Below are 69426 nucleotides of genomic sequence, written 5' to 3'. Positions count from 1 at the left end.
TATTCAGATGTGAAGTAGAGTGTTTGTGAGTGTGAGTGAGTGTGTGTTTTACTGTATTCAGATGTGAAGTAGAGTGTGTGTGAGTGTGAGTGAGTGAGTGTGTGTTTTACTGTATTCAGATGTGAAGCAGAGTGTGTGTGTGAGTGTGAGTGAGTGTGTGTTTTACTGTATTCAGATGTGAAGTAGAGTGTGTGTGTGAGTGTGTGAGTGAGTGTGTGTTTTACTGTATTCAGATGTGAAGTAGAGTGTGTGTGTGAGTGTGAGTGAGTGTGTGTTTGACTTGTTTCAGATGTGAAGCAGAGTGTGTGTGTGTGTGAGTGAGTGAGTGTGTGTTTTACTGTATTCAGATCTGAAGCAGAGTGTGTGTGTGAGTGTGAGTGAGTGAGTGTGTGTTTTACTGTATTCAGACGTATAGCTGAGTGTGAGTGTGAGTGAGTGAGTGTGTGTTTTACTGTATTCAGATGTGAAGTAGAGTGTGAGTGTGAGTGTGAGTGAGTGTGTGTTTTACTGTATTCAGATGTGAAGTAGAGTGTGTGTGTGAGTGTGAGTGAGTGTGTGTTTTACTGTATTCAGATGTGAAGCAGGGTGCGTGTGAGTGTGAGTGAGTGTTTGTTTTACTGTATTCAGATGTGAAGCAGAGTGTGTGTGTGAGTGTGAGTGAGTGTGTGTTTTGCTGTATTCAGATGTGAAGCAGAGTGTGTGTGTGAGTGTGAGCGAGCGTGTGTTTTACTGTATTCAGATGTGAAGCAGAGTGTGTGTGAGTGTGAGTGAGTGAGTGTGTGTTTTACTGTATTCAGATGTGAAGCAGAGTGTGTGTGTGAGTGTGAGCGAGTGAGTGTGTGTATTACTGTATTCAGATGTGAAGCAGAGTGTGTGTGTGAGTGTGAGTGAGTGAGTGTGTGTTTTACTGTATTCAGATGTGAAGCAGAGTGTGTGTGTGAGTGAGTGAGTGTGTGTTTTACTGTATTCAGATGTGAAGCAGAGTGTGTGTGTGAGTGTGAGCGAGTGAGTGTGTGTATTACTGTATTCAGATGTGAAGCAGAGTGTGTGTGTGAGTGTGAGTGAGTGAGTGTGTGTTTTACTGTATTCAGATGTGAGGCAGAGTGTGTGTGTGAGAGTGTGAGTGAATGTGTGTTTTACTGTATTCAGATGTGAAGCAGAGTGTGTGTGTGAGTGTGAGTGAGTGAGTCTGTTTTTTACTGTATTCAGATGTGAAGCAGAGTGTGTGTGTGAATGTGAGTGAGTGTGTGTTTCGCTGTATTCAGATGTGAGGTAGAGTCTGACTGTGAGTGTGAGTGAGTGTGTGTTTTACTGTATTCGGATGTGAAGCAGAGTGTGTCTGTGAGTGAGTGTGTGTTTTACTGTATGCAGATATGAAGCAGAGAGTGTGCGTGAGTGTGAGTGAGTGAGTGAGTGTTTTACTGTATTCAGATGTGAAGCAGAGTGTGTGCGTGAGTGTGAGTGAGTGAGTGTGTGTTTTACTGTATTCAAATATAAAGCAGAGTGTGTGTGTGAGTGTGAGTGAGTGAGTTTGTGTTTTACTGTATTCAGATGTGAAGCAGAGTGTGTGTGTGAGTGTGAGTGTGTGTTTTACTGTATTCGGATGTGAAGCAGAGTGTGAGTGTGAGTGAGAGTGAGTGTGTGTTTTACTGTATTCAGATGTGAAGCAGAGTGTGTCTGTGAGTGTGAGTGAGTGAGTGTGTGTTTTACTGTATTCAGATGTGAAGCAGAGTGTGTGTGTGAGTGTGAGTGAGTGTGTGTTTCGCTGTATTCAGATGTGAGGTAGAGTCTGAGTGTGAGTGAGTGTGTGTTTTACCATATTCAGATGTGAAGTAGAGTGTGAGTGTGAGTGTGAGCGAGTGTGTGTTTTACTGTATTCAGATGTGAAGCAGAGTGTGAGTGTGAGTGAGTGAGTGTGTTTTACTGTATTCAGATGTGAAGCAGAGTGTGAGTGTGAGTGTGAGTGAGTGTGTGTTTTACTGTATTCAGATGTGAAGCAGAGTGTGTGTGTGAGTGTGAGTGAGTGAGTGTGTGCTTTACTGTATTCAGATGTGAAGCAGAGTGTGAGTGTGAGTGTGAGTGAGTGTGTGTTTTACTGTATTCAGATGTGAAGCAGAGTGTGAGTGTGAGTGTGAGTGAGTGAGTGTGTGTTTCACTGTATTCAGATGTGAAGCAGAGTGTGAGTGTGAGTGAGTGAGTGTGTGTTTTAATGTATTCAGATGTGAAGCAGAGTGTGTGTATGAGTGTGAGTGATTGTGTGTTTTACTGTATTCAGATGTGAAGCTGAGTGTGTATGTGAGTGTGTGTGAGTGTGTGTGTGTTTTACTGTATACAGATGTGAAGCAGAGTGTGAGTGTGAGTGAGTGAGTGTGTGTTTTACTGTATTCAGATGTGAAGTAGAGTGTGTGTGAGTGTGAGTGAGTGTGTGTTTTACTGTATTCAGATGTGAAGTAGAGTGTGTGTGTGAGTGTGAGTGAGTGAGTGTGTGTTTTAATGTATTCAGATGTGAAGCAGAGTGTGTGTGTGAGTGTGAGTGAGTGTGTGTTTTACTGTATTCAGATGTGAAGTAGAGTGTGTGTGTGAGTGTGTGAGTGAGTGTGTGTTTTACTGTATTCAGATGTGAAGTAGAGTGTTTGTGTGAGTGTGAGTGTGATTGAGTGTGTGTTTGACTTGTTTTCAGATGTGAAGCAGAGTGTGTGTGTGTGTGAGTGAGTGAGTGTGTGTTTTACTGTATTCAGATGTGAAGCAGAGAGTGTGTGTGAGTGTGAGTTTGTGAGTGTGTGTTTTACTGTATTCAGAGGTGAAACAGAGTGTGAGTGTGAGTGTGAGTGAGTGAGTGTGTGTTTTACTGTATTCAGATGTGAAGTAGAGTGTGAGTGTGAGTGTGAGTGAGTGTGTGTTTTACTGTATTCAGATGTCAAGTAGAGTGTGTGTGAGTGTGAGTGAGTGTGTGTTTTACTGTATTCAGATGTGAAGCAGGGTGTGTGTGTGAGTGTGAGTGAGTGTGTGTTTTACTGTATTCAGATGTGAAGCAGAGTGTGTATGTGAGTGTGTGTGTGAGTGTGTGTGTGTTTTACTGTATACAGATGTGAAGCAGAGTGTGAGTGTGAGTGAGTGAGTGTGTGTTTTACTGTATTCAGATGTGAAGTAGAGTGTTTGTGAGTGTGAGTGAGTGTGTGTTTTACTGTATTCTGATGTGAAGTAGAGTGTGTGTGTGAGTGTGAGTGAGTGAGTGTGTGTTTTACTGTATTCAGATGTGAAGCAGAGTGTGTGTGTGAGTGTGAGTGAGTGTGTGTTTTACTGTATTCAGATGTGAAGTAGAGTGTGTGTGTGAGTGTGTGAGTGAGTGTGTGTTTTACTGTATTCAGATGTGAAGTAGAGTGTGTGTGTGAGTGTGAGTGAGTGTGTGTTTGACTTGTTTCAGATGTGAAGCAGAGTGTGTGTGTGTGTGAGTGAGTGAGTGTGTGTTTTACTGTATTCAGATCTGAAGCAGAGTGTGTGTGTGAGTGTGAGTGAGTGAGTGTGTGTTTTACTGTATTCAGACGTGAAGCAGAGTGTGAGTGTGAGTGAGTGAGTGTGTGTTTTACTGTATTCAGATGTGAAGTAGAGTGTGAGTGTGAGTGTGAGTGAGTGTGTGTTTTACTGTATTCAGATGTGAAGTAGAGTGTGTGTGAGTGTGAGTGAGTGAGTGTGTGTTTTACTGTATTCAGATGTGAAGCAGGGTGTGTGTGAGTGTGAGTGAGTGTTTGTTTTACTGTATTCAGATGTGAAGCAGAGTGTGTGTGTGAGTGTGAGTGAGTGTGTGTTTTGCTGTATTCAGATGTGAAGCAGAGTGTGTGTGTGAGTGTGAGCGAGTGTGTGTTTTACTGTATTCAGATGTGAAGCAGAGTGTGTGTGTGAGTGTGAGCGAGTGAGTGTGTGTATTACTGTATTCAGATGTGAAGCAGAGTGTGTGTGTGAGTGTGAGTGAGTGAGTGTGTGTTTTACTGTATTCAGATGTGAAGCAGAGTGTGTGTGTGAGTGAGTGAGTGTGTGTTTTACTGTATTCAGATGTGAAGTAGAGTGTGTGTGTGAGTGTGAGCGAGTGAGTGTGTGTATTACTGTATTCAGATGTGAAGCAGAGTGTGTGTGTGAGTGTGAGTGAGTGAGTGTGTGTTTTACTGTATTCAGATGTGAGGCAGAGTGTGTGTGTGAGAGTGTGAGTGAATGTGTGTTTTACTGTATTCAGATGTGAAGCAGAGTGTGTGTGTGAGTGTGAGTGAGTGAGTCTGTTTTTTACTGTATTCAGATGTGAAGCAGAGTGTGTGTGTGAATGTGAGTGAGTGTGTGTTTCGCTGTATTCAGATGTGAGGTAGAGTCTGACTGTGAGTGTGAGTGAGTGTGTGTTTTACTGTATTCCGATGTGAAGCAGAGTGTGTCTGTGAGTGAGTGTGTGTTTTACTGTATGCAGATATGAAGCAGAGAGTGTGCGTGAGTGTGAGTGAGTGAGTGAGTGTTTTACTGTATTCAGATGTGAAGCAGAGTGTGTGCGTGAGTGTGAGTGAGTGAGTGTGTGTTTTACTGTATTCAAATATAAAGCAGAGTGTGTGTGTGAGTGTGAGTGAGTGAGTTTGTGTTTTACTGTATTCAGATGTGAAGCAGAGTGTGTGTGTGAGTGTGAGTGTGTGTTTTACTGTATTCGGATGTGAAGCAGAGTGTGAGTGTGAGTGAGAGTGAGTGTGTGTTTTACTGTATTCAAATGTGAAGCAGAGTGTGTCTGTGAGTGTGAGTGAGTGAGTGTGTGTTTTACTGTATTCAGATGTGAAGCAGAGTGTGTGTGTGAGTGTGAGTGAGTGTGTGTTTCGCTGTATTCAGATGTGAGGTAGAGTCTGAGTGTGAGTGAGTGTGTGTTTTACCATATTCAGATGTGAAGTAGAGTGTGAGTGTGAGTGTGAGCGAGTGTGTGTTTTACTGTATTCAGATGTGAAGCAGAGTGTGAGTGTGAGTGAGTGAGTGTGTTTTACTGTATTCAGATGTGAAGCAGAGTGTGAGTGTGAGTGTGAGTGAGTGTGTGTTTTACTGTATTCAGATGTGAAGCAGAGTGTGTGTGTGAGTGTGAGTGAGTGAGTGTGTGCTTTACTGTATTCAGATGTGAAGCAGAGTGTGAGTGTGAGTGTGAGTGAGTGTGTGTTTTACTGTATTCAGATGTGAAGCAGAGTGTGAGTGTGAGTGTGAGTGAGTGAGTGTGTGTTTCACTGTATTCAGATGTGAAGCAGAGTGTGAGTGTGAGTGAGTGAGTGTGTGTTTTAATGTATTCAGATGTGAAGCAGAGTGTGTGTGTGAGTGATTGTGTGTTTTACTGTATTCAGATGTGAAGCTGAGTGTGTATGTGAGTGTGTGTGTGAGTGTGTGTGTGTTTTACTGTATACAGATGTGAAGCAGAGTGTGAGTGTGAGTGAGTGAGTGTGTGTTTTACTGTATTCAGATGTGAAGTAGAGTGTGTGTGAGTGTGAGTGAGTGTGTGTTTTACTGTATTCAGATGTGAAGTAGAGTGTGTGTGTGAGTGTGAGTGAGTGAGTGTGTGTTTTAATGTATTCAGATGTGAAGCAGAGTGTGTGTGTGAGTGTGAGTGAGTGTGTGTTTTACTGTATTCAGATGTGAAGTAGAGTGTGTGTGTGAGTGTGTGAGTGTGTGTGTGTTTTACTGTATTCAGATGTGAAGTAGAGTGTTTGTGTGAGTGTGAGTGTGATTGAGTGTGTGTTTGACTTGTTTGCAGATGTGAAGCAGAGTGTGTGTGTGTGTGAGTGAGTGAGTGTGTGTTTTACTGTATTCAGATGTGAAGCAGAGAGTGTGTGTGAGTGTGAGTTTGTGAGTGTGTGTTTTACTGTATTCAGAGGTGAAACAGAGTGTGAGTGTGAGTGTGAGTGAGTGAGTGTGTGTTTTACTGTATTCAGATGTGAAGTAGAGTGTGAGTGTGAGTGTGAGTGAGTGTGTGTTTTACTGTATTCAGATGTCAAGTAGAGTGTGTGTGAGTGTGAGTGAGTGTGTGTTTTACTGTATTCAGATGTGAAGCAGGGTGTGTGTGTGAGTGTGAGTGAGTGTGTGTTTTACTGTATTCAGATGTGAAGCAGAGTGTGTATGTGAGTGTGTGTGTGAGTGTGTGTGTGTTTTACTGTATACAGATGTGAAGCAGAGTGTGAGTGTGAGTGAGTGAGTGTGTGTTTTACTGTATTCAGATGTGAAGTAGAGTGTTTGTGAGTGTGAGTGAGTGTGTGTTTTACTGTATTCAGATGTGAAGTAGAGTGTGTGTGTGAGTGTGAGTGAGTGAGTGTGTGTTTTACTGTATTCCGATGTGAAGCAGAGTGTGTGTGTGAGTGTGAGTGAGTGTGTGTTTTACTGTATTCAGATGTGAAGTAGAGTGTGTGTGTGAGTGTGTGAGTGAGTGTGTGTTTTACTGTATTCAGATGTGAAGTAGAGTGTGTGTGTGAGTGTGAGTGAGTGTGTGTTTGACTTGTTTCAGATGTGAAGCAGAGTGTGTGTGTGTGTGAGTGAGTGAGTGTGTGTTTTACTGTATTCAGATCTGAAGCAGAGTGTGTGTGTGAGTGTGTGTTTGTGAGTGTGTGTTTTACTGTATTCAGACGTGAAGCAGAGTGTGAGTGTGAGTGAGTGAGTGTGTGTTTTACTGTATTCAGATGTGAAGTAGAGTGTGAGTGTGAGTGTGAGTGAGTGTGTGTTTTACTGTATTCAGATGTGAAGCAGAGTGTGTGAGAGTGTGAGTGAGTGAGTGTGTGTTTTACTGTATTCAGATGTGAAGCAGAGTGTGTGTGAGTGTGAGTGAGTGTTTGTTTTACTGTATTCAGATGTGAAGCAGAGTGTGTGTGTGAGTGTGAGTGAGTGTGTGTTTTGCTGTATTCAGATGTGAAGCAGAGTGTGTGTGTGAGTGTGAGCGAGTGAGTGTTTTACTGTATTCAGATGTGAAGCCGAGTGTGTGTGAGTGTGAGTGAGTGAGTGTGAGTTTTACTGTATTCAGATGTGAAGCAGAGTGTGTGTGTGAGTGTGAGTGAGTGAGTGTGTGTATTACTGTATTCAGATGTGAAGCAGAGTGTGTGTGTGAGTGTGAGTGAGTGAGTGTGTGTTTTACTGTATTCAGATGTGAAGCAGAGTGTGTGTGTGAGTGAGTGAGTGTGTGTTTTACTGTATTCAGATGTGAAGTAGAGTGTGTGTGAGTGTGAGTGAGTGAGTGTGTGTATTACTGTATTCAGATGTGAAGTAGAGTGTGTGTGTGAGTGTGAGTGTGAGTGAGTGTTTTACTGTATTCAGATGTGAGGCAGAGTGTGTGTGTGAGAGTGTGAGTGAATGTGTGTTTTACTGTATTCAGATGTGAAGCAGAGTGTGTGTGTGAGTGTGAGTGAGTGAGTCTGTTTTTTACTGTATTCAGATGTGAAGCAGAGTGTGTGTGTGAATGTGAGTGAGTGTGTGTTTCGCTGTATTCAGATGTGAGGTAGAGTCTGACTGTGAGTGTGAGTGAGTGTGTGTTTTACTGTATTCAGATGTGAAGCAGAGTGTGTGTGTGAGTGAGTGTGTGTTTTACTGTATGCAGATATGAAGCAGAGAGTGTGCGTGAGTGTGAGTGAGTGAGTGAGTGTTTTACTGTATTCAGATGTGAAGCAGAGTGTGTGCGTGAGTGTGAGTGAGTGAGTGTGTGTTTTACTGTATTCAAATATAAAGCAGAGTGTGTGTGTGAGTGTGAGTGAGTGAGTTTGTGTTTTACTGTATTCAGATGTGAAGCAGAGTGTGTGTGTGAGTGTGAGTGTGTGTTTTACTGTATTCGGATGTGAAGCAGAGTGTGAGTGTGAGTGAGAGTGAGTGTGTGTTTTACTGTATTCAGATGTGAAGCAGAGTGTGTCTGTGAGTGTGAGTGAGTGAGTGTGTGTTTTACTGTATTCAGATGTGAAGCAGAGTGTGTGTGTGAGTGTGAGTGAGTGTGTGTTTCGCTGTATTCAGATGTGAGGTAGAGTCTGAGTGTGAGTGAGTGTGTGTTTTACCATATTCAGATGTGAAGTAGAGTGTGAGTGTGAGTGTGAGCGAGTGTGTGTTTTACTGTATTCAGATGTGAAGCAGAGTGTGAGTGTGAGTGAGTGAGTGTGTTTTACTGTATTCAGATGTGAAGCAGAGTGTGAGTGTGAGTGAGTGTGTGTTTTACTGTATTCAGATGTGAAGCAGAGTGTGTGTGTGAGTGTGAGTGAGTGAGTGTGTGCTTTACTGTATTCAGATGTGAAGCAGAGTGTGAGTGTGAGTGTGAGTGAATGTGTGTTTTACTGTATTCAGATGTGAAGCAGAGTGTGAGTGTGAGTGTGAGTGAGTGAGTGTGTGTTTCACTGTATTCAGATGTGAAGCAGAGTGTGAGTGTGAGTGAGTGAGTGTGTGTTTTAATGTATTCAGATGTGAAGCAGAGTGTGTGTATGAGTGTGAGTGATTGTGTGTTTTACTGTATTCAGATGTGAAGCTGAGTGTGTATGTGAGTGTGTGTGTGAGTGTGTGTGTGTTTTACTGTATACAGATGTGAAGCAGAGTGTGAGTGTGAGTGAGTGAGTGTGTGTTTTACTGTATTCAGATGTGAAGTAGAGTGTGTGTGAGTGTGAGTGAGTGTGTGTTTTACTGTAATCAGATGTGAAGTAGAGTGCGTGTGTGAGTGTGAGTGAGTGAGTGTGTGTTTTAATGTATTCAGATGTGAAGCAGAGTGTGTGTGTGAGTGTGAGTGAGTGTGTGTTTTACTGTATTCAGATGTGAAGTAGAGTGTGTGTGTGAGTGTGTGAGTGAGTGTGTGTTTTACTGTATTCAGATGTGAAGTAGAGTATTTGTGTGAGTGTGAGTGTGAGTGAGTGTGTGTTTGACTTGTTTTCAGATGTGAAGCAGAGTGTGTGTGTGTGTGAGTGAGTGAGTGTGTGTTTTACTGTATTCAGATGTGAAGCAGAGAGTGTGTGTGAGTGTGAGTTTGTGAGTGTGTGTTTTACTGTATTCAGAGGTGAAACAGAGTGTGAGTGTGAGTGTGAGTGAGTGAGTGTGTGTTTTACTGTATTCAGATGTGAAGTAGAGTGTGAGTGTGAGTGTGAGTGAGTGTGTGTTTTACTGTATTCAGATGTCAAGTAGAGTGTGTGTGAGTGTGAGTGAGTGTGTGTTTTACTGTATTCAGATGTGAAGCAGGGTGTGTGTGTGAGTGTGAGTGAGTGTGTGTTTTACTGTATTCAGATGTGAAGCAGAGTGTGTATGTGAGTGTGTGTGTGAGTGTGTGTGTGTTTTACTGTATACAGATGTGAAGCAGAGTGTGAGTGTGAGTGAGTGAGTGTGTGTTTTACTGTATTCAGATGTGAAGTAGAGTGTGTATGTGAGTGTGTGTGTGAGTGTGTGTGTGTTTTACTGTATTCAGATGTGAAGTAGAGTGTGTGTGTGAGTGTGAGTGAGTGAGTGTGTGTTTTACTGTATTCAGATGTGAAGCAGAGTGTGTGTGTGAGTGTGAGTGAGTGTGTGTTTTACTGTATTCAGATGTGAAGTAGAGTGTGTGTGTGAGTGTGTGAGTGAGTGTGTGTTTTACTGTATTCAGATGTGAAGTAGAGTGTGTGTGTGAGTGTGAGTGAGTGTGTGTTTGACTTGTTTCAGATGTGAAGCAGAGTGTGTGTGTGTGTGAGTGAGTGAGTGTGTGTTTTACTGTATTCAGATCTGAAGCAGAGTGTGTGTGTGAGTGTGAGTGAGTGAGTGTGTGTTTTACTGTATTCAGATGTGAAGCAGAGTGTGAGTGTGAGTGAGTGAGTGTGTGTTTTACTGTATTCAGACGTGAAGTAGAGTGTGAGTGTGAGTGTGAGTGAGTGTGTGTTTTACTGTATTCAGATGTGAAGTAGAGTGTGTGTGTGAGTGTGAGTGAGTGTGTGTTTTACTGTATTCAGATGTGAAGTAGAGTGTGTGTGTGAGTGAGTGTGTGTTTTACTGTATTCAGATGTGAAGCAGAGTGTGTGTGAGTGTGAGTGAGTGAGTGTGTGTTTTACTGTATTCAGATGTGAAGCAGAGTGTGAGTGTGAGTGAGTGTGTGTGTGTCTTGCTGTATTCAGATGTGAAGCAGAGTGTGTGTGAGTGTGAGTGAGTGTGTGTTTTACTGTATTCAGATGTGAAGCAGAGTGTGTGTGTGAGTGTGAGTGAGTGTGTGTGTGTTTTACTGTATTCAGATGTGAAGCAGAGTGTGTGTGAGTGTGAGTGAGTGAGTGTGTGTTTTACTGTATTCAGATGTGAAGCAGAGTGTGTGTGTGAGTGTGAGTGAGTGTGTGTTTTACTGTATTCAGATGTGAAGCAGGGTGTGTGTGAGTGTGAGTGAGTGTGTGTTTTACTGTATTCAGATGTGAAGCAGAGTGTGTGTGTGAGTGTGAGTGAGTGTGTGTTTTGCTGTATTCAGATGTGAAGCAGAGTGTGTGTGTGAGTGTGAGCGAGTGTGTGTTTTACTGTATTCAGATGTGAAGCAGAGTGTGAGTGTGTGAGTGAGTGTGTGTTTTACTGTATTCAGAGAAGAAGCAGAGTGTGTGCATGAGTGTGAGTAAGTGAGTGTGTGTTTTACCATATTCAGATGTGAAGTAGAGTGTGTGTGTGAGTGTGAGTGAGTGAGTGTGTGTTTTACCATATTCAGATGTGAAGTAGAGTGTGTGTGTGAGTGAGTGAGTGTGTGTTTTACCATATTCAGATGTGAAGCAGAGTGTGAGTGTGAGTGAGTGTGTGTTTTACTGTATTCAGATGTGAAGTAGAGTGTGTGTGAGTGTGAGTGAGTGTGTGTTTTACTGTATTCAGATGTGAAGTAGAGTGTGTGTGTGAGTGTGAGTGAGTGAGTTTGTGTTTTACTGTATTCAGATGTGAAGTAGAGTGTGTGTGTGAGTGTGTGAGTGAGTGTGTGTTTTACTGTATTCAGATGTGAAGTAGAGTGTTTGTGTGAGTGTGAGTGTGAGTGAGTGTGTGTTTGACTTGTTTTCAGATGTGAAGCAGAGTGTGTGTGTGTGTGAGTGAGTGAGTGTGTGTTTTACTGTATTCAGATCTGAAGCAGAGTGTGTGTGTGAGTGTGAGTTTGTGAGTGTGTGTTTTACTGTATTCAGACGTGAAGCAGAGTGTGAGTGTGAGTGAGTGAGTGTGTGTTTTACTGTATTCAGATGTCAAGTAGAGTGTGTGTTAGTGTGAGTGAGTGTGTGTTTTACTGTATTGAGATGTCAAGTAGAGTGTGTGTGAGTGTGAGTGAGTGTGTGTTTTACTGTATTCAGTTGTGAAGCAGGGTGTGTGTGTGAGTGTGTGTTTTACTGTATTCAGATGTGAAGCAGAGTGTGTATGTGAGTGTGTATGTGAGTGTGTGTGTGTTTTACTGTATTCAGATGTGAAGTAGAGTGTTTGTGAGTGTGAGTGAGTGTGTGTTTTACTGTATTCAGATGTGATGTAGAGTGTGTGTGTGAGTGTGAGTGAGTGAGTGTGTGTTTTACTGTATTCAGATGTGAAGCAGAGTGTGTGTGTGAGTGTGTGTTTTACTGTATTCAGATGTGAAGTAGAGTGTGTGTGTGAGTGTGTGAGTGAGTGTGTGTTTTACTGTATTCAGATGTGAAGCAGAGTGTGTGTGTGAGTGTGAGTGTGAGTGAGTGTGTGTTTGACTTGTTTCAGAAGTGAAGCAGATTGTGTGGGTGTGTGAGTGAGTGAGTGTGTGTTTTACTGTATTCAGATGTGAAGCAGAGTGTGTGTGTGAGTGTGAGTTTGTGAGTGTGTATTTTACTGTATTCAGACGTGAAGCAGAATGTGAGTGTGAGTGTGAGTGAGTGAGTGTGTGTTTTACTGTATTCAGATGTCAAGTAGAGTGTGAGTGTGAGTGAGTGTGTGTTTTACTGTATTCAGATGTGAAGTAGAGTGTGTGTGTGAGTGTGAGTGAGTGTGTGTTTTACTGTATTCAGATGTGAAGCAGGGTGTGTGTGAGTGTGAGTGAGTGAGTGTGTGTTTTAATGTATTCAGATGTGAAGCAGAGTGTGTGTGTGAGTGTGAGTGAGTGTGTGTTTTACTGTATTCAGATGTGAAGCAGAGTGTGAGTGTGAGTGAGTGAGTGTGTGTTTTACTGTATTCAGATGTGAAGTAGAGTGTTTGTGAGTGTGAGTGAGTGTGTGTTTTACTGTATTCAGATGTGAAGTAGAGTGTGTGTGTGAGTGTGAGTGAGTGAGTGTGTGTTTTACTGTATTCAGATGTGAAGCAGAGTGTGTGTGTGAGTGTGAGTGAGTGTGTGTTTTACTGTATTCAGATGTGAAGTAGAGAGTGTGTGTGAGTGTGTGAGTGAGTGTGTGTTTTACTGTATTCAGATGTGAAGTAGAGTGTGTGTGTGAGTGTGAGTGAGTGTGTGTTTGACTTGTTTCAGATGTGAAGCAGAGTGTGTGTGTGTGTGAGTGAGTGAGTGTGTGTTTTACTGTATTCAGATCTGAAGCAGAGTGTGTGTGTGAGTGTGAGTGAGTGAGTGTGTGTTTTACTGTATTCAGACGTGAAGCAGAGTGTGAGTGTGAGTGAGTGAGTGTGTGTTTTACTGTATTCAGATGTGAAGTAGAGTGTGAGTGTGAGTGTGAGTGAGTGTGTGTTTTATTGTATTCAGATGTGAAGTAGAGTGTGTGTGTGAGTGTGAGTGAGTGTGTGTTTTACTGTATTCAGATGTGAAGCAGGGTGTGTGTGAGTGTGAGTGAGTGTTTGTTTTACTGTATTCAGATGTGAAGCAGAGTGTGTGTGTGAGTGTGAGTGAGTGTGTGTTTTGCTGTATTCAGATGTGAAGCAGAGTGTGTGTGTGAGTGTGAGCGAGTGTGTGTTTTACTGTATTCAGATGTGAAGCAGAGTGTGTGTGAGTGTGAGTGAGTGAGTCTGTGTTTTACTGTATTCAGATGTGAAGCAGAGTGTGTGTGTGAGTGTGAGCGAGTGAGTGTGTGTATTACTGTATTCAGATGTGAAGCAGAGTGTGTGTGTGAGTGTGAGTGAGTGAGTGTGTGTTTTACTGTATTCAGATGTGAAGCAGAGTGTGTGTGTGAGTGAGTGAGTGTGTGTTTTACTGTATTCAGATGTGAAGTAGAGTGTGTGTGAGTGTGAGTGAGTGAGTGTGTGTATTACTGTATTCAGATGTGAAGTAGAGTGTGTGTGTGAGTGTGAGTGTGAGTGAGTGTTTTACTGTATTCAGATGTGAAGCAGAGTGTGTGTGTGAGTGTGAGTGAGTGAGTCTGTTTTTTACTGTATTCAGATGTGAAGCAGAGTGTGTGTGTGAATGTGAGTGAGTGTGTGTTTCGCTGTATTCAGATGTGAGGTAGAGTCTGACTGTGAGTGTGAGTGAGTGTGTGTTTTACTGTATTCAGATGTGAAGCAGAGTGTGTGTGTGAGTGAGTGTGTGTTTTACTGTATGCAGATATGAAGCAGAGAGTGTGCGTGAGTGTGAGTGAGTGAGTGAGTGTTTTACTGTATTCAGATGTGAAGCAGAGTGTGTGCGTGAGTGTGAGTGAGTGAGTGTGTGTTTTACTGTATTCAAATATAAAGCAGAGTGTGTGTGTGAGTGTGAGTGAGTGAGTTTGTGTTTTACTGTATTCAGATGTGAAGCAGAGTGTGTGTGTGAGTGTGAGTGTGTGTTTTACTGTATTCGGATGTGAAGCAGAGTGTGAGTGTGAGTGAGAGTGAGTGTGTGTTTTACTGTATTCAGATGTGAAGCAGAGTGTGTCTGTGAGTGTGAGTGAGTGAGTGTGTGTTTTACTGTATTCAGATGTGAAGCAGAGTGTGTGTGTGAGTGTGAGTGAGTGTGTGTTTCGCTGTATTCAGATGTGAGGTAGAGTCTGAGTGTGAGTGAGTGTGTGTTTTACCATATTCAGATGTGAAGTAGAGTGTGAGTGTGAGTGTGAGCGAGTGTGTGTTTTACTGTATTCAGATGTGAAGCAGAGTGTGAGTGTGAGTGAGTGAGTGTGTTTTACTGTATTCAGATGTGAAGCAGAGTGTGAGTGTGAGTGTGAGTGAGTGTGTGTTTTACTGTATTCAGATGTGAAGCAGAGTGTGTGTGTGAGTGTGAGTGAGTGAGTGCGTGCTTTACTGTATTCAGATGTGAAGCAGAGTGTGAGTGTGAGTGTGAGTGAGTGTGTGATTTACTGTATTCAGATGTGAAGCAGAGTGTGAGTGTGAGTGTGAGTGAGTGAGTGTGTGTTTCACTGTATTCAGATGTGAAGCAGAGTGTGAGTGTGAGTGAGTGAGTGTGTGTTTTAATGTATTCAGATGTGAAGCAGAGTGTGTGTATGAGTGTGAGTGATTGTGTGTTTTACTGTATTCAGATGTGAAGCTGAGTGTGTATGTGAGTGTGTGTGTGAGTGTGTGTGTGTTTTACTGTATACAGATGTGAAGCAGAGTGTGAGTGTGAGTGAGTGAGTGTGTGTTTTACTGTATTCAGATGTGAAGTAGAGTGTGTGTGAGTGTGAGTGAGTGTGTGTTTTACTGTATTCAGATGTGAAGTAGAGTGCGTGTGTGAGTGTGAGTGAGTGAGTGTGTGTTTTAATGTATTCAGATGTGAAGCAGAGTGTGTGTGTGAGTGTGAGTGAGTGTGTGTTTTACTGTATTCAGATGTGAAGTAGAGTGTGTGTGTGAGTGTGTGAGTGAGTGTGTGTTTTACTGTATTCAGATGTGAAGTAGAGTGTTTGTGTGAGTGTGAGTGTGAGTGAGTGTGTGTTTGACTTGTTTTCAGATGTGAAGCAGAGTGTGTGTGTGTGTGAGTGAGTGAGTGTGTGTTTTACTGTATTCAGATGTGAAGCAGAGAGTGTGTGTGAGTGTGAGTTTGTGAGTGTGTGTTTTACTGTATTCAGAGGTGAAACAGAGTGTGAGTGTGAGTGTGAGTGAGTGAGTGTGTGTTTTACTGTATTCAGATGTGAAGTAGAGTGTGAGTGTGAGTGTGAGTGAGTGTGTGTTTTACTGTATTCAGATGTCAAGTAGAGTGTGTGTGAGTGTGAGTGAGTGTGTGTTTTACTGTATTCAGATGTGAAGCAGGGTGTGTGTGTGAGTGTGAGTGAGTGTGTGTTTTACTGTATTCAGATGTGAAGCAGAGTGTGTATGTGAGTGTGTGTGTGAGTGTGTGTGTGTTTTACTGTATACAGATGTGAAGCAGAGTGTGAGTGTGAGTGAGTGAGTGTGTGTTTTACTGTATTCAGATGTGAAGTAGAGTGTTTGTGAGTGTGAGTGAGTGTGTGTTTTACTGTATTCAGATGTGAAGTAGAGTGTGTGTGTGAGTGTGAGTGAGTGAGTGTGTGTTTTACTGTATTCAGATGTGAAGCAGAGTGTGTGTGTGAGTGTGAGTGAGTGTGTGTTTTACTGTATTCAGATGTGAAGTAGAGTGTGTGTGTGAGTGTGTGAGTGAGTGTGTGTTTTACTGTATTCAGATGTGAAGTAGAGTGTGTGTGTGAGTGTGAGTGAGTGTGTGTTTGACTTGTTTCAGATGTGAAGCAGAGTGTGTGTGTGTGTGAGTGAGTGAGTGTGTGTTTTACTGTATTCAGATCTGAAGCAGAGTGTGTGTGTGAGTGTGAGTGAGTGAGTGTGTGTTTTACTGTATTCAGATGTGAAGCAGAGTGTGAGTGTGAGTGAGTGAGTGTGTGTTTTACTGTATTCAGATGTGAAGTAGAGTGTGAGTGTGAGTGTGAGTGAGTGTGTGTTTTACTGTATTCAGATGTGAAGTAGAGTGTGTGTGTGAGTGTGAGTGAGTGTGTGTTTTACTGTATTCAGATGTGAAGTAGAGTGTGTGTGTGAGTGAGTGTGTGTTTTACTGTATTCAGATGTCTTGCAGAGTGTGTGTGAGTGTGAGTGAGTGAGTGTGTGTTTTACTGTATTCAGATGTGAAGCAGAGTGTGAGTGTGAGTGAGTGTGTGTGTGTCTTGCTGTATTCAGATGTGAAGCAGAGTGTGTGTGAGTGTGAGTGAGTGTGTGTTTTACTGTATTCAGATGTGAAGCAGAGTGTGTGTGTGAGTGTGAGTGAGTGTGTGTGTGTTTTACTGTATTCAGATGTGAAGCAGAGTGTGTGTGAGTGTGAGTGAGTGAGTGTGTGTTTTACTGTATTCAGATGTGAAGCAGAGTGTGTGTGTGAGTGTGAGTGAGTGTGTGTTTTGCTGTATTCAGATGTGAAGCAGAGTGTGTGTGTGAGTGTGAGCGAGTGTGTGTTTTACTGTATTCAGATGTGAAGCAGAGTGTGAGTGTGTGAGTGAGTGTGTGTTTTACTGTATTCAGAGATGAAGCAGAGTGTGTGCATGAGTGTGAGTAAGTGAGTGTGTGTTTTACTGTATTCAGATGTGAAGTAGAGTGTGTGTGTGAGTGTGAGTGAGTGAGTGTGTGTTTTACCATATTCAGATGTGAAGCAGAGTGTGAGTGTGAGTGAGTGTGTGTTTTACTGTATTCAGATGTGAAGTAGAGTGTGTGTGAGTGTGAGTGAGTGTGTGTTTTACTGTATTCAGAAGTGAAGTAGAGTGTGTGTGTGAGTGTGAGTGAGTGAGTTTGTGTTTTACTGTATTCAGATGTGAAGTAGAGTGTGTGTGTGAGTGTGTGAGTGAGTGTGTGTTTTACTGTATTCAGATGTGAAGTAGAGTGTTTGTGTGAGTGTGAGTGTGAGTGAGTGTGTGTTTGACTTGTTTTCAGATGTGAAGCAGAGTGTGTGTGTGTGTGAGTGAGTGAGTGTGTGTTTTACTGTATTCAGATCTGAAGCAGAGTGTGTGTGTGAGTGTGAGTTTGTGAGTGTGTGTTTTACTGTATTCAGACGTGAAGCAGAGTGTGAGTGTGAGTCAGTGAGTGTGTGTTTTACTGTATTCAGATGTCAAGTAGAGTGTGTGTTAGTGTGAGTGAGTGTGTGTTTTACTGTATTGAGATGTCAAGTAGAGTGTGTGTGATTGTGAGTGAGTGTGTGTTTTACTGTATTCAGTTGTGAAGCAGGGTGTGTGTGTGAGTGTGTGTTTTACTGTATTCAGATGTGAAGCAGAGTGTGTATGTGAGTGTGTATGTGAGTGTGTGTGTGTTTTACTGTATTCAGATGTGAAGCAGAGTGTGAGTGTGAGTGAGTGAGTGTGTGTTTTACTGTATTCAGATGTGAAGTAGAGTGTTTGTGAGTGTGAGTGAGTGTGTGTTTTACTGTATTCAGATGTGAAGTAGAGTGTGTGTGTGAGTGTGAGTGAGTGAGTGTGTGTTTTACTGTATTCAGATGTGAAGCAGAGTGTGTGTGTGAGTGTGTGTTTTACTGTATTCAGATGTGAAGTAGAGTGTGTGTGTGAGTGTGTTAGTGAGTGTGTGTTTTACTGTATTCAGATGTGAAGCAGAGTGTGTGTGTGAGTGTGAGTGAGTGTGTGTTTGACTTGTTTCAGATGTGAAGCAGATTGTGTGGGTGTGTGAGTGAGTGAGTGTGTGTTTTACTGTATTCAGATGTGAAGCAGAGTGTGTGTGTGAGTGTGAGTTTGTGAGTGTGTATTTTACTGTATTCAGACGTGAAGCAGAATGTGAGTGTGAGTGTGAGTGAGTGAGTGTGTGTTTTACTGTATTCAGATGTCAAGTAGAGTGTGAGTGTGAGTGAGTGTGTGTTTTACTGTATTCAGATGTGAAGTAGAGTGTGTGTGTGAGTGTGAGTGAGAGTGTGTTTTACTGTATTCAGATGTGAAGCAGGGTGTGTGTGAGTGTGAGTGAGTGTTTGTTTTACTGTATTCAGATGTGAAGCAGAGTGTGTGTGTGAGTGTGAGTGAGTGTGTGTTTTGCTGTATTCAGATGTGAAGCAGAGTGTGTGTGTGAGTGTGAGTGAGTGTGTGTTTTACTGTATTCAGATGTGAAGCAGAGTGTGAGTGTGTGAGTGAGTGTGTGTTTTACTGTATTCAGAGATGAAGCAGAGTGTGTGCGTGAGTGTGAGTGAGTGAGTGTGTGTTTTACCATATTCAGATGTGAAGTAGAGTGTGTGTGTGAGTGTGAGTGAGTGAGTGTGTGTTTTACAGTATTCAGATGTGAAGTAGAGTGTGTGTGTGAGTGAGTGAGGGTGTGTTTTACCATATTCAGATGTGAAGCAGAGTGTGAGTGTGAGTGAGTGTGTGTTTTACTGTATTCAGATGTGAAGCAGAGTGTGTGTGAGTGTGAGTGAGTGTGTGTTTTACTGTATTCAGAAGTGAAGTAGAGTGTGTGTGAGTGTGAGTGAGTGTGTGTTTTACTGTATTCAGATGTGAATTAGAGAGTGTGTGTGAGTGTGAGTGAGTGAGTGTGTGTTTTACTGTATTCAGATGTGAAGCAGAGTGTGTGTGTGAGTGTGAGTGAGTGTGTGTTTTACTGTATTCAGATGTGAAGTAGACTGTGTGTGTGAGTGTGTGAGTGAGTGTGTGTTTTACTGTATTCAGATGTGAAGTAGAGTGTTTGTGTGAGTGTGAGTGTGAGTGAGTGTGTGTTTGACTTGTTTTCAGATGTGAAGCAGAGTGTGTGTGTGTGTGAGTGAGTGAGTGTGTGTTTTACTGTATTCAGATGTGAAGCAGAGTGTGAGTGTCTGAGTGAGTGTGTGTTTTACTGTATTCAGATATGAAGCAGAGTGTGTGCGTGAGTGTGAGTGAGTGAGTGTGTGTTTTACCATATTCAGATGTGAAGTAGAGTGTGTGTGTGAGTGTGAGTGTGTGTTTTACCATATTCAGATGTGAAGTAGAGTGTGTGTGTGAGTGAGTGAGTGTGTGTTTTACCATATTCACATGTGAAGCAGAGTGTGAGTGAGTGAGTGTGTGTTTTACGGTATTCAGATGTGAAGCAGAGTGTGTGTGTGAGTGTGAGTCAGTGAGTGTGTGTTTGACTGTATTCAGGTGTGAAGCAGAGTGTGAGTGTGAGTGTGAGTGAGTGTGTGCTTTTCTGTATTCAGATGTGAAGTAGAGTGTGTGTTTGAGTGTGAGTGAGTGTGTGTTTTACAGTATTCAGATGTGAAGCAGAGTGTGTGTGTGAGTGTGAGCGAGTGAGTGTGTGTATTACTGTATTCAGATGTGAAGCAGAGTGTGTGTGAGTGTGAGTGAGTGAGTGTTTTACTGTATTCAGATGTGAAGCCGAGTGTGTGTGTGAGTGTGAGTAAGTGTGTGTGTGTTTTACTGTATTCAGATGTGAAGCAGAGTGTGTGTGAGTGTGAGTGAGTGAGTGTTTGACTGTATTCAGATGTGAAGCAGAGTGTGTGTGAGTGTGAGTGAGTGAGTGTGTGTTTTACTGCATTCAGATGTGAAGCAGAGTGTGTGTGAGTGTGAGTGAGTGAGTGTTTTACTGTATTCAGATGTGAAGCCGAGTGTGTGTGTGAGTGTGAGTAAGTGTGTGTGTGTTTTACTGTATTCAGATGTGAAGCAGAGTGTGTGTGAGTGTGAGTGAGTGAGTGTGTGTTTTACTGTATTCAGATGTGAAGCAGAGTGTGTGTGTGAGTGTGAGCGAGTGAGTGTGTGTATTACTGTATTCAGATGTGAAGCAGAGTGTGTGTGTGAGTGTGAGTGAGTGAGTGTTTTACTGTATTCAGATGTGAAGCCGAGTGTGTGTGTGAGTGTGAGTAAGTGTGTGTGTGATTTACTGTATTCAGATGTGAAGCAGAGTGTGTGTGAGTGTGAGTGAGTGAGTGTGTGTTTTACTGTATTCAGATGTGAAGCAGAGTGTGTGTGTGAGTGTGAGTGAGTGAGTGTGTGTTTTACTGTATTCAGATGTGAAGCAGAGTGTGTGTATGAGTGTGAGTGAGTGTGTGTTTCGCTGTATTCAGATGTGAAGTAGAGTGTGTGTGAGTGTGAGTGAGTGTGTGTATTACTGTATTCAGATGTGAAGTAGAGTGTGTGTGTGAGTGTGAGTGAGTGTGTGTTTTACTGTATTCAGATGTGAGGCAGAGTGTGTGTGTGAGAGTGTGAGTGAATGTGTGTTTTACTGTATTCAGATGTGAAGCAGAGTGTGTGTGTGAGTGTGAGTGAGTGAGTGTGTGTTTTACTGTATTCAGATGTGAAGCAGAGTGAGTGTGTGAATGTGAGTGAGTGTGTGTTTCGCTGTATTCAGATGTGAGGTAGAGTCTGACTGTGAGTGTGAGTGAGTGTGTGTTTTACTGTATTCAGATGTGAAGTAGAGTGTGTGTGTGAGTGTGAGTGAGTGAGTGTGTGTTTTAATGTATTCAGATGTGAAGTAGAGTGTGTGTGTGAGTGAGTGAGGGTGTGTTTTACCATATTCAGATGTGAAGCAGAGTGTGAGTGTGAGTGAGTGTGTGTTTTACTGTATTCAGATGTGAAGCAGAGTGTGTGTGAGTGTGAGTGAGTGTGTGTTTTACTGTATTCAGAAGTGAAGTAGAGTGTGTGTGAGAGTGAGTGAGTGTGTGTTTTACTGTATTCAGATGTGAAGTAGAGAGTGTGTGTGAGTGTGAGTGAGTGAGTGTGTGTTTTACTTATTCAGATGTGAAGCAGAGTGTGTGTGTGTGAGTGTGAGTGAGTGTGTGTTTTACTGTTTTCAGAAGTGAAGTAGAGTGTGTGTGAGTGTGAGTGAGTGTGTGTTTTACTGTATTCAGATGTGAATTAGAGAGTGTGTGTGAGTGTGAGTGAGTGAGTGTGTGTTTTACTGTATTCAGATGTGAAGCAGAGTGTGTGTGTGAGTGTGAGTGAGTGTGTGTTTTACTGTATTCAGATGTGAAGTAGACTGTGTGTGTGAGTGTGTGAGTGAGTGTGTGTTTTACTGTATTCAGATGTGAAGTAGAGTGTTTGTGTGAGTGTGAGTGTGAGTGAGTGTGTGTTTGACTTGTTTTCAGATGTGAAGCAGAGTGTGTGTGTGTGTGAGTGAGTGAGTGTGTGTTTTACTGTATTCAGATGTGAAGCAGAGTGTGAGTGTGTGAGTGAGTGTGTGTTTTACTGTATTCAGATATGAAGCAGAGTGTGTGCGTGAGTGTGAGTGAGTGAGTGTGTGTTTTACCATATTCAGATGTGAAGTAGAGTGTGTGTGTGAGTGTGAGTGTGTGTTTTACCATATTCAGATGTGAAGTAGAGTGTGTGTGTGAGTGAGTGAGTGTGTGTTTTACCATATTCACATGTGAAGCAGAGTGTGAGTGAGTGAGTGTGTGTTTTACGGTATTCAGATGTGAAGCAGAGTGTGTGTGTGAGTGTGAGTCAGTGAGTGTGTGTTTTACTGTATTCAGGTGTGAAGCAGAGTGTGAGTGTGAGTGTGAGTGAGTGTGTGTTTTTCTGTATTCAGATGTGAAGTAGAGTGTGTGTTTGAGTGTGAGTGAGTGTGTGTTTTACAGTATTCAGATGTGAAGCAGAGTGTGTGTGTGAGTGTGAGCGAGTGAGTGTGTGTATTACTGTATTCAGATGTGAAGCAGAGTGTGTGTGAGTGTGAGTGAGTGAGTGTTTTACTGTATTCAGATGTGAAGCCGAGTGTGTGTGTGAGTGTGAGTAAGTGTGTGTGTGTTTTACTGTATTCAGATGTGAAGCAGAGTGTGTGTGAGTGTGAGTGAGTGAGTGTTTGACTGTATTCAGATGTGAAGCAGAGTGTGAGTGTGAGTGTGAGTGAGTGAGTGTGTGTTTTACTGTATTCAGATGTGAAGCAGAGTGTGTGTGAGTGTGAGTGAGTGAGTGTGTGTTTTACTGCATTCAGATGTGAAGCAGAGTGTGTGTGAGTGTGAGTGAGTGAGTGTTTTACTGTATTCAGATGTGAAGCCGAGTGTGTGTGTGAGTGTGAGTAAGTGTGTGTGTGTTTTACTGTATTCAGATGTGAAGCAGAGTGTGTGTGAGTGTGAGTGAGTGAGTGTGTGTTTTACTGTATTCAGATGTGAAGCAGAGTGTGTGTGTGAGTGTGAGCGAGTGAGTGTGTGTATTACTGTATTCAGATGTGAAGCAGAGTGTGTGTGTGAGTGTGAGTGAGTGAGTGTTTTACTGTATTCAGATGTGAAGCCGAGTGTGTGTGTGAGTGTGAGTAAGTGTGTGTGTGATTTACTGTATTCAGATGTGAAGCAGAGTGTGTGTGAGTGTGAGTGAGTGAGTGTGTGTTTTACTGTATTCAGATGTGAAGCAGAGTGTGTGTGTGAGTGTGAGTGAGTGAGTGTGTGTTTTACTGTATTCAGATGTGAAGCAGAGTGTGTGTATGAGTGTGAGTGAGTGTGTGTTTCGCTGTATTCAGATGTGAAGTAGAGTGTGTGTGAGTGTGAGTGAGTGAGTGTGTGTATTACTGTATTCAGATGTGAAGTAGAGTGTGTGTGTGAGTGTGAGTGAGTGTGTGTTTTACTGTATTCAGATGTGAGGCAGAGTGTGTGTGTGAGAGTGTGAGTGAATGTGTGTTTTACTGTATTCAGATGTGAAGCAGAGTGTGTGTGTGAGTGTGAGTGAGTGAGTGTGTGTTTTACTGTATTCAGATGTGAAGCAGAGTGTGTGTGTGAATGTGAGTGAGTGTGTGTTTCGCTGTATTCAGATGTGAGGTAGAGTCTGACTGTGAGTGTGAGTGAGTGTGTGTTTTACTGTATTCAGATGTGAAGTAGAGTGTGTGTGTGAGTGTGAGTGAGTGAGTGTGTGTTTTAATGTATTCAGATGTGAAGTAGAGTGTGTGTGTGAGTGAGTGAGGGTGTGTTTTACCATATTCAGATGTGAAGCAGAGTGTGAGTGTGAGTGAGTGTGTGTTTTACTGTATTCAGATGTGAAGCAGAGTGTGTGTGAGTGTGAGTGAGTGTGTGTTTTACTGTATTCAGAAGTGAAGTAGAGTGTGTGTGAGTGTGAGTGAGTGTGTGTTTTACTGTATTCAGATGTGAAGTAGAGAGTGTGTGTGAGTGTGAGTGAGTGAGTGTGTGTTTTACTTATTCAGATGTGAAGCAGAGTGTGTGTGTGAGTGTGAGTGAGTGTGTGTTTTACTGTATTCAGATGTGAAGTAGACTGTGTGTGTGAGTGTGTGAGTGAGTGTGTGTTTTACTGTATTCAGATGTGAAGTAGAGTGTTTGTGTGAGTGTGAGTGTGAGTGAGTGTGTGTTTGACTTGTTTTCAGATGTGAAGCAGAGTGTGTGTGTGTGTGAGTGAGTGAGTGTGTGTTTTACTGTATTCAGATGTGAAGCAGAGTGTGTGTGAGTGTGAGTGAGTGAGTGTGTGTTTTACTGTATTCAGATGTGAAGCAGAGTGTGTGTGTGAGTGTGAGTGAGTGAGTGTGTGTTTTACTGTATTGAGATGTGAAGTAGAGTGTGAGTGTGAGTGAGTGAGTGTGTGATTTACTGTATTCAGATGTGAAATAGAGTGTGAGTGTGAGTGAGTGAGTGTGTGTTTGACTGTATTCAGATGTGAAGCAGAGTGTGAGTGTGAGTGTGAGTGAGTGAGTGTGTGTTTTACTGTGTTCAGATGTGAAGCAGAGTGTGTGTGAGTGTGAGTGAGTGAGTGTGTGTTTTACTGTATTCAGATGTGAAGCAGAGTGTGAGTGTGAGTGAGTGAGTGTGCGTTTTACTGTATTCAGATGTGAAGCAGAGTGTGTGTGTGAGTGTGAGTAAGTGTGTGTGTGTTTTACTGTATTCAGATGTGAAGCAGAGTGTGTGTGAGTGTGAGTGAGTGAGTGTGTGTTTTACTGTATTCAGATGTGAAGCAGAGTGTGTGTGTGAGTGTGAGTGAGTGTGTGTTTTACTGTATTCAGATGTGAAGTAGACTGTGTGTGTGAGTGTGTGAGTGAGTGTGTGTTTTACTGTATTCAGATGTGAAGTAGAGTGTTTGTGTGAGTGTGAGTGTGAGTGAGTGTGTGTTTGACTTGTTTTCAGATGTGAAGCAGAGTGTGTGTGTGTGTGTGAGTGAGTGAGTGTGTGTTTTACTGTATTCAGATGTGAAGCAGAGTGTGAGTGTGTGAGTGAGTGTGTGTTTTACTGTATTCAGATATGAAGCAGAGTGTGTGCGTGAGTGTGAGTGAGTGAGTGTGTGTTTTACCATAATCTGATGTGAAGTAGAGTGTGTGTGTGAGTGTGAGTGTTTGTTTTACCATATTCAGATGTGAAGTAGAGTGTGTGTGTGAGTGAGTGAGTGTGTGTTTTACCATATTCAGATGTGAAGCAGAGTGTGAGTGTGAGTGAGTGTGTGTTTTACGGTATTCAGATGTGAAGCAGAGTGTGTGTGTGAGTGTGAGTCAGTGAGTGTGTGTTTTACTGTATTCAGGTGTGAAGCAGAGTGTGAGTGTGAGTGTGAGTGAGTGTGTGTTTTTCTGTATTCAGATGTGAAGTAGAGTGTGTGTTTGAGTGTGAGTGAGTGTGTGTTTTACAGTATTCAGATGTGAAGTAGAGTGTGTGTGTGAGTGTGAGTGAGTGTGTGTTTGACTGTATTCAGATGTGAAGCAGAGTGTGAGTGTGAGTGAGTGAGTGTGTGTTTTACTGTATTCAGATGTGAAGCAGAGTGTGTGTGAGTGTGAGTGAGTGAGTGTGTGTTTTACTGTATTCAGATGTGAAGCAGAGTGTGTGTGAGTGTGAGTGAGTGAGTGTGTGTTTTACTGTATTCAGATGTGAAGCAGAGTGTGAGTGTGAGTGAGTGAGTGTGTGTTTTACTGTATTCAGATGTGAAGCAGAGTGTGTGTGAGTGTGAGTGAGTGAGTGTTTTACTGTATTCAGATGTGAAGCCGAGTGTGTGTGTGAGTGTGAGTAAGTGTGTGTGTGTTTTACTGTATTCAGATGTGAAGCAGAGTGTGTGTGAGTGTGAGTGAGTGAGTGTGTGTTTGACTGTATTCAGATGTGAAGCAGAGTGTGTGTGTGAGCGAGTGAGTGTGTGTATTACTGTATTCAGATGTGAAGCAGAGTGTGTGTGTGAGTGTGAGTGAGTGAGTGTTTTACTGTATTCAGATGTGAAGCAGAGTGTGTGTGAGTGTGAGTGAGTGAGTGTGTGTTTTACTGTATTCAGATGTGAAGCAGAGTGTGTGTGTGAGTGTGAGTGAGTGAGTGTGTGTTTTACTGTATTGAGATGTGAAGTAGAGTGTGAGTGTGAGTGAGTGAGTGTGTGATTTACTGTATTCAGATGTGAAATAGAGTGTGAGTGTGAGTGAGTGAGTGTGTGTTTGACTGTATTCAGATGTGAAGCAGAGTGTGAGTGTGAGTGTGAGTGAGTGAGTGTGTGTTTTACTGTGTTCAGATATGAAGCAGAGTGTGTGTGAGTGTGAGTGAGTGAGTGTGTGTTTTACTGTATTCAGATGTGAAGCAGAGTGTGAGTGTGAGTGAGTGAGTGTGCGTTTTACTGTATTCAGATGTGAAGCAGAGTGTGTGTGTGAGTGTGAGTAAGTGTGTGTGTGTTTTACTGTATTCAGATGTGAAGCAGAGTGTGTGTGAGTGTGAGTGAGTGAGTGTGTGTTTTACTGTATTCAGATGTGAAGCAGAGTGTGTGTGTGAGTGTGAGTGAGTGTGTGTTTTACTGTATTCAGATGTGAAGTAGACTGTGTGTGTGAGTGTGTGAGTGAGTGTGTGTTTTACTGTATTCAGATGTGAAGTAGAGTGTTTGTGTGAGTGTGAGTGTGAGTGAGTGTGTGTTTGACTTGTTTTCAGATGTGAAGCAGAGTGTGTGTGTGTGTGTGAGTGAGTGAGTGTGTGTTTTACTGTATTCAGATGTGAAGCAGAGTGTGAGTGTGTGAGTGAGTGTGTGTTTTACTGTATTCAGATATGAAGCAGAGTGTGTGCGTGAGTGTGAGTGAGTGAGTGTGTGTTTTACCATAATCTGATGTGAAGTAGAGTGTGTGTGTGAGTGTGAGTGTTTGTTTTACCATATTCAGATGTGAAGTAGAGTGTGTGTGTGAGTGAGTGAGTGTGTGTTTTACCATATTCAGATGTGAAGCAGAGTGTGAGTGTGAGTGAGTGTGTGTTTTACGGTATTCAGATGTGAAGCAGAGTGTGTGTGTGAGTGTGAGTCAGTGAGTGTGTGTTTTACTGTATTCAGGTGTGAAGCAGAGTGTGAGTGTGAGTGTGAGTGAGTGTGTGTTTTTCTGTATTCAGATGTGAAGTAGAGTGTGTGTTTGAGTGTGAGTGAGTGTGTGTTTTACAGTATTCAGATGTGAAGTAGAGTGTGTGTGTGAGTGTGAGTGAGTGTGTGTTTGACTGTATTCAGATGTGAAGCAGAGTGTGAGTGTGAGTGAGTGAGTGTGTGTTTTACTGTATTCAGATGTGAAGCAGAGTGTGTGTGAGTGTGAGTGAGTGAGTGTGTGTTTTACTGTATTCAGATGTGAAGCAGAGTGTGTGTGAGTGTGAGTGAGTGAGTGTGTGTTTTACTGTATTCAGATGTGAAGCAGAGTGTGAGTGTGAGTGAGTGAGTGTGTGTTTTACTGTATTCAGATGTGAAGCAGAGTGTGTGTGAGTGTGAGTGAGTGAGTGTTTTACTGTATTCAGATGTGAAGCCGAGTGTGTGTGTGAGTGTGAGTAAGTGTGTGTGTGTTTTACTGTATTCAGATGTGAAGCAGAGTGTGTGTGAGTGTGAGTGAGTGAGTGTGTGTTTGACTGTATTCAGATGTGAAGCAGAGTGTGTGTGTGAGCGAGTGAGTGTGTGTATTACTGTATTCAGATGTGAAGCAGAGTGTGTGTGTGAGTGTGAGTGAGTGAGTGTTTTACTGTATTCAGATGTGAAGACGAGTGTGTGTGTGAGTGTGAGTAAGTGTGTGTGTGATTTACTGTATTCAGATGTGAAGCAGAGTGTGTGTGAGTGTGAGTGAGTGAGTGTGTGTTTTACTGTATTCAGATGTGAAGCAGAGTGTGTGTGTGAGTGTGAGCGAGTGAGTGTGTGTATTACTGTATTCAGATGTGAAGCAGAGTGTGTGTGTGAGTGTGAGTGAGTGAGTGTGTGTTTTACTGTATTCAGATGTGAAGCAGAGTGTGTGTATGAGTGTGAGTGAGTGTGTGTTTCGCTGTATTCAGATGTGAAGTAGAGTGTGTGTGAGTGTGAGTGAGTGAGTGTGTGTATTACTGTATTCAGATGTGAAGTAGAGTGTGTGTGTGAGTGTGAGTGAGTGTGTGTTTTACTGTATTCAGATGTGAGGCAGAGTGTGTGTGTGAGAGTGTGAGTGAATGTGTGTTTTACTGTATTCAGATGTGAAGCAGAGTGTGTGTGTGAGTGTGAGTGAGTGAGTGTGTGTTTTACTGTATTCAGATGTGAAGCAGAGTGTGTGTGTGAATGTGAGTGAGTGTGTGTTTCGCTGTATTCAGATGTGAGGTAGAGTCTGACTGTGAGTGTGAGTGAGTGTGTATTTTACTGTATTCAGATGTGAAGCAGAGTGTGTGTGTGAGTGAGTGTGTGTTTTACTGTATTCAGATGTGAAGCAGTGTGTGAGTGCAAGTGTGAGTGGGTGAGTGTGTGTTTTACTGTATTCAGATGTGAAGCAGAGTGTGAGTGTGAGTGTGTGTGTTTTACTGTATTCAGATGTGAAGCAGAGTGTGAGTGGGAGTGTGAGTGAGTGTGTGTTTCACTGTATTCAGATGTGAAGCAGAGTGTGAGTGTGAGTGAGTGAGTGTGTGTTTTACTGTATTCAGATGTGAAGCAGAGTGTGTGTATGAGTGTGAGTGAGTGTGTGTTTTACTGTATTTTGATTTGAAGCAGAGTGTGTGTGTGTGTGAGTGTGTGTGTGTTTTACTGTATTCAGATGTGAAGTAGAGTGTGTGTGAGTGTGAGTGAGTGTGTGTTTTACTGTATTCAGATGTGAAGTAGAGTGTGAGTGTGTGTGAGTGTGTGTGTTTTACTGTATTCAGATGTGAAGTAGAGTGTGTGTCAGTGTGAGTGAGTGTGTGTTTTACTGTATTCAGATGTGAAGTAGAGTGTGTGTGTGAGTGTGTGAGTGAGTGTGTGTTTTACTGTATTCAGATGTGAAGTGGAGTGTGTGTGTGAGTGTGAGTGTGAGTGAGTGTGTGTTTTACTGTATTCAGATGTGAAGTAGAGTGTGTGTGAGTGTGAGTGAGTGTGTGTTTTACTGTATTCAGATGTGAAGTAGAGTGTGTGTGTGAGTGTGAGTGAGTGAGTGTGTGTTTTACTCTATTCAGATGTGAAGCAGAGTGTGTGTGTGTGTGTGAGTGAGTGTGTGTTTTACTGTATTCAGATGTGAAGTAGAGTGTGTGTGTGAGTGTGTGAGTGAGTGTGTGTTTTACTGTATTCAGATGTGAAGTGGAGTGTGTGTGTCAGTGTGAGTGTGAGTGAGTGTGTGTTTGACTTGTTTCAGATGTGAAGCAGAGAGTATGTATGAGTGTGAGTGAGTGTGTGTTTTACTGTATTCAGATGTGAAGCAGAGTGTGTATGTGAGTGTGTGTGTGAGTGTGTGTGTGTTTTAGTGTATTCAGATGTGAAGTACAGTGTGTGTGAGTGTGAGTGTGTGTTTTACTGTATTCAGATGTGAAGTAGAGTGTGTGTGTGAGTGTGAGTGAGTGAGTGTGTGCTTTACTGTATTCAGATGTGAAGCAGAGTGTGTGTGTGAGTGTGTGTGAGTGCGTGTTTTACTGTATTCAGATGTGAAGTAGAGTGTGTGTGTGAGTGTGTGAGTGAGTGTGTGTTTTACTGTATTCAGATGTGAAGTGGAGTGTGTGTGTGAGTGTGTGTGAGTGTGTGTTTTACTGTATTCAGATGTGAAGTAGAGTGTGTGTGTGAGTGTGTGAGTGAGTGTGTGTTTTACTGTATTCAGATGTGAAGTAGAGTGTGTGTGTGAGTGTGTGAGTGAGTGTGTGTTTTACTGTATTCAGATGTGAAGCAGAGTGTGTGTGTGAGTGAGTGAGTGTGTGTTTTACTGTATTCAGATGTGAAGTAGAGTGTGTGTGAGTGTGAGTGAGTGAGTGTGTGTTTTACTGTATTCAGATGTGAAGTAGAGTGTGAGTGTGAGTGAGTGAGTGTGTGTTTTACTGTATTCAGATGTGAAGTAGAGTGTGTGTGTGAGTGTGAGTGAGTGAGTGTTTTACTGTATTCAGATGTGAAGCAGAGTGTGTGTGTGAGTGAGTGTGTGTTTTACTGTATTCAGATGTGAAGCAGAGTGTGTGTGTGAGTGTGAGTGAGTGTGTGTTTTACTGTATTCAGATGTGAAGCAGAGTGTGAGTGTGAGTGAGTGTTTGTTTTGCTGTATTCAGATGTGAAGCAGAGTGTGTGTGTGAGTGTGAGGGAATGTGTGTTTTACTGTATTCAGATGTGAAGCAGAGTGTGTGTGTGAGTGTGAGTGTGAGTGAGTGTGTGTTTTAATGTATTCAGATGTGAAGCAGAGTGTGTGTGTGAGTGTGAGTGAGTGTGTGTTTTACTGTATTCAGATGTGAAGCAGAGTGTGAGTGTGAGTGTGAGTCAGAGTGTGTTTTACTGTAGTCAGATGTGAAGCAGAGTGTGTGTATGAGTGTGAGTGAGTGTGTGTTTTACTGTATTTTGATTTGAAGCAGAGTGTGTGTGTGTGTGAGTGTGTGTGTGTTTTACTGTATTCAGATGTGAAGTAGAGTGTGTGTGAGTGTGAGTGAGTGTGTGTTTTACTGTATTCAGATGTGAAGTAGAGTGTGAGTGTGTGTGAGTGTGTGTGTTTTACTGTATTCAGATGTGAAGTAGAGTGTGTGTCAGTGTGAGTGAGTGTGTGTTTTACTGTATTCAGATGTGAAGTAGAGTGTGTGTGTGAGTGTGTGAGTGAGTGTGTGTTTTACTGTATTCAGATGTGAAGTGGAGTGTGTGTGTGAGTGTGAGTGTGAGTGAGTGTGTGTTTTACTGTATTCAGATGTGAAGTAGAGTGTGTGTGAGTGTGAGTGAGTGTGTGTTTTACTGTATTCAGATGTGAAGTAGAGTGTGTGTGTGAGTGTGAGTGAGTGAGTGTGTGTTTTACTCTATTCAGATGTGAAGCAGAGTGTGTGTGTGTGTGTGAGTGAGTGTGTGTTTTACTGTATTCAGATGTGAAGTAGAGTGTGTGTGTGAGTGTGTGAGTGAGTGTGTGTTTTACTGTATTCAGATGTGAAGTGGAGTGTGTGTGTCAGTGTGAGTGTGAGTGAGTGTGTGTTTGACTTGTTTCAGATGTGAAGCAGAGAGTATGTATGAGTGTGAGTGAGTGTGTGTTTTACTGTATTCAGATGTGAAGCAGAGTGTGTATGTGAGTGTGTGTGTGAGTGTGTGTGTGTTTTAGTGTATTCAGATGTGAAGTACAGTGTGTGTGAGTGTGAGTGTGTGTTTTACTGTATTCAGATGTGAAGTAGAGTGTGTGTGTGAGTGTGAGTGAGTGAGTGTGTGCTTTACTGTATTCAGATGTGAAGCAGAGTGTGTGTGTGAGTGTGTGTGAGTGCGTGTTTTACTGTATTCAGATGTGAAGTAGAGTGTGTGTGTGAGTGTGTGAGTGAGTGTGTGTTTTACTGTATTCAGATGTGAAGTGGAGTGTGTGTGTGAGTGTGTGTGAGTGTGTGTTTTACTGTATTCAGATGTGAAGTAGAGTGTGTGTGTGAGTGTGTGAGTGAGTGTGTGTTTTACTGTATTCAGATGTGAAGTAGAGTGTGTGTGTGAGTGTGTGAGTGAGTGTGTGTTTTACTGTATTCAGATGTGAAGCAGAGTGTGTGTGTGAGTGAGTGAGTGTGTGTTTTACTGTATTCAGATGTGAAGTAAAGTGTGTGTGAGTGTGAGTGAGTGAGTGTGTGTTTTACTGTATTCAGATGTGAAGTAGAGTGTGAGTGTGAGTGAGTGAGTGTGTGTTTTACTGTATTCAGATGTGAAGTAGAGTGTGTGTGTGAGTGTGAGTGAGTGAGTGTTTTACTGTATTCAGATGTGAAGCAGAGTGTGTGTGTGAGTGAGTGTGTGTTTTACTGTATTCAGATGTGAAGCAGAGTGTGTGTGTGAGTGTGAGTGAGTGTGTGTTTTACTGTATTCAGATGTGAAGCAGAGTGTGAGTGTGAGTGAGTGTTTGTTTTGCTGTATTCAGATGTGAAGCAGAGTGTGTGTGTGAGTGTGAGGGAATGTGTGTTTTACTGTATTCAGATGTGAAGCAGAGTGTGTGTGTGAGTGTGAGTGTGAGTGAGTGTGTGTTTTAATGTATTCAGATGTGAAGCAGAGTGTGTGTGTGAGTGTGAGTGAGTGTGTGTTTTACTGTATTCAGATGTGAAGCAGAGTGTGAGTGTGAGTGTGAGTCAGAGTGTGTTTTACTGTAGTCAGATGTGAAGCAGAGAGTGTGTGTGTGTGTGTGTGAGTGTGAGTGAGTGTGTGTTTTAATGTATTCAGATGTGAAGCAGAGTGTGAGTGTGAGTGAGTGTGTGTTTTACTGTATTCAGATGTGAAGCAGAGTGTGTGTGTGTGAGTGTGAGTGAGTGTGTGTTTTACTGTATTCAGATGTGAAGCAGAGTGTGTGTGTGAGTGTGAGTGTGAGTGAGTGTGTGTTTTACTGTATTCAGATGTGAAGCAGAGTGTGAGTGTGAGTGTGTTTGTGTTTTACTGTATTCAGATGTGAAGCAGAGTGTGTGTGTGAGTGTGAGTGAGTGTGTGTTTTACTGTATTCAGATATGAAGCAGAGTGTGAGTGTGAGTGTGAGTGAGTGTGTGTTTTACTGTATTCAGATATGAAGCAGAGTATGTGTGTGAGTGTGAGTGAGTGTGTGTTTTACTGTATTCAGATGTGAAGCAGAGTGTGAGTGTGTGTGTTTTACTGTATTCAGATGTGAAGCAGTGTGTGTGAGTGTGAGTGAGTGTGTGTGTTTTACTGTATTCAGATGTGAAGCAGAGTATGTGTGTGAGTGTTAGTGAGTGAGTGTGTGTTTTACTGTATTCAGATGTGAAGCAGAGTGTGAGTGTGAGTGTGAGTGAGTGTGTGTTTTAGTGTATTCAGATGTGAAGCAGAGTGTGAGTGGAAGTGAGTGAGTGTGTGTTTTACTGTATTCAGATGTGAAGCAGAGTGTGAGTGTGAGTGAGTGAGTGTGTGTTTTACTGTATTCAGATGTGAAGCAGAGTGTGTGTGTGAGTGTGAGTGATTGTGTGTTTTACTGTATTCAGATGTGAAGCAGAGTGTGTTTGTGAGTGTGAGTGAGTGTGTGTTTTACTGTATTCAGATGTGAAGTAGAGTGTGAGTGTGAGTGTGAGTGAGTGTGTGTTTTACTGTATTCAGATATGAAGCAGAGTGTGTGCGTGAGTGTGAGTGTGAGTGAGTGTGTGTTTTACTGTATTCAGATGTGAAGCAGAGTGTGAGTGTGAGTGAGTGTGTGTTTTACTGTATTCAGATGTGAAGTAGAGTGTGTGTGTGAGTGTGAGTGAGTGTGTGTTTTACTGTATTCAGATGTGAAGCAGAGTGTGTGTGAGTGTGAGTGAGTGAGTGTGTGTTTTACTGTATTCAGATGTGAAGCAGAGTGTGTGTGAGTGTGAGTGAGTGAGTGTGTGTTTTACTGTATTCAGATGTGAAGCAGAGTGTGAGTGTGAGTGAGTGAGTGTGTGTTTTACTGTATTCAGATGTGAAGCAGAGTGTGTGTGAGTGTGAGTGAGTGAGTGTTTTACTGTATTCAGATGTGAAGCTGAGTGTGTGTGTGAGTGTGAGTAAGTGTGTGTGTGTTTTACTGTATTCAGATGTGAAGCAGAGTGTGTGTGAGTGTGAGTGAGTGAGTGTGTGTTTGACTGTATTCAGATGTGAAGCAGAGTGTGTGTGTGAGCGAGTGAGTGTGTGTATTACTGTATTCAGATGTGAAGCAGAGTGTGTGTGTGAGTGTGAGTGAGTGAGTGTTTTACTGTATTCAGATGTGAAGCCGAGTGTGTGTGTGAGTGTGAGTAAGTGTGTGTGTGATTTACTGTATTCAGATGTGAAGCAGAGTGTGTGTGAGTGTGAGTGAGTGAGTGTGTGTTTTACTGTATTCAGATGTGAAGCAGAGTGTGTGTGTGAGTGTGAGCGAGTGAGTGTGTGTATAACTGTATTCAGATGTGAAGCAGAGTGTGTGTGTGAGTGTGAGTGAGTGAGTGTGTGTTTTACTGTATTCAGATGTGAAGCAGAGTGTGTGTATGAGTGTGAGTGAGTGTGTGTTTCGCTGTATTCAGATGTGAAGTAGAGTGTGTGTGAGTGTGAGTGAGTGAGTGTGTGTATTACTGTATTCAGATGTGAAGTAGAGTGTGTGTGTGAGTGTGAGTGAGTGTGTGTTTTACTGTATTCAGATGTGAGGCAGAGTGTGTGTGTGAGAGTGTGAGTGAATGTGTGTTTTACTGTATTCAGATGTGAAGCAGAGTGTGTGTGTGAGTGTGAGTGAGTGAGTGTGTGTTTTACTGTATTCAGATGTGAAGCAGAGTGTGTGTGTGAATGTGAGTGAGTGTGTGTTTCGCTGTATTCAGATGTGAGGTAGAGTCTGACTGTGAGTGTGAGTGAGTGTGTGTTTTACTGTATTCAGATGTGAAGCAGAGTGTGTGTGTGAGTGAGTGTGTGTTTTACTGTATTCAGATGTGAAGCAGTGTGTGAGTGCAAGTGTGAGTGGGTGAGTGTGTGTTTTACTGTATTCAGATGTGAAGCAGAGTGTGAGTGTGAGTGTGTGTGTTTTACTCTATTCAGATGTGAAGCAGAGTGTGAGTGGGAGTGTGAGTGAGTGTGTGTTTCACTGTATTCAGATGTGAAGCAGAGTGTGAGTGTGAGTGAGTGAGTGTGTGTTTTACTGTATTCAGATGTGAAGCAGAGTGTGTGTATGAGTGTGAGTGAGTGTGTGTTTTACTGTATTTTGATTTGAAGCAGAGTGTGTGTGTGTGTGAGTGTGTGTGTGTTTTACTGTATTCAGATGTGAAGTAGAGTGTGTGTGAGTGTGAGTGAGTGTGTGTTTTACTGTATTCAGATGTGAAGTAGAGTGTGAGTGTGTGTGAGTGTGTGTGTGTTTTACTGTATTCAGATGTGAAGTAGAGTGTGTGTGAGTGTGAGTGAGTGTGTGTTTTACTGTATTCAGATGTGAAGTAGAGTGTGTGTGTGAGTGTGTGAGTGAGTGTGTGTTTTACTGTATTCAGATGTGAAGTGGAGTGTGTGTGTGAGTGTGAGTGTGAGTGAGTGTGTGTTTTACTGTATTCAGATGTGAAGTAGAGTGTGTGTGAGTGTGAGTGAGTGTGTGTTTTACTGTATTCAGATGTGAAGTAGAGTGTGTGTGTGAGTGTGAGTGAGTGAGTGTGTGTTTTACTCTATTCAGATGTGAAGCAGAGTGTGTGTGTGTGTGTGAGTGAGTGTGTGTTTTACTGTATTCAGATGTGAAGTAGAGTGTGTGTGTGAGTGTGTGAGTGAGTGTGTGTTTTACTGTATTCAGATGTGAAGTGGAGTGTGTGTGTCAGTGTGAGTGTGAGTGAGTGTGTGTTTGACTTGTTTCAGATGTGAAGCAGAGAGTGTGTATGAGTGTGAGTGAGTGTGTGTTTTACTGTATTCAGATGTGAAGCAGAGTGTGTATGTGAGTGTGTGTGTGAGTGTGTGTGTGTTTTACTGTATTCAGATGTGAAGTAGAGTGTGTGTGAGTGTGAGTGTGTGTTTTACTGTATTCAGATGTGAAGTAGAGTGTGTGTGTGAGTGTGAGTGAGTGAGTGTGTGCTTTACTGTATTCAGATGTGAAGCAGAGTGTGTGTGTGAGTGTGTGTGAGTGCGTGTTTTACTGTATTCAGATGTGAAGTAGAGTGTGTGTGTGAGTGTGTGAGTGAGTGTGTGTTTTACTGTATTCAGATGTGAAGTGGAGTGTGTGTGTGAGTGTGTGTGAGTGTGTGTTTTACTGTATTCAGATGTGAAGTAGAGTGTGTGTGTGAGTGTGTGAGTGAGTGTGTGTTTTACTGTATTCAGATGTGAAGTAGAGTGTGTGTGTGAGTGTGTGAGTGAGTGTGTGTTTTACTGTATTCAGATGTGAAGCAGAGTGTGTGTGTGAGTGAGTGAGTGTGTGTTTTACTGTATTCAGATGTGAAGTAGAGTGTGTGTGAGTGTGAGTGAGTGAGTGTGTGTTTTACTGTATTCAGATGTGAAGTAGAGTGTGAGTGTGAGTGAGTGAGTGTGTGTTTTACTGTATTCAGATGTGAAGTAGAGTGTGTGTGTGAGTGTGAGTGAGTGAGTGTTTTACTGTATTCAGATGTGAAGCAGAGTGTGTGTGTGAGTGAGTGTGTGTTTTACTGTATTCAGATGTGAAGCAGAGTGTGTGTGTGAGTGTGAGTGAGTGTGTGTTTTACTGTATTCAGATGTGAAGCAGAGTGTGAGTGTGAGTGAGTGTTTGTTTTGCTGTATTCAGATGTGAAGCAGAGTGTGTGTGTGAGTGTGAGTGAATGTGTGTTTTACTGTATTCAGATGTGAAGCAGAGTGTGTGTGTGAGTGTGAGTGTGAGTGAGTGTGTGTTTTAATGTATTCAGATGTGAAGCAGAGTGTGTGTGCGAGTGTGAGTGAGTGTGTGTTTTACTGTATTCAGATGTGAAGCAGAGTGTGAGTGTGAGTGTGAGTCAGAGTGTGTTTTACTGTAGTCAGATGTGAAGCAGAGTGTGTGTGTGTGTGTGTGTGAGTGTGAGTGAGTGTGTGTTTTACTGTATTCAGATGTGAAGCAGAGTGTGAGTGTGAGTGAGTGTGTGTTTTACTGTATTCAGATGTGATGCAGAGTGTGTGTGTGTGAGTGTGAGTGAGTGTGTGTTTTACTGTATTCAGATGTGAAGCAGAGTGTGTGTGTGAGTGTGAGTGTGAGTGAGTGTGTGTTTTACTGTATTCAGATGTGAAGCAGAGTGTGAGTGTGAGTGTGTGTGTGTTTTACTGTATTCAGATGTGAAGCAGAGTGTGTGTGTGAGTGTGAGTGAGTGTGTGTTTTACTGTATTCAGATATGAAGCAGAGTGTGAGTGTGAGTGTGAGTGAGTGTGTGTTTTACTGTATTCAGATATGAAGCAGAGTATGTGTGTGAGTGTGAGTGAGTGTGTGTTTTAGTGTATTCAGATGTGAAGCAGAGTGTGAGTGTGTGTGTTTTACTGTATTCAGATGTGAAGCAGTGTGTGTGAGTGTGAGTGAGTGTGTGTGTTTTACTGTATTCAGATGTGAAGCAGAGTATGTGTGTGAGTGTTAGTGAGTGAGTGTGTGTTTTACTGTATTCAGATGTGAAGCAGAGTGTGAGTGTGAGTGTGAGTGAGTGTGTGTTTTAGTGTATTCAGATGTGAAGCAGAGTGTGAGTGGAAGTGAGTGAGTGTGTGTTTTACTGTATTCAGATGTGAAGCAGAGTGTGAGTGTGAGTGAGTGAGTGTGTGTTTTACTGTATTCAGATGTGAAGCAGAGTGTGTGTGTGAGTGTGAGTGATTGTGTGATTTACTGTATTCAGATGTGAAGCAGAGTGTGTTTGTGAGTGTGAGTGAGTGTGTGTTTTACTGTATTCAGATGTGAAGTAGAGTGTGAGTGTGAGTGTGAGTGAGTGTGTGTTTTACTGTATTCAGATATGAAGCAGAGTGTGTGCGTGAGTGTGAGTGTGAGTGAGTGTGTGTTTTACTGTATTCAGATGTGAAGCAGAGTGTGAGTGTGATTGAGTGTGTGTTTTACTGTATTCAGATGTGAAGCAGAGTGTGTGTGTGAGTGTGAGTGAGTGTGTGTTTTACTGTATTCAGATGTGAAGCAGAGTGTGAGTGTGAGTGAGTGTGTGTTTTACTGTATTCAGATGTGAAGTAGAGTGTGTGTGAGTGTGAGTGAGGGAGTGTGTGTATTACTGTATTCAGATGTGAAGTAGAGTGTGTGTGTGAGTGTGAGTGTGAGTGAGTGTGTGTTTTAATGTATTCAGATGTGAAGCAGAGTGTGAGTGTGAGTCAGTGTGTGTTTTACTCTATTCAGATGTGAAGCAGATTGTGTGTGTGTGAGTGTGAGTGAGTGAGTGTGTGTTTTACTGTATTCAGATGTGAAGCAGAGTGTGTGTGTGAGTGTGAGTGTGAGTGAGTGTGTGTTTTACTGTATTCAGATGTGAAGCAGAGTGTGAGTGTGAGTGTGTGTGTGTTTTACTGTATTCAGATGTGAAGCAGAGTGTGTGTGTGAGTGTGAGTGAGTGTGTGTTTTACTGTATTCAGATATGAAGCAGAGTGTGAGTGTGAGTGTGAGTGAGTGTGTGTTTTACTGTATTCAGATATGAAGCAGAGTATGTGTGTGAGTGTGAGTGAGTGTGTGTTTTACTGTATTCAGATGTGAAGCAGAGTGTGAGTGTGTGTGTTTTACTGTATTCAGATGTGAAGCAGTGTGTGTGAGTGTGAGTGAGTGTGTGTGTTTTACTGTATTCAGATGTGAAGCAGAGTATGTGTGTGAGTGTTAGTGAGTGAGTGTGTGTTTTACTGTATTCAGATGTGAAGCAGAGTGTGAGTGTGAGTGTGAGTGAGTGTGTGTTTTAGTGTATTCAGATGTGAAGCAGAGTGTGAGTGGAAGTGAGTGAGTGTGTGTTTTACTGTATTCAGATGTGAAGCAGAGTGTGAGTGTGAGTGAGTGAGTGTGTGTTTTACTGTATTCAGATGTGAAGCAGAGTGTGTGTGTGAGTGTGAGTGATTGTGTGTTTTACTGTATTCAGATGTGAAGCAGAGTGTGTGTGTGAGTGTGAGTGAGTGTGTGTTTTACTGTATTCAGATGTGAAGTAGAGTGTGAGTGTGAGTGTGAGTGAGTGTGTGTTTTACTGTATTCAGATGTGAAGTAGAGTGTGTGTGTGAGTGTGTGAGTGAGTGTGTGTTTTACTGTATTCAGATGTGAAGTAGAGTGTGAGTGTGAGTGTGAGTGAGTGTGTGTTTTACTGTATTCAGATGTGAAGTAGAGTGTGAGTGTGAGTGTGAGTGAGTGTGTGTTTTACTGTATTCAGATGTGAAGCAGAGTGTGTTTGTGAGTGTGAGTGAGTGTGTGTTTTACTGTATTCAGATGTGAAGTAGAGTGTGAGTGTGAGTGTGAGTGAGTGTGTGTTTTACTGTATTCAGATATGAAGCAGAGTGTGTGCGTGAGTGTGAGTGTGAGTGAGTGTGTGTTTTACTGTATTCAGATGTGAAGCAGAGTGTGAGTGTGATTGAGTGTGTGTTTTACTGTATTCAGATGTGAAGCAGAGTGTGTGTGTGAGTGTGAGTGAGTGTGTGTTTTACTGTATTCAGATGTGAAGCAGAGTGTGTGTGAGTGTGAGTGAGTGAGTGTGTGTTTTACTGTATTCAGATGTGAAGCAGAGTGTGTGTGAGTGTGAGTGAGTGAGTGTGTGTTTTACTGTATTCAGATGTGAAGCAGAGTGTGAGTGTGAGTGAGTGAGTGTGTGTTTTACTGTATTCAGATGTGAAGCAGAGTGTGTGTGAGTGTGAGTGAGTGAGTGTTTTACTGTATTCAGATGTGAAGCCGAGTGTGTGTGTGAGTGTGAGTAAGTGTGTGTGTGTTTTACTGTATTCAGATGTGAAGCAGAGTGTGTGTGAGTGTGAGTGAGTGAGTGTGTGTTTGACTGTATTCAGATGTGAAGCAGAGTGTGTGTGTGAGCGAGTGAGTGTGTGTATTACTGTATTCAGATGTGAAGCAGAGTGTGTGTGTGAGTGTGAGTGAGTGAGTGTTTTACTGTATTCAGATGTGAAGCCGAGTGTGTGTGTGAGTGTGAGTAAGTGTGTGTGTGATTTACTGTATTCAGATGTGAAGCAGAGTGTGTGTGAGTGTGAGTGAGTGAGTGTGTGTTTTACTGTATTCAGATGTGAAGCAGAGTGTGTGTGTGAGTGTGAGCGAGTGAGTGTGTGTATTACTGTATTCAGATGTGAAGCAGAGTGTGTGTGTGAGTGTGAGTGAGTGAGTGTGTGTTTTACTGTATTCAGATGTGAAGCAGAGTGTGTGTATGAGTGTGAGTGAGTGTGTGTTTCGCTGTATTCAGATGTGAAGTAGAGTGTGTGTGAGTGTGAGTGAGTGAGTGTGTGTATTACTGTATTCAGATGTGAAGTAGAGTGTGTGTGTGAGTGTGAGTGAGTGTGTGTTTTACTGTATTCAGATGTGAGGCAGAGTGTGTGTGTGAGAGTGTGAGTGAATGTGTGTTTTACTGTATTCAGATGTGAAGCAGAGTGTGTGTGTGAGTGTGAGTGAGTGAGTGTGTGTTTTACTGTATTCAGATGTGAAGCAGAGTGTGTGTGTGAATGTGAGTGAGTGTGTGTTTCGCTGTATTCAGATGTGAGGTAGAGTCTGACTGTGAGTGTGAGTGAGTGTGTGTTTTACTGTATTCAGATGTGAAGCAGAGTGTGTGTGTGAGTGAGTGTGTGTTTTACTGTATTCAGATGTGAAGCAGTGTGTGAGTGCAAGTGTGAGTGGGTGAGTGTGTGTTTTACTGTATTCAGATGTGAAGCAGAGTGTGAGTGTGAGTGTGTGTGTTTTACTCTATTCAGATGTGAAGCAGAGTGTGAGTGGGAGTGTGAGTGAGTGTGTGTTTCACTGTATTCAGATGTGAAGCAGAGTGTGAGTGTGAGTGAGTGAGTGTGTGTTTTACTGTATTCAGATGTGAAGCAGAGTGTGTGTATGAGTGTGAGTGAGTGTGTGTTTTACTGTATTTTGATTTGAAGCAGAGTGTGTGTGTGTGTGAGTGTGTGTGTGTTTTACTGTATTCAGATGTGAAGTAGAGTGTGTGTGAGTGTGAGTGAGTGTGTGTTTTACTGTATTCAGATGTGAAGTAGAGTGTGAGTGTGTGTGAGTGTGTGTGTGTTTTACTGTATTCAGATGTGAAGTAGAGTGTGTGTGAGTGTGAGTGAGTGTGTGTTTTACTGTATTCAGATGTGAAGTAGAGTGTGTGTGTGAGTGTGTGAGTGAGTGTGTGTTTTACTGTATTCAGATGTGAAGTGGAGTGTGTGTGTGAGTGTGAGTGTGAGTGAGTGTGTGTTTTACTGTATTCAGATGTGAAGTAGAGTGTGTGTGAGTGTGAGTGAGTGTGTGTTTTACTGTATTCAGATGTGAAGTAGAGTGTGTGTGTGAGTGTGAGTGAGTGAGTGTGTGTTTTACTCTATTCAGATGTGAAGCAGAGTGTGTGTGTGTGTGTGAGTGAGTGTGTGTTTTACTGTATTCAGATGTGAAGTAGAGTGTGTGTGTGAGTGTGTGAGTGAGTGTGTGTTTTACTGTATTCAGATGTGAAGTGGAGTGTGTGTGTCAGTGTGAGTGTGAGTGAGTGTGTGTTTGACTTGTTTCAGATGTGAAGCAGAGAGTGTGTATGAGTGTGAGTGAGTGTGTGTTTTACTGTATTCAGATGTGAAGCAGAGTGTGTATGTGAGTGTGTGTGTGAGTGTGTGTGTGTTTTACTGTATTCAGATGTGAAGTAGAGTGTGTGTGAGTGTGAGTGTGTGTTTTACTGTATTCAGATGTGAAGTAGAGTGTGTGTGTGAGTGTGAGTGAGTGAGTGTGTGCTTTACTGTATTCAGATGTGAAGCAGAGTGTGTGTGTGAGTGTGTGTGAGTGCGTGTTTTACTGTATTCAGATGTGAAGTAGAGTGTGTGTGTGAGTGTGTGAGTGAGTGTGTGTTTTACTGTATTCAGATGTGAAGTGGAGTGTGTGTGTGAGTGTGTGTGAGTGTGTGTTTTACTGTATTCAGATGTGAAGTAGAGTGTGTGTGTGAGTGTGTGAGTGAGTGTGTGTTTTACTGTATTCAGATGTGAAGTAGAGTGTGTGTGTGAGTGTGTGAGTGAGTGTGTGTTTTACTGTATTCAGATGTGAAGTAGAGTGTGTGTGAGTGTGAGTGAGTGAGTGTGTGTTTTACTGTATTCAGATGTGAAGTAGAGTGTGAGTGTGAGTGAGTGAGTGCGTGTTTTACTGTATTCAGATGTGAAGTAGAGTGTGTGTGTGAGTGTGAGTGAGTGAGTGTTTTACTGTATTCAGATGTGAAGCAGAGTGTGTGTGTGAGTGAGTGTGTGTTTTACTGTATTCAGATGTGAAGCAGAGTGTGTGTGTGAGTGTGAGTGAGTGTGTGTTTTACTGTATTCAGATGTGAAGCAGAGTGTGAGTGTGAGTGAGTGTTTGTTTTGCTGTATTCAGATGTGAAGCAGAGTGTGTGTGTGAGTGTGAGTGAATGTGTGTTTTACTGTATTCAGATGTGAAGCAGAGTGTGTGTGTGAGTGTGAGTGTGAGTGAGTGTGTGTTTTAATGTATTCAGATGTGAAGCAGAGTGTGTGTGTGAGTGTGAGTGAGTGTGTGTTTTACTGTATTCAGATGTGAAGCAGAGTGTGAGTGTGAGTGTGAGTCAGAGTGTGTTTTACTGTAGTCAGATGTGAAGCAGAGTGTGTGTGTGTGTGTGTGTGAGTGTGAGTGAGTGTGTGTTTTACTGTATTCAGATGTGAAGCAGAGTGTGAGTGTGAGTGAGTGTGTGTTTTACTGTATTCAGATGTGATGCAGAGTGTGTGTGTGTGAGTGTGAGTGAGTGTGTGTTTTACTGTATTCAGATGTGAAGCAGAGTGTGTGTGTGAGTGTGAGTGAGTGTGTGTTTTACTGTATTCAGATGTGAAGCAGAGTGTGAGTGTGAGTGAGTGTGTGTTTTACTGTATTCAGATGTGAAGCAGAGTGTGTGTGTGAGTGTGAGTGATTGTGTGTTTTACTGTATTCAGATGTGAAGCAGAGTGTGTGTGTGAGTGTGAGTGAGTGTGTGTTTTACTGTATTCAGATGTGAAGTAGAGTGTGAGTGTGAGTGTGAGTGAGTGTGTGTTTTACTGTATTCAGATGTGAAGTAGAGTGTGTGTGTGAGTGTGTGAGTGAGTGTGTGTTTTACTGTATTCAGATGTGAAGTAGAGTGTGAGTGTGAGTGTGAGTGAGTGTGTGTTTTACTGTATTCAGATGTGAAGTAGAGTGTGAGTGTGAGTGTGAGTGAGTGTGTGTTTTACTGTATTCAGATGTGAAGCAGAGTGTGTTTGTGAGTGTGAGTGAGTGTGTGTTTTACTGTATTCAGATGTGAAGTAGAGTGTGAGTGTGAGTGTGAGTGAGTGTGTGTTTTACTGTATTCAGATATGAAGCAGAGTGTGTGCGTGAGTGTGAGTGAGTGTGTGTTTTACTGTATTCAGATGTGAAGCAGAGTGTGAGTGTGATTGAGTGTGTGTTTTACTGTATTCAGATGTGAAGCAGAGTGTGTGTGTGAGTGTGAGTGAGTGTGTGTTTTACTGTATTCAGATGTGAAGCAGAGTGTGTGTGAGTGTGAGTGAGTGAGTGTGTGTTTTACTGTATTCAGATGTGAAGCAGAGTGTGTGTGAGTGTGAGTGAGTGAGTGTGTGTTTTACTGTATTCAGATGTGAAGCAGAGTGTGAGTGTGAGTGAGTGAGTGTGTGTTTTACTGTATTCAGATGTGAAGCAGAGTGTGTGTGAGTGTGAGTGAGTGAGTGTTTTACTGTATTCAGATGTGAAGCCGAGTGTGTGTGTGAGTGTGAGTAAGTGTGTGTGTGTTTTACTGTATTCAGATGTGAAGCAGAGTGTGTGTGAGTGTGAGTGAGTGAGTGTGTGTTTGACTGTATTCAGATGTGAAGCAGAGTGTGTGTGTGAGCGAGTGAGTGTGTGTATTACTGTATTCAGATGTGAAGCAGAGTGTGTGTGTGAGTGTGAGTGAGTGAGTGTTTTACTGTATTCAGATGTGAAGCCGAGTGTGTGTGTGAGTGTGAGTAAGTGTGTGTGTGATTTACTGTATTCAGATGTGAAGCAGAGTGTGTGTGAGTGTGAGTGAGTGAGTGTGTGTTTTACTGTATTCAGATGTGAAGCAGAGTGTGTGTGTGAGTGTGAGCGAGTGAGTGTGTGTATTACTGTATTCAGATGTGAAGCAGAGTGTGTGTGTGAGTGTGAGTGAGTGAGTGTGTGTTTTACTGTATTCAGATGTGAAGCAGAGTGTGTGTATGAGTGTGAGTGAGTGTGTGTTTCGCTGTATTCAGATGTGAAGTAGAGTGTGTGTGAGTGTGAGTGAGTGAGTGTGTGTATTACTGTATTCAGATGTGAAGTAGAGTGTGTGTGTGAGTGTGAGTGAGTGTGTGTTTTACTGTATTCAGATGTGAGGCAGAGTGTGTGTGTGAGAGTGTGAGTGAATGTGTGTTTTACTGTATTCAGATGTGAAGCAGAGTGTGTGTGTGAGTGTGAGTGAGTGAGTGTGTGTTTTACTGTATTCAGATGTGAAGCAGAGTGTGTGTGTGAATGTGAGTGAGTGTGTGTTTCGCTGTATTCAGATGTGAGGTAGAGTCTGACTGTGAGTGTGAGTGAGTGTGTGTTTTACTGTATTCAGATGTGAAGCAGAGTGTGTGTGTGAGTGAGTGTGTGTTTTACTGTATTCAGATGTGAAGCAGTGTGTGAGTGCAAGTGTGAGTGGGTGAGTGTGTGTTTTACTGTATTCAGATGTGAAGCAGAGTGTGAGTGTGAGTGTGTGTGTTTTACTCTATTCAGATGTGAAGCAGAGTGTGAGTGGGAGTGTGAGTGAGTGTGTGTTTCACTGTATTCAGATGTGAAGCAGAGTGTGAGTGTGAGTGAGTGAGTGTGTGTTTTACTGTATTCAGATGTGAAGCAGAGTGTGTGTATGAGTGTGAGTGAGTGTGTGTTTTACTGTATTTTGATTTGAAGCAGAGTGTGTGTGTGTGTGAGTGTGTGTGTGTTTTACTGTATTCAGATGTGAAGTAGAGTGTGTGTGAGTGTGAGTGAGTGTGTGTTTTACTGTATTCAGATGTGAAGTAGAGTGTGAGTGTGTGTGAGTGTGTGTGTGTTTTACTGTATTCAGATGTGAAGTAGAGTGTGTGTGAGTGTGAGTGAGTGTGTGTTTTACTGTATTCAGATGTGAAGTAGAGTGTGTGTGTGAGTGTGTGAGTGAGTGTGTGTTTTACTGTATTCAGATGTGAAGTGGAGTGTGTGTGTGAGTGTGAGTGTGAGTGAGTGTGTGTTTTACTGTATTCAGATGTGAAGTAGAGTGTGTGTGAGTGTGAGTGAGTGTGTGTTTTACTGTATTCAGATGTGAAGTAGAGTGTGTGTGTGAGTGTGAGTGAGTGAGTGTGTGTTTTACTCTATTCAGATGTGAAGCAGAGTGTGTGTGTGTGTGTGAGTGAGTGTGTGTTTTACTGTATTCAGATGTGAAGTAGAGTGTGTGTGTGAGTGTGTGAGTGAGTGTGTGTTTTACTGTATTCAGATGTGAAGTGGAGTGTGTGTGTCAGTGTGAGTGTGAGTGAGTGTGTGTTTGACTTGTTTCAGATGTGAAGCAGAGAGTGTGTATGAGTGTGAGTGAGTGTGTGTTTTACTGTATTCAGATGTGAAGCAGAGTGTGTATGTGAGTGTGTGTGTGAGTGTGTGTGTGTTTTACTGTATTCAGATGTGAAGTAGAGTGTGTGTGAGTGTGAGTGTGTGTTTTACTGTATTCAGATGTGAAGTAGAGTGTGTGTGTGAGTGTGAGTGAGTGAGTGTGTGCTTTACTGTATTCAGATGTGAAGCAGAGTGTGTGTGTGAGTGTGTGTGAGTGCGTGTTTTACTGTATTCAGATGTGAAGTAGAGTGTGTGTGTGAGTGTGTGAGTGAGTGTGTGTTTTACTGTATTCAGATGTGAAGTGGAGTGTGTGTGTGAGTGTGTGTGAGTGTGTGTTTTACTGTATTCAGATGTGAAGTAGAGTGTGTGTGTGAGTGTGTGAGTGAGTGTGTGTTTTACTGTATTCAGATGTGAAGTAGAGTGTGTGTGTGAGTGTGTGAGTGAGTGTGTCTTTTACTGTATTCAGATGTGAAGTAGAGTGTGTGTGAGTGTGAGTGAGTGAGTGTGTGTTTTACTGTATTCAGATGTGAAGTAGAGTGTGAGTGTGAGTGAGTGAGTGCGTGTTTTACTGTATTCAGATGTGAAGTAGAGTGTGTGTGTGAGTGTGAGTGAGTGAGTGTTTTACTGTATTCAGATGTGAAGCAGAGTGTGTGTGTGAGTGAGTGTGTGTTTTACTGTATTCAGATGTGAAGCAGAGTGTGTGTGTGAGTGTGAGTGAGTGTGTGTTTTACTGTATTCAGATGTGAAGCAGAGTGTGAGTGTGAGTGAGTGTTTGTTTTGCTGTATTCAGATGTGAAGCAGAGTGTGTGTGTGAGTGTGAGTGAATGTGTGTTTTACTGTATTCAGATGTGAAGCAGAGTGTGTGTGTGAGTGTGAGTGTGAGTGAGTGTGTGTTTTAATGTATTCAGATGTGAAGCAGAGTGTGTGTGTGAGTGTGAGTGAGTGTGTGTTTTACTGTATTCAGATGTGAAGCAGAGTGTGAGTGTGAGTGTGAGTCAGAGTGTGTTTTACTGTAGTCAGATGTGAAGCAGAGTGTGTGTGTGTGTGTGTGTGAGTGTGAGTGAGTGTGTGTTTTACTGTATTCAGATGTGAAGCAGAGTGTGAGTGTGAGTGAGTGTGTGTTTTACTGTATTCAGATGTGATGCAGAGTGTGTGTGTGTGAGTGTGAGTGAGTGTGTGTTTTACTGTATTCAGATGTGAAGCAGAGTGTGTGTGTGAGTGTGAGTGTGAGTGAGTGTGTGTTTTACTGTATTCAGATGTGAAGCAGAGTGTGAGTGTGAGTGTGTGTGTGTTTTACTGTATTCAGATGTGAAGCAGAGTGTGTGTGTGAGTGTGAGTGAGTGTGTGTTTTACTGTATTCAGATATGAAGCAGAGTGTGAGTGTGAGTGTGAGTGTGTGTTTTACTGTATTCAGATATGAAGCAGAGTATGTGTGTGAGTGTGAGTGAGTGTGTGTTTTACTGTATTCAGATGTGAAGCAGAGTGTGAGTGTGTGTGTTTTACTGTATTCAGATGTGAAGCAGTGTGTGTGAGTGTGAGTGAGTGTGTGTGTTTTACTGTATTCAGATGTGAAGCAGAGTATGTGTGTGAGTGTTAGTGAGTGAGTGTGTGTTTTACTGTATTCAGATGTGAAGCAGAGTGTGAGTGTGAGTGTGAGTGAGTGTGTGTTTTAGTGTATTCAGATGTGAAGCAGAGTGTGAGTGGAAGTGAGTGAGTGTGTGTTTTACTGTATTCAGATGTGAAGCAGAGTGTGAGTGTGAGTGAGTGAGTGTGTGTTTTACTGTATTCAGATGTGAAGCAGAGTGTGTGTGTGAGTGTGAGTGATTGTGTGATTTACTGTATTCAGATGTGAAGCAGAGTGTGTTTGTGAGTGTGAGTGAGTGTGTGTTTTACTGTATTCAGATGTGAAGTAGAGTGTGAGTGTGAGTGTGAGTGAGTGTGTGTTTTACTGTATTCAGATATGAAGCAGAGTGTGTGCGTGAGTGTGAGTGTGAGTGAGTGTGTGTTTTACTGTATTCAGATGTGAAGCAGAGTGTGAGTGTGATTGAGTGTGTGTTTTACTGTATTCAGATGTGAAGCAGAGTGTGTGTGTGAGTGTGAGTGAGTGTGTGTTTTACTGTATTCAGATGTGAAGCAGAGTGTGAGTGTGAGTGAGTGTGTGTTTTACTGTATTCAGATGTGAAGTAGAGTGTGTGTGAGTGTGAGTGAGGGAGTGTGTGTATTACTGTATTCAGATGTGAAGTAGAGTGTGTGTGTGAGTGTGAGTGTGAGTGAGTGTGTGTTTTAATGTATTCAGATGTGAAGCAGAGTGTGAGTGTGAGTCAGTGTGTGTTTTACTGTATTCAGATGTGAAGCAGATTGTGTGTGTGTGAGTGTGAGTGAGTGAGTGTGTGTTTTACTGTATTCAGATGTGAAGCAGAGTGTGTGTGTGAGTGTGAGTGTGAGTGAGTGTGTGTTTTACTGTATTCAGATGTGAAGCAGAGTGTGAGTGTGAGTGTGTGTGTGTTTTACTGTATTCAGATGTGAAGCAGAGTGTGTGTGTGGCTGTGAGTGAGTGTGTGTTTTACTGTATTCAGATATGAAGCAGAGTGTGAGTGTGAGTGTGAGTGAGTGTGTGTTTTACTGTATTCAGATATGAAGCAGAGTATGTGTGTGAGTGTGAGTGAGTGTGTGTTTTAGTGTATTCAGATGTGAAGCAGAGTGTGAGTGTGTGTGTTTTACTGTATTCAGATGTGAAGCAGTGTGTGTGAGTGTGAGTGAGTGTGTGTGTTTTACTGTATTCAGATGTGAAGCAGAGTATGTGTGTGAGTGTTAGTGAGTGAGTGTGTGTTTTACTGTATTCAGATGTGAAGCAGAGTGTGAGTGTGAGTGTGAGTGAGTGTGTGTTTTAGTGTATTCAGATGTGAAGCAGAGTGTGAGTGGAAGTGAGTGAGTGTGTGTTTTACTGTATTCAGATGTGAAGCAGAGTGTGTGTGTGAGTGTGAGTGTGAGTGAGTGTGTGTTTTACTGTATTCAGATGTGAAGCCGAGTGTGAGTGTGATTGAGTGTGTGTTTTACTGTATTCAGATGTGAAGCAGAGTGTGTGTGTGAGTGTGAGTGAGTGTGTGTTTTACTGTATTCAGATGTGAAGCAGAGTGTGAGTGTGAGTGTGAGTGAGTGTGTGTTTTACTGTATTCAGATGTGAAGCAGAGTGTGTGTGTGAGTGTGAGTGAGTGTGTGTTTTACTGTATTCAGATGTGAAGCAGAGTGTGAGTGTGTGTGTGTTTTACTATATTCAGATGTGAAGCAGAGTGTGTGTGTGAGTGTGAGTGAGTGTGTGTTTTACTGTATTCAGATGTGAAGCGGAGTGTGAGTGTGAGTGAGTGTGTGTTTTACTGTATTCAGATATGAAGCAGAGTGTGAGTGTGAGTGTGTGTTTCGCTGTATTCAGATGTGAGGTAGAGTCTGACTGTGAGTGTGAGTGAGTGTGTGTTTTACTGTAGTCAGATGTGAAGCAGAGTGTGTGTGTGAGTGTGAGTGAGTGTGTGTTTTACTGTATTCAGATGTGAAGCAGAGTGTGTGTGTGAGCGTGAGTGTGAGTGTGTGTTTTACTGTATTCAGATGTGAAGCAGAGTGTGAGTGTGTGAGTGAGTGTGTGTTTTACTGTATTCAGATGTGAAGCAGAGTGTGTGTGTGAGTGTGACTGAGTGTGTGTTTTAATGTAATCAGATGTGAAGCAGAGTGTGTGTGTGAGTGTGAGTGTGAGTGAGTGTGTGTTTTACTGTATTCAGATGTGAAGCAGAGTGTGAGTGTGAGTGAGTGTGTGTTTTACTGTATTCAGATGTGAAGCAGAGTGTGAGTGTGTGTGTGTTATACTGTATTCAGATGTGAAGCAGAGTGTGTGTGTGTGTGAGTGAGTGTGTGTTTTACTGTATTCAGATGTGAAGCAGAGTGTTAGTGTGAGTGTGAGTTAGTGTGTGTTTTACTGTATTCAGATATATAGCAGAGTGTGAGTGTGAGTGTGAGTGAGTGAGTGTGTGTTTTACTGTATTCAGATGTGAAGCAGAGTGTTAGTGTGATTGTGAGTTAGTGTGTGTTTTACTGTATTCAGATGTGAAGCAGAGTGTGTGTGTGAGTGTGAGTGTGAGTGAGTGTGTGTTTTACTGTATTCAGATGTGAAGCAGAGTGTGAGTGTGAGTGAGTGTGTGTTTTACTGTATTCAGATGTGAAGCAGAGTGTGAGTGTGTGTGTGTTATACTGTATTCAGATGTGAAGCAGAGTGTGTGTCTGTGTGAGTGAGTGTGTGTTTTACTGTATTCAGATGTGAAGCAGAGTGTTAGTGTGAGTGTGAGTTAGTGTGTGTTTTACTGTATTCAGATATGAAGCAGAGTATGTGTGTGAGTGAGAGTGAGTGTGTGTTTTACTGTATTCAGATGTGAAGCAGAGTGTGAGTGTGAGTGTGAGTGAGTGTGTGTTTTACTGTATTCAGATATGAAGCAGAGTGTGTGTGTGAGTGTGAGTGAGTGTGTGTGTTTTACTGTATTCAGATATGAAGCAGAGTATGTGTGTGAGTGTTAGTGAGTGAGTGTGTGTTTTGCTGTATTCAGATGTGAAGCAGAGTGTGAGTGTGAGTGTGAGTGAGTGTGTGTTTTACTGTATTCAGATGTGAAGCAGAGTGTGAGTGTGTGAGTGAGTGTGTGTGTTTTACTGTATTCAGATGTGAAGCAGAGTATGTGTGTGAGTGTTAGTGAGTGAGTGTGTGTTTTACTGTATTCAGATGTGAAGCAGAGTGTGAGTGTGAGTGTGAGTGAGTGTGTGTTTTAGTGTATTCAGATGTGAAGCAGAGTGTGAGTGTGAGTGAGTGAGTGTGTGTTTTACTGTATTCAGATGTGAAGCAGAGTGTGTGTGTGAGTGTGAGTGATTGTGTGATTTACTGTATTCAGATGTGAAGCAGAGTGTGTTTGTGAGTGTGAGTGAGTGTGTGTTTTACTGTATTCAGATGTGAAGTAGAGTGTGAGTGTGAGTGTGAGTGAGTGTGTGTTTTACTGTATTCAGATATGAAGCAGAGTGTGTGCGTGAGTGTGAGTGTGAGTGAGTGTGTGTTTTACTGTATTCAGATGTGAAGCAGAGTGTGAGTGTGATTGAGTGTGTGTTTTACTGTATTCAGATGTGAAGCAGAGTGTGTGTGTGAGTGTGAGTGAGTGTGTGTTTTACTGTATTCAGATGTGAAGCCGAGTGTGAGTGTGATTGAGTGTGTGTTTTACTGTATTCAGATGTGAAGCAGAGTGTGTGTGTGAGTGTGAGTGAGTGTGTGTTTTAGTGTATTCAGATGTGAAGCAGAGTGTGAGTGGAAGTGAGTGAGTGTGTGTTTTACTGTATTCAGATGTGAAGCAGAGTGTGAGTGTGAGTGAGTGAGTGTGTGTTTTACTGTATTCAGATGTGAAGCAGAGTGTGTGTGTGAGTGTGAGTGATTGTGTGATTTACTGTATTCAGATGTGAAGCAGAGTGTGTTTGTGAGTGTGAGTGAGTGTGTGTTTTACTGTATTCAGATGTGAAGTAGAGTGTGAGTGTGAGTGTGAGTGAGTGTGTGTTTTACTGTATTCAGATATGAAGCAGAGTGTGTGCGTGAGTGTGAGTGTGAGTGAGTGTGTGTTTTACTGTATTCAGATGTGAAGCAGAGTGTGAGTGTGATTGAGTGTGTGTTTTACTGTATTCAGATGTGAAGCAGAGTGTGTGTGTGAGTGTGAGTGAGTGTGTGTTTTACTGTATTCAGATGTGAAGCAGAGTGTGAGTGTGAGTGAGTGTGTGTTTTACTGTATTCAGATGTGAAGTAGAGTGTGTGTGAGTGTGAGTGAGGGAGTGTGTGTATTACTGTATTCAGATGTGAAGTAGAGTGTGTGTGTGAGTGTGAGTGTGAGTGAGTGTGTGTTTTAATGTATTCAGATGTGAAGCAGAGTGTGAGTGTGAGTCAGTGTGTGTTTTACTGTATTCAGATGTGAAGCAGATTGTGTGTGTGTGAGTGTGAGTGAGTGAGTGTGTGTTTTACTGTATTCAGATGTGAAGCAGAGTGTGTGTGTGAGTGTGAGTGTGAGTGAGTGTGTGTTTTACTGTATTCAGATGTGAAGCAGAGTGTGAGTGTGAGTGTGTGTGTGTTTTACTGTATTCAGATGTGAAGCAGAGTGTGTGTGTGAGTGTGAGTGAGTGTGTGTTTTACTGTATTCAGATATGAAGCAGAGTGTGAGTGTGAGTGTGAGTGAGTGTGTGTTTTACTGTATTCAGATATGAAGCAGAGTATGTGTGTGAGTGTGAGTGAGTGTGTGTTTTACTGTATTCAGATGTGAAGCAGAGTGTGAGTGTGTGTGTTTTACTGTATTCAGATGTGAAGCAGTGTGTGTGAGTGTGAGTGAGTGTGTGTGTTTTACTGTATTCAGATGTGAAGCAGAGTATGTGTGTGAGTGTTAGTGAGTGAGTGTGTGTTTTACTGTATTCAGATGTGAAGCAGAGTGTGAGTGTGAGTGTGAGTGAGTGTGTGTTTTAGTGTATTCAGATGTGAAGCAGAGTGTGAGTGGAAGTGAGTGAGTGTGTGTTTTACTGTATTCAGATGTGAAGCAGAGTGTGAGTGTGAGTGAGTGAGTGTGTGTTTTACTGTATTCAGATGTGAAGCAGAGTGTGTGTGTGAGTGTGAGTGATTGTGTGTTTTACTGTATTCAGATGTGAAGCAGAGTGTGTGTGTGAGTGTGAGTGAGTGTGTGTTTTACTGTATTCAGATGTGAAGTAGAGTGTGAGTGTGAGTGTGAGTGAGTGTGTGTTTTACTGTATTCAGATGTGAAGCAGAGTGTGTGTGTGAGTGTGAGTGTGAGTGAGTGTGTGTTTTACTGTATTCAGATGTGAAGCCGAGTGTGAGTGTGATTGAGTGTGTGTTTTACTGTATTCAGATGTGAAGCAGAGTGTGTGTGTGAGTGTGAGTGAGTGTGTGTTTTACTGTATTCAGATGTGAAGCAGAGTGTGAGTGTGAGTGTGAGTGAGTGTGTGTTTTACTGTATTCAGATGTGAAGCAGAGTGTGTGTGTGAGTGTGAGTGAGTGTGTGTTTTACTGTATTCAGATGTGAAGCAGAGTGTGAGTGTGTGTGTGTTTTACTATATTCAGATGTGAAGCAGAGTGTGTGTGTGAGTGTGAGTGAGTGTGTGTTTTACTGTATTCAGATGTGAAGCGGAGTGTGAGTGTGAGTGAGTGTGTGTTTTACTGTATTCAGATATGAAGCAGAGTGTGAGTGTGAGTGTGTGTTTCGCTGTATTCAGATGTGAGGTAGAGTCTGACTGTGAGTGTGAGTGAGTGTGTGTTTTACTGTAGTCAGATGTGAAGCAGAGTGTGTGTGTGAGTGTGAGTGAGTGTGTGTTTTACTGTATTCAGATGTGAAGCAGAGTGTGTGTGTGAGCGTGAGTGTGAGTGTGTGTTTTACTGTATTCAGATGTGAAGCAGAGTGTGAGTGTGTGAGTGAGTGTGTGTTTTACTGTATTCAGATGTGAAGCAGAGTGTGTGTGTGAGTGTGACTGAGTGTGTGTTTTAATGTAATCAGATGTGAAGCAGAGTGTGTGTGTGAGTGTGAGTGTGAGTGAGTGTGTGTTTTACTGTATTCAGATGTGAAGCAGAGTGTGAGTGTGAGTGAGTGTGTGTTTTACTGTATTCAGATGTGAAGCAGAGTGTGAGTGTGTGTGTGTTATACTGTATTCAGATGTGAAGCAGAGTGTGTGTGTGTGTGAGTGAGTGTGTGTTTTACTGTATTCAGATGTGAAGCAGAGTGTTAGTGTGAGTGTGAGTTAGTGTGTGTTTTACTGTATTCAGATATGAAGCAGAGTGTGAGTGTGAGTGTGAGTGAGTGAGTGTGTGTTTTACTGTATTCAGATGTGAAGCAGAGTGTTAGTGTGAGTGTGAGTTAGTGTGTGTTTTACTGTATTCAGATGTGAAGCAGAGTGTGTGTGTGAGTGTGAGTGTGAGTGAGTGTGTGTTTTACTGTATTCAGATGTGAAGCAGAGTGTGAGTGTGAGTGAGTGTGTGTTTTACTGTATTCAGATGTGAAGCAGAGTGTGAGTGTGTGTGTGTTATACTGTATTCAGATGTGAAGCAGAGTGTGTGTCTGTGTGAGTGAGTGTGTGTTTTACTGTATTCAGATGTGAAGCAGAGTGTTAGTGTGAGTGTGAGTTAGTGTGTGTTTTACTGTATTCAGATATGAAGCAGAGTATGTGTGTGAGTGAGAGTGAGTGTGTGTTTTACTGTATTCAGATGTGAAGCAGAGTGTGAGTGTGAGTGTGAGTGAGTGTGTGTTTTACTGTATTCAGATATGAAGCAGAGTGTGTGTGTGAGTGTGAGTGAGTGTGTGTGTTTTACTGTATTCAGATATGAAGCAGAGTATGTGTGTGAGTGTTAGTGAGTGAGTGTGTGTTTTGCTGTATTCAGATGTGAAGCAGAGTGTGAGTGTGAGTGTGAGTGAGTGTGTGTTTGACTGTATTCAGATGTGAAGCAGAGTGTGAGTGTGAGTGAGTGAGTGTGTGCTTTACTGTATTCAGATGTGAAGCAGAGTGTGAGTGTGAGTGAGTGAGTGTGTGTTTTACTGTATTCAGATGTGAAGCAGAGTGTGTGTGTGAGTGTGAGTGATTGTGTGTTTTACTGTATTCAGATGTGAAGCAGAGTGTGTGTGTGAGTGTGAGTGAGTGTGTGTTTTACTGTATTCAGATATGAAGCAGAGTGTGAGTGTGAGTGAGTGTGTGTTTTACTGTATTCAGATATGAAGCAGAGTATGTGTGTGAGTGAGAGTGAGTGTGTGTTGTACTGTATTCAGATGTGAAGCAGAGTGTGAGTGTGAGTGTGAGTGAGTGTGTGTTTTACTGTATTCAGATATGAAGCAGAGTGTGTGTGTGAGTGTGAGTGAGTGTGTGTGTTTTACTGTATTCAGATATGAAGCAGAGTATGTGAGTTAGTGTGTGTTTTACTGTATTCAGATGTGAAGCAGAGTGTGAGTGTGAGTGTGAGTGAGTGTGTGTTTTACTGTATTCAGATGTGAAGCAGAGTGTGAGTGTGAGTGAGTGAGTGTGTGCTTTACTGTATTCAGATGTGAAGCAGAGTGTGAGTGTGAGTGAGTGTGTGTGTGTTTTACTGTATTCAGATGTGAAGCAGAGTGTGTGTGTGAGTGTGAGTGATTGTGTGTTTTACTGTATTCAGATGTGAAGCAGAGTGTGTGTGTGAGTGTGAGTGAGTGTGTGTTTTACTGTATTCAGATGTGAAGCAGAGTGTGTGTGTGTGTGAGTGTGAGTGAGTGTGTGTTTTACTGTATTCAGATGTGAAGCAGTGTGTGTGTGTGAGTGTGAGTGAGTGTGTGTTTTCCTGTATTCAGATGTGAAGCAGAGTGTGAGTGTGAGTGTGAGTGAGTGTATGTTTTACTGTATTCAGATGTGAAGCAGAGTGTGTGTGTGAGTGTGAGTGAGTGTGTGTTTTACTGTATTCAGATGTGAAGCAGAGTGTGTGTGTGAGTGTGAGTGAGTGAGTGTGTGTTTTACTGTATTCAGATGTGAAGCAGAGTGTGAGTGTGAGTGAGTGTGTGTTTTACTGTATTCAGATGTGAAGCAGAGTGTGTGTGTGAGAGTGAGTGAGTGTGTGTTTTACTGTATTCAGATGTGAAGCAGAGTGTGTGTGTGAGAGTGAGTGAGTGTGTCTTTTACTGCATTCAGATGTGAAGCAGAGTGTGTGTGTGAGTGTGAGTGTGAGTGAGTGTGTGTTTTACTGTATTCAGATGTGAAGCAGAGTGTGTGTGTGAGTGTGAGTGAGTGTGTGTTTTACTGTATTCAGATGTGAAGCAGAGTGTGTGTGTGAGTGTGAGTGAGTGTGTGTTTTACTGTATTCAGATGTGAAGCAGAGTGTGAGTGTGAGTGTGAGTGAGTGTGTGTTTTACTGTATTCAGATGTGAAGCAGAGTGCTGTCGTTTGGGTTTGCTCTCAGGATTACTTGGCAGTTGTGTGTTTTCCTCCGCAGGGTAAGGATTGTTCCCTGCCTGGTCATTCCAAAGTGAACCATGAGGTTTAGGCAGGTCTAAGTATTGATCTGCCTGCATTCTGTACAGTCAGCAAGTGTTAAGTGCTGGAGTTGAGGGCTGACTTTCCTCCTCCATTCCGATCACCCTCCCATCCCCGTGACCTTAGCTGGTGTTGATAGAAGGTGAAGGGAAGCCAGGCATCCCTGTGTTCGAGCTGCACAGGATTGACAGGCAGCTCACACAGGGCCATTTCTCATTTCAGTTCCAATTGCTCTTGTAACACGCTGATGCTTTTCGATCGTGTGCCTGACCTCTCAGACTTGTTCAGCAAGCTGGCAACCCATCGTGGCATATCAACTCTGCAGCTGCCACAGATTCTGCACCTTATGCTTTGTTAACTGTTTGATATTGTAAGGGTAAAAGATTTGAAAGTGAACCTTTTGTGAGCCCAAGATATCTCCAGGCACTTCCATGGCCTAACAATGAAGTTCGAGAGTTCACTCACTGCTACAGTGGAGGAAGGGCAAGAACTCATTTGCAAACAGCAAATTCCCACACACAGCACTGATAATCTATTTTTTTAGGACATAGATTGGTGGATCAATATTGACCAGGACGCTGGAGAGTTACAGGGGCCAGGAGAGTTTGGTTACAAAAGGCTTGGGCTGTCATATTTGTGAAAAGGTTCATTGAGTCATAGAGCTGTACAGCAGCCTTTGGTCCAACTTGTCCATGCTGACCCGATATCCTAAGTAAATCTAGTCCCATTTGCCAGTATTTGGCCCATATCCGTCTAAACCCTCCTATTCATGTACCCATCCAGATCCCTTTTAAACGCTGTAATTGTACCAGCCCCCACCACTTCCTCTGGCAGCTCATTCCAAACACACACCGCCCTTTGTGTGAAAAACCTGCCCCTTCGGTCCCTTTTAAATCTTTCCCCTCTCACCTTAAACCTTGCCCTTTGGTTTTGGACTCCCCCACCCTGGAGAGTAGATCTTGGCTAGTTACCCTACCCATGTCCCCATTGTGATTTTATAAATCTCTAAAAAGTCACTCCTCAGCCTCCGGTGATCCAGAGAAAATAGCCCCAGCCTATTCGGGAACAAAAACAGGAAAAGCTCAGCAGGTCTGGCAACACCTGTAAAGAAAAAACTCAGAGTTAACATTTCGGGTCCAGTGACCCTTCCTCATTGGATCCAAAACACTAACTGTGATTTTTCTTCTTCACAGTTATTTGCTGGACATGCTGAGCTTTTCCAGCAACTTCTGTTTTTGCTTCTAATTTACAACATCGGCAGTTCTTTTTGGTTTTTACCCAGCCTATCCAGACTCTCCCTGTAGCTCAAACCCTCCAACCATGGCAACATTCTTGTAAATCTTTTCTGAACTCTTTCAAGTTTCACAACATCCTTCCTACAGCAGGGAGACCAGAATTGAATGCAGTATTCCAAAAGTGGCTTTATCAATGTCCTGGACAGCTATAACATGACATCCCAGCTTCTATACTCAATGCACTGACCAATAAAGGCAAGCGTATGAGTTTACTGAATTGTCTTCACAGTCTACTATAAAGAAACCAGCAGGAGTCGGTTAACTCAGAAAATAAAGGTTTTGATTTGATTTAGTACAGTCACATGTACCGAGGTGTGGTAAAAAATATTATCTTCTGTGCTTTCCTGGCAGATCATACCCTACAGATGCATCAGGGGATCAGAACAGAACTGCAGGACATAACGTTGCAACTGAGTTGAGATTAGGGTTTTCATTTCTCTGAGCTTGAGTGGTAACGTTGAGAATCAAATTGAAACTTTAGTTTGCAATATATTTTAGAACTTGTTCCCTCTCCTGTATTTCGATGGCTTGATTTGCAAAAAATAATTTGACTTTTGTGCAATAAATTTCTGCTCTTTTGTCAAAGGGAATCTGCAACCTCGTGTGAATATGTCTGAGAGACTAATCATGAGGTCAATAAACTAACATTTAAAAAACTATCAAACTAGATTTAATTTGATTTCTTCCAGCAGAACCATCAACCAGGATGATAACAGCCTACTGTACATGGCTGCTTAATGCTGGCCATTGATTCAGAGCAAAATAAAAAGATTGAACTGGGATAAGATAAAAGAACCATTTAATAATCTTAGAGATATTTCAAAACTCCTGTTAAATAAACATGTTGCTCACTTTGAAACTGACTTCCAAGCCCATTGTTGTTGAGGCCAATCAAGTATTTGAAATGTCCAATATTTTCCAGTCAGTCACTGGAATCAGAAGGAGGAATCTCACCAGGAATCTCCTCACTTCAATAGACTGAGCTTAGCACACGTGCCCACATACACTCACTCGCACACACACACACACACACACACACACACACACGCACACACGCACACACACACGCATACACATACACATAACTCACAGACTCACACACATACACACACACACTCACACACACACTCACACATACACATTCACACACATACACACGCCCACACGTACACACACATGTACACACACTCATACACACATACACACTCACACATACACATACACACACTTACACACACACACTCACATACACACACACTAACACACGCACTCACACACATATTCATACACACACTTACACATGCACACACACTCACATACACACACACACACTCACATGCATACTCATACACACACAGTCACACACATGCACATTCATATGCACGTACACTCACATACACACATTTACACACATACACTCACCCATAGACACACACGTCCATACACAGGCACACCCATTCTCACACACACACACACACACTTAGACACATAAACACACTCACACACATACACTCACAAAAACACACACACACACACACACACACACACACACACACACACACACACACACACACACAGTACCTCCACCAACTCAGCCTCCAGGGCTAAGCTACTATAGTCCCAGAACTAGGATGGTGACTGTTCCTAGCCCGTGAGGTGGAACCTGTATTTGCGTAACTCCTTTCCTCTCCCCTCCACCTTTGCAGTCAATGAGGTCCTAGTGTTGAGGTGCAATGTAGGAATGATAGTGTCAGCCTGGATTCTTATGCTCAAGTTCCTGTGACGTAGAACAATGTGAGGTGACCTCAATCACGCAATTGGTGAGGATGGGTGTCACACCCCCTAACCCAACTGGGGAGGGTCTAGAACCAGGTGAAGCAATCTCAGAATAAGGGCAGAGGCAATTTTGGACAGAGATGAGGAGGAAACTCTTCACTCAGAGTTTGGTGAATTCTTGGAACTCTCTTCTTCAATTGCCTATGGAGGCTTAGTCATTGAGTACATTCAAAACAGAACTTCACAGTTTTTTAGATATTGGAGCTATCAAGGGATAATGCAAGAAGATGGCATCAAAGTAGAAGATAAGGCATGATGTCATTAAACTAAGCACTGAATGGCATCCTCCTGCTCCTATCCCTTGAGGTGGGAACCAAATCTGCAAACTACCAATTGAGGGACATGAGGATGCAAACATCTGAGCTACACAAGGAATGCGGCAGTCCTCACCATACCCTGCCACATCCGATTTACAAACACAGTCAATACCCACATCTTCACTTCTGGCACGGTGGCTCAGTGGGTACTAACCTCACAGCGCCAGGGACCCTTGTTCGATCCCACCCTCGGCCGACTGTCTGTGTGGAGTTTGCACATTCTCCCCGTGTCTGCGTGGGTTTCCTCCGGGTGCTCCGGTTTCCTCCCACAGTCCAAACTTGTTGAGGTTAGGGTGGATTGGCCGTGCTAAATTGTCCCATAGTGCCCAGGGATGTTTAGGTTAGGTGGGTTAGAAATAGGAAATAAGGGGTGGGATAATGAGTCTGGATAGGATGCTCTTCAGAGGGACGGTGTGGACTTGTTGGGCTGAATGGCCTGTTTCCACACGTAGGGATTCTATAACTGTCTGTGTGGAACTTGCACTTTCTCCCTGTGTCTGCGTGGGCTTCCTCTGGGTGCTCCGGTTTCCTCCCACAATCCATAGGATGGATTGGCTGTGGGAAATGCAGGGATAGGGAAGGCGGTGGATCTGGTGGGATGGTCTTCAGAGGCTCAATGTGGACATGATGGACAAATTGGCCTGCTCCCACATTGTAGGGATTCTCTGATTCTTCTCCCAAAACATCAAAGCTGGTGCAATCCCTCTCGGCTTTCAGAGCCTAAAGCTCAGGTCAGCATCAGCCATAATTTGGAGGCTGTCAAATCAAGCTGCAGTCCATCCAGAAGGCGCTGCTGAAGTCTGCAAATGGGGTCACCCTGACCCACCAGATTGTCATCAGTCAAACAACACTGAAGACACATGTGACTCCCATAGGATCACAAAAGGCCCTGAAGTTCATTAGCTTTCTGAATAGCGAGAGATACCTTCTGGCGTGCTGATTGTGCAGGCTTTTCTAAAGACTGGAAAAGGGCAGTGATCGCTTGCATTTACGTGGCGCCTGTCAAACACAGTGAAACATTACTCAGGCACTTTGAGAAGTAGACAAGATCTGACCCCAAACTGTGTGAGATATTTGAAGAAGTGACCGAAAGTTTGGACAGAGAGAGAGGGAGAGAGAGAGAGAAAGAGAGAGAGAGAGAGAGAGGGAGCGAGAGAGAGGAGTGTGTCAAAGGAGGAAAGAGAGTTGCGGAGGTTTAGGGAAGGAATTCCAGAGCTTACAGTCTCCAGGTAGCAAGGCCATTAATAATGGAGTGATTAAAAAAGGGATGCTCAAGGAAAACACTGTGTTATTGCATAGATTCTGAATCAGATAGACATGAATCTTTTAAAACAGTTACATCACATTTGACATTGAAATATCAAAGCACCTGCCTCATTGTTAGGCCCTCTGTCAGTGTAATAGAGTGAGCGCAGCGTGTACAGTTAGTCAATTATGCAGAGTCATACAGCTCAGAAACAGAACCTTTGATCTAATCAGCCCACATCGAGTATAATCCCAAACTAAACTAGTAACGTACAGGATCATCTGGACTGAGGCAGTCTATGTCTGAACGCAGCAAGACCTGGACAACATCCAAGTCTGAGCAATCAATAAAGTCGATTAGAGAGAAATGGGGTGGCATGGTGGTTAGCAGTGCAACCTCACAGCACCAAGGACTCAGGTTTGATTCCAGCCTTGGGTGACTGTCTGTGTGGAGTTTGCTCATTCTCCCCATCTCTGTCTGGGTTTCCTCCTACAGTCCAGGGATGTGCAGGTTAGGGTGCATTGGCCGTGCCAAATTGTCTCGTAGTGAACCAGGGATGTGCAGGTTAGGTGGGCTAGATGTGGGAAAATGTGAGATTTCAGAATGGGGCAGAGTGATGGGGAGGGGAGGGGGTTTGAGTCTGGGTGGGATGGTCTTCGAAGAGTCAGTGTGGACTTATTGGGCTGAATGGCCTGTTTCTACACTGTCGGGATTCTAAGTTTTGTGGTATTGGGCAATGACTTTCTCCAACAAGAGACAATCTTAACCAATCACTCCTTGACATTCAATAGCATCGCCATCACTGAATCTCCACTATCGATATCCTAGGGGCTTATCATTGACAAAATACTGAACTGGACCCAGCGTGTAAATATTGTGGCTCCCAGAGCAGGCCTAGGAATGCCGCAGAGAGTAGCTCAACTGCCAACTCTCCAAAGCCTGTCCACCATCTACAAGGCACCAGGTGATGGATGACTCCCAGTTTGCCTGGATGGGTGCAGCTCCAACAGCACTCAAAAAGTTGGATACTGTCCAGGACAAATTAGATGGCTCAATTAGCAAACTTTGACTCCCTCCGCTACTGACCTCAGCAACAACACTGTGTACAATCTGCTGCAAAGTTTGCGATGAATTCATTGGCCATTGGATGAGCTGAGCAGCGGAGAAGGGGTTCTGGCACTTTGATTTTGGTGGGGACCAGCAATTTTTGAAGGGGTGAGTAGCAGGTTTTGGCACCAGGTAGGATTGTAGAGTGGTAGGCTCATCCAGAGGTGGAGGAACTTGGCACATGCGTTTGATAAGGTTCCCCATGGCAGGCTGATGGAGAAAGTGAGGTCACATGGGGTCCAGGGTGTGCTAGCTAGACGGATAAAAATCTGGCTGGGCAACTGGAGACAGAGGGTAGTAGTAGAAGGGAGTTTCTCAAATTGGAGACCTGTGGCCAGTGGTGTTCCACAGGGATCTGTGCTGGGACCACTGTTGTTTGTGATATATGTAAATGATCTGGAGGAAGGTGTAGGTGGTCTGATCAGCAAGTTTGCTGATGACACTAAGATTGGTGGAGTAGCTGATAGTGAAGGGGACTGTCAGAAATTACAGCAGAATATAGATAGACTGGAGAGTTGGGCAGATAAATGGCAGATGGCGTTCAATCCGGGCAAATACGAGGTGATGCATTTTGGAAGATCAAATTCAAGGGCGAACTATACAGTAAATGGAAAAGTCCTGGGGAAAATTGATGAACAGAGAGATCTGGGTGTTCAGGTCCATTGTTCCCTGAAGGTGACAACGCAGGTCAATAGGGTGGTCAAGAAGGCATATGGCATGCTTTCCCTCATCGGACGGGGTATTGAGTGCAAGAGTTGGCAGGTCATGATGCAGTTGTATAGGACTTTGGTTCGGCCACATTTGGAGTACTGTGTACAGTTCTGGTCGCCACATTACCAAAAGGATGTGGATGCTTTGGAGAGGGTGCAGAGGAGGTTCACCAGGATGTTGCCTGGTATGGAGGGAGCTAGCTATGAAGAGAGGTTGAATAGATTAGGATTATTTTCATTAGAAAGACGGAAATTGAGGGGGGACCTTATTGAGGTCTACATAATCATGAGGGGTATAGACAGGGTGGATAGCAAAAAGCTTTTTCCCAGAGTGGGGGACTCAATTACTAGGGGTCATGAGTTCACAGTGAGAGGAGGAACGTTAAAGGGAGATATGCATGGAACGTTCTTTACGCAGAGGGTGGTGGGCACCTGGAACACGTTGCCAGCGGAGGTGGTAGACGCAGACACGTTAGCGTCTCTTAAGATATATTTGGACAGGTACATGGATGGGCAGGGAGCAAATGGACACAGACTGTTAGAAAATAGACGACAGGTTAGACAGAGGATCTTGATCGGTGCAGGCTTGGAGGGCCGAAGGGCCTGTCCCTGTGCTGTAGGTTTCTTTGTTTCTTTGTATGCCCCAGACAAGAACAGAGAATATACATACCCACACGACCAAGCCAGCGAAAGAAGAAGAAATGAGCAATCAAGAGCTTGTTAGAAAGGGAAGATAAGCCATTCACTTTGCAGCAAATATTGCCAGAAAGTTAAACTTGACACTGAAGCTTGTCTTCTCTCCACTCATCAGGATCCTGGCAAGAATGCCAAATTTCAAGCAATCACAACAATCTATACTGCAGTAGAAAAGGGCACTGATTGGTGAACAGGTTGATTCTAATTGGTTGAGGCATTCTTATGACCAAAGCAATGGGGGACTGCTGGAAAATTCAAATGAAAAGGTGTAAGGCTCCAACTTATTTGTTTTGTTCGTGGAGGATGACGAACTGTCAAAGAACTTTAACCGTTACTTATCCATTATCATTATGGACAGATATGTGAAGAGAAAAAGACAGGTGAAGATAAATGTAGGTCCCTTGTAGTTAGAATCAGGTGAGTTCATAATGGACAACAAAGAGATGGCAGACCAGCTGAATAAATATTTTGGATCAGTCTTCACTATGGAGGATACAAATAACCTTCTGGAAATGCTAGGGGACAGAGAGTCAAGGAGGAAATGAAGGAAATCCTTGTTAGTCAGGAAATGGTTTTGGGGAAATTGATGGCATTAAAACCCAATAAGTCCCCAGGACCTGACGCTCTGCGTCCTAGAGTACTTAAAGAAATGGCCCTAGAAATAGGGGATGTGTTGGTGGTCATTTTCCAGCATTCTGTAAACTCTGGAAGAGTTCCAATGGACTGGATGGTAGCTAATGTCACCCCACTTATTAAAAAAGGAAGGAGAGAAAATGGGGAATTACAGGCCAGTTAGCCTGACATTGGAGATAACAAAGTGTGGAGCTGGATAAACACAGCAGGCCAAGCAGCATCTCAGGAGCACAAAAGCTGACGTTTCGGGCCTAGACATTGGAGGTGGGGGAAAATGCTGGAGTCATTTATTAAGGATGTAATAACAGATCATTTGGAAAGCAGTGTCAGAATCAGTTCTAGTCAGCATGGATTCAATAAATGGAAATCATGCTTGACAAGTCTTTGGGATTTTTTGAGGATGTGACCTGTAGAGTATACAAGGGTGAATCAGTAGATGTTGTGTAACTGGACTTCCAAAAGGCTTTTAACAAGGTTCCACACAAGAGACTAGTGAGGAAAATTAAAGCTCATGGTATTGAAGGTAATATATTGACGTGGACAGAGAACTGGTTGGCAGACAGGAAGCAGAGAGTCGGAATAAACAGATCCTTTTCAGAGGGGCAGGCAGTAACAGGTGGGGTACCATAGGGTTCAGTGCTGGGACCCCAGCTGTTCACAATACACATTAATAATGTAGACAAAGGAACTGAATGCAATATCTCCAAATTTGCAGATGCCACTAAGCTGGGTGGGGAATGCTAAGAGGCTGCAGGATAACTTGGACAGGCTGGCTAAGGGGCAAGTACTTGACAAATGCAATATAATGTGGATAAATATGAGGTTATGTATATGTAAGAAACAGGAAGACAGATTATTATCTTTTTGGTGGCAGTTTAGGGAAAGGGGAGGTGCAGCAAGACCTGGGTGTCATGTCAAACAGTTGCTGAAGGTTGACATGCAGGTATAGCAGGTGGTGAGGAAAGCTAATGGCATGCTGGCCTTCATAGCGAGAGGATATGAGTATCGGAGTAAGGATGTCTTGCTGTTATGTGAGGCCTTGGTGAGGCTACACCTTGAGTATTGTGTGTAGTTTTGGCCTCCTAGCCTGAGGAAGGACATTTTTGCTATTGAGAGAGTCCAGTGAAGGTTCACCAGTCTCATTCCTGGGATGGCAGGACTGACATAAGAGGAAAGACTAGATTGACTGGGTTTGTACTTGCTGGAGTTTAGAAGAATGAGGTGGATGGAATCTCATAGAAACATATAAAATCCTGATGGGACTGGACAGGCTAGATGTGGGAAGAATGTTCCCAGCACTGGGGAAGCCCAGAACTGTGGGGTCACAGTCTAAGAATAAGAGGTAAGGACAGAGATGAGGAAGAATTTCTTCACTCGGAGAGTTGTGAACTTGTGGAATTCTCTCCCACAGGAAGCTGTTGGGTCAGTCTGTTAGATATATTCAGGAGGGAGCTGGGCGTGGCCCTTCCAACTAAAGGGAGCAAGGGGTTTGGAGAAAAAGTGGGAACGGGATATTGAGATTGCACGATCAGCCATGGCTCTATTGAATGGCAATGCAGGCTCAAAGGGCCAAAAGGCCTACTCCTGCTCCTATTTTCTATGTTTCTATGTTTCTATGTTAGCAGAAAGTGTAAAGGAGCCAGTACAGTCTCGTGATCTCAACTGACTGACTGACTATTTGAAATTTGGCATTCTTGTGTGTTCCCTACTGAATGCTAGACAAAAACCATTGTCATGACCTGGGGAGTGTTGCTGAACACAAAGACCTTGCAGTGCAGGTTCATAGTTCCTTGAAAGTGGAGTTGCAGGGTAGACAGGGTGGTGAAGAAGGTATTGTATATGCTTGCCTTTATTGGTCAGTACATTGGCTATGGACATTGGGAGGGTCATGTTGTGGCTGTACAGAACATTGCTTCGGCCGCTTTTGGAATACTGCGTTCAGTTCTGGGGAGAGATGTTGTTTAACTTGAAAGGGTTCAGAAAAGATTTACAAGGACGTTGCCAGGGTTTGAGATACAGGGAGAGGCTGAATAGGTCGGGACTGTTTTCCCAGGAGTGTTGGAGGTTGAGGGGTGACCTTATTGAGGTTTATAACTTCATGAGGGGTATGGATAAGATGAATTGCCAAGGTCTTTTTCCCAGGGTAGAGAAGCCCAAAACCAGAGGGAATAGGTTTAAGGTGAGAGGGGCAAGATTTAAAAATGATTTTTAGGTCAACTTTTTCACACAGAGGGTGGTGTGTGTGTGGAATGAGCTGCCAGAGGAAGTGGTGGAGACTGGTACAATTACAACATTTAAAAGGGATCTGGATGGGGACATGAGAAGGAAGGGTTTAGAGGGATATGGGCCGAATGCTGGCAAATGGGACTAGATTAATTTAGGATATCGGGTCAGCATGGACGAGTTGGACTCAAGTTGTTTCTGCACTGTACAGCTCTATAACAATATGACTTTATGTTTTTAAAGTGCCCTCAGTCAGAGAGGGATATTATAAGGAAAGTTTAAAGAAATAGGTGATAGTGTTTAGTGGAGATATCTCATAATGCATCAATGGCCCATGGTAATGCTGTCCAGTAGTTGGTGGAAGTCAGTCATGGTGACTCTTATAAAACCCTATCTTGTTCATCGGTGCCCTTTAGGGAAGGAAATCTGTACCCAATCTGGTACAAAGTGACTCCAGTCCCCCAGGAATGTGGCTCACTCTTAACAACCCTTAATGGCAAGCCATACAGGTCAAAGGGCAGTTAGAGATGGGCTGGACTTGGCAGGAACTTTCAAAAACATGTCTCATCTGTGGAATTTCCCATCATAGACCATTGGAGTAGGGAGGTTGTGCTAGAACCGTAGGCACACGAGACAGAACACAGCCGGAGTGATATTGCAAGATAGAGAAGTACTCTTGTCTTGCACTTTTCAGGGCAAATGCAAGAATGCCAAGTTTCAACAACTTATACAACAGCAGAAAAGGGTGAGTCAGCTCTGATCGACTGAGGCATTGTCCAGGGTAATGGGTTTTCCAGCTCTCAGGTGACTGAACTAAGGTGTGAGGCTTGAATGTGTACCTTCTGTTTGCGGAGGAAACGCACACAAACGTACATAACTTCGGGCAAGTGTGATTGAGCCATGTTCCCAATACCACTGGTTGCCTAAAGTAGTTGCTATTCAGGGTCAGTCAGCCAGGTCTCCCCATTAGGCGATGGCTATTATCGCTGCACTGTTAATCCAGAGACACAGGTAATGTTCGGGGGAACAGGGTTCGAATCTTGCCACAGTAGACAGTGGAATTTGAATTCAATAAAAATTAAGAATCTAATGATGACTGTCAATCCATTGTCCATTTTTGGGGAAAAACCTATCTGATTCACTAATGCCCTTTAGGGAAGGAAACTGCCACACTTACCTGGAGTGGCCTACATGTGACTCCAGACCCACAGCAATGTTGGTTGACTCTTCACTGCTCTCTGGGCAATTAGGGACACCCACATCTTGTAAATGAATCAAGAAAATAACACAGTGTGGAGCTGGAGGAACACTGCAAGTCAGGCAGCGTCAGAGGAACAGGAAAGTTGACACTTCGGGTCAGGATCCTCTTCAGGAATTTTTGAAGAAGGGTCCCAACCCGAAACATCAGCCTTCCTGCTCCTCGGATGCTGCCTGACCTGCAGTGTTCCTCCAGCTCCACACTGTGTTATCTCTGACTCCACATTCTGCAGTGCTTACTTTCTCTATGCCACAGCTCGGTACTGGGTACGTTTCTGGTCATTATTGTATGGAATGTGAAAGATAGGGCTCCTTGTGATTCACAAGAAGATCAATAAACAGGGGCCATGTATTTAAAAACATTGGTGGGTTATAGGAGAGTGAGGGCGAATTTTTCCCACCCATAGAGTGATCTGAAACACACTGCCTGCAAGACAAATAAAAACAGAAACTTAAGTATCACTTGGAAGTTTCCTTGAGCTGTTATAACCATCAGGGTGAGAGACAAGATGTAGGGTAAGGCTGGATGGCACTTTATTGGGTAGCATGGACAAAGTAGACCAAATGGGCTACTTCAACACTACAAAATTCCGTGATTCCGGGGCATTCAAATACTTTATACAGAAGGTGTGAAATGTAAGAGAGATCTTGTGTTTTAATGTAACAGCACATTGCCCTTGTCAGCATCAGTACCAAAAGACGGAAGAACATGATGAAGAGGGTTCCCCAGCTGAAGGCCCTTTGAGACAGTAAGCCATCTGCAAATAGAAGGAGGGCCCCAGGCAAGGACAATAAAAGTAAAGTCACCATAGTCAGAACAGACCACAGGCTGCTCACTCCTTACTGATGGAGAGAAGGTGACTGGTGGTTTAACCTGAGGGTCACCACACCCTCAGACAAGGGGAAGGGTTCAGGAGCACAGGCACCGCAGGGGAATTGACCCACACTGTTGGCATCATTCAGTAATGCAAACCAGCAACTGGCAAACCATTCATTTTCAGATACCAGCTCCGCCATTGCCCACGCTACCCCAATCACAGATACCAGCTCCCCCATCGCCCACACTGTCCCACTCTCAGATACCAGCTCCACCATTGCCCTCACTGTCTCACTCTCAAATACCAGTTCCCCCATCACCCACACTATCCCACTTTCAGACACCAGCTCCCCATCGCCCACACTGTCCCACTCTCAGATACCAGCTCCCCCATCGCCCACGCTGTCCCACTCTCAGATACCAGTTCCCCCATCACCCACACTGTCCCACTCTCAGATACCAGTTCCCCCATCACCCACACTGTCCCACTCTCAGATACCAGCTCCCCCATCGCCCACACTGACCCACTCTCAGATACCAGCTCCCCCATCACCCACACTGACCCACTCTCAGATACCAGCTCCCCCATCGCCCACACTGACCCACTCTCAGATACCAGCTCCCCCATCACCCACACTGACCCACTCTCAGATACCAGCTCCCCCATTGCCCACACTGTCCCACTCTCAGATACCAGCTCCCCCATCACCCACACTGACCCACTCTCAGATACCAGTTCCCCCATCACCCACACTGTCCCACTCTCAGATACCAGTTCCCCCATCGCCCACACTGTCCCACTCTCAGATACCAGCTCCCCCATCGCCCACACTGCCCCACTCTCAGATACCAGTTCCCCCATCACCCGCACTGACCCACTCTCAGATACCAGCTCCCCCATCGCCCACACTGACCCACTCTCAGATACCAGCTCCCCCATCGCCCACACTGCCCCACTCTCAGATACCAGTTCCCCCATCGCCCACACTGTCCCACTCTCAGATACCAGCTCCCCCATCGCCCACACTGCCCCACTCTCAGATACCAGTTCCCCCATCACCCACACTGACCCACTCTCCGATACCAGTTCCCCCATCACCCACACTGTCTCACTCTCAGATACCAGTTCCCCCATCGCCCACACTGTCCCTTCGTACCCACCCTTAACAGGGTGGTGTAAAGTTGATTTTCCCTCTTGTGGGTGGTTCTTTAACTAGGGAGTCGCTGTTTAAAATATTTGAGATAGTGATGAATAGAAATATTTGCCTTCAGAGTAGTGTGACTCTTCACAAATCTCTTCCTGAAAAAGCAGTGGGAGCAAAGTTCCTGAAAATTTTTGAGGCAAAGAGAGAGAGTGTTTCTTGAAAAATGAGGCGGTGAAAGGTTATCAGGTGTGGGCAGGACCATGGAGTAATTAGGTCAGTCGCGATCTGATTAAATGGAACAGGGTCAATGGGCCGAGTGGCTTAATCCCGATTCTCGTTCATATTGGTTGGTGAGACCTCTTCTGGAATATTGTGTCCAGTTCTGAATGCCCTGTTAAAGGAAAGATAGTATGACGCTGGAGAGGGTTCATGAAAGATTAACCAGGATATTGCCAGGAATGGAGAATTTGAGTTATGAGGAGAGGCTGGGACTTTTTTCACTGCAGCGTTGGAGATTGAGGGGTGTCCTTATAGAGGTTCATAAAATCATGAGGGATATAGATAAGGTGAATGACGGGTGTCTTTTCCCTGAGGGAGGGGGATGGAATTTCAAGACTAAAGGGCATATTTTTAAGGTGAGAGGAGCAAGGTTAAAAAAAACAAGATGGCAATATTTTTACACAGGGAGTGGTTCATGTGATGAATGAACTTCCAGAGGAAGTGGTGGATGTGGGTACATTTATAACATTTGAAAGACATTTGGATCAGCCATGAATAGGAAGTGTTTGGAGGGATATGGGCCAAGCGCAGGCAGGTGGGACTAGTTTAGTTGGGATTATGATTGGCGTGGACTGGTTGGAGTGAAGTCTCTGTCTCCGTGTTGTATGTCTCTTTGGCTCTGTATGTCTGTATCTTATCTTTGTGGATCAAATGGAGACAGATGTTGCTCTCTGTGGAAAACAGAAGGTGAAGAGGAGATTTGACCACGCTGGTTAAAATCATTAAGGGTTTTGATGGTGTTGAATGTGGAGCCAATGTTTCTTGTGGCCAATAACCAGAGGGCACAGATCTAATGTATGGATCGTCGTTGGCTGGCCAGCATTTATTGCCTGTCCATAATTGACCCCTTGAGAAGGTGGTGGTGAGTGACCTTCTTGAACTGCTGCAGTCTGTGTGGTGTAAGGACACCCACACTGTGCTGTTAGGGAGTGGAGTTCCAGGATTTTGACCCAGCGACACTGAAGGAATTGGCGAGGTATTTCCAAGTCAGGATGGTAAGTGGTTTGGAGGAGAACCTGCAGCCGATATATTTCCAAGTCAGGATGGTCAGAGGCTCAGAGTGCAACTCGCACGGGGCTTGTGTTCCCATTTATCTGCTGCCCACGTCCTTCTATGAGATATTGGTTATAGGTTTGGAAGGTGCTGCCTGAGGATCTTTGATGAGTTTCTGCAGTGCGTCTTGTAGATGGTACACACTGCTGCTACTGAGCATCCGTGGGGGAGACAGTGGGATGTTTGTAGATGTGGTGCCAATCAAGCGGGGGCTACTTTGTCCTGGATGGTGCTGAAGTTCTTGAGTGTTGTTGGGGCTGCCCCCATCCAGGGCAAGTGGGGAGTATTCCATCTCACTCCTGACTTGTGCCTTGTAGATGGCGGACAGGCTTTGGGGAGTCAGGAGGAGAGTTACTCACTGCAGTATTCCCAGCCTCTGGCCTGCTGTTGTACCACAATATTTATATCGCTAGTCCAGTTCAGTTGCTGGTTAATATTAAACCTCAGATATTGATAGTGGGGAGAGACAATGATGGTAATACCACTGAATGTTAAGGGGCAATGGTTAGATTCTCTCTTGTTGTAGCTGGTCATTGCTTGGCGCTTGTGTGGCACAAATGTTATTTGCCACTTATCAGCCCAAACTTACATATTTTTGCAGTCTTGCTGCATTTGGACATGCACTGCGTCAGTATCTGAGGAGTCGCAAATGGTGCTGAACATTGGGGTCTCATTGGCAACCATCTCCTAATCTTCTGACCTTATGATGGAGAGAAGGTCATTGATGAAGCAGTTGGAGA

The sequence above is a fragment of the Stegostoma tigrinum genome, chromosome 45, assembly GCF_030684315.1.
Source record: "Stegostoma tigrinum isolate sSteTig4 chromosome 45, sSteTig4.hap1, whole genome shotgun sequence".
NCBI classification, from domain to species: domain Eukaryota; kingdom Metazoa; phylum Chordata; class Chondrichthyes; order Orectolobiformes; family Stegostomatidae; genus Stegostoma; species Stegostoma tigrinum.
Note: the sequence above shows the minus strand (reverse complement) of the source record.